This window comes from Chiloscyllium punctatum, chromosome 52 (assembly GCF_047496795.1).
Source record: "Chiloscyllium punctatum isolate Juve2018m chromosome 52, sChiPun1.3, whole genome shotgun sequence".
In the NCBI taxonomy this organism is placed as follows: Eukaryota; Metazoa; Chordata; class Chondrichthyes; order Orectolobiformes; family Hemiscylliidae; genus Chiloscyllium; species Chiloscyllium punctatum.
This window is the reverse complement of record NC_092790.1, coordinates 46,008,191-46,080,279: the sequence shown is the minus strand read 5'-3', so window position 1 is coordinate 46,080,279 and position 72,089 is coordinate 46,008,191. Positions and strand designations below refer to the sequence as shown.

General features: G+C 45.0%; 1 long non-coding RNA gene across 4 annotated transcripts; it reads left to right on the top strand.

Annotated features, from left to right (window-relative positions):
- Positions 1-15,113: 15,113 nt before the first annotated feature.
- Positions 15,114-65,818, top strand: LOC140470633 (uncharacterized). Of its 4 annotated transcripts, XR_011956563.1 has the most exons (8): positions 15,114-15,175; positions 16,941-17,047; positions 23,656-23,762; positions 29,774-29,878; positions 46,339-46,910; positions 51,932-52,038; positions 52,130-55,393; positions 58,002-65,818. It is a non-coding gene; the product is annotated as an uncharacterized lncRNA (long non-coding RNA). The 4 variants fall into 4 exon arrangements; XR_011956564.1 differs by lacking the exon at positions 52,130-55,393; XR_011956561.1 differs by having other exon boundaries at positions 52,130-65,818.
- Positions 65,819-72,089: the final 6,271 nt, after the last annotated feature.

The window sequence follows — 72,089 nt, the reverse complement described above, 5'->3', positions numbered from 1 at the left end:
GAGAGGGAGGTGGCAAGAGGGGGGCAGGGGGGGTGAGAAAGAGAGAGGAGGGGTGAGAGAGGGGACAGGAGGAGGCGAGAGAGAGAGAGAGATGGAGGGGGCGAGAGAGAGAGAGATGGAGGTGGAGGGAGAGAGAGAGAGATGGAGGGGGCGAGAGAGAGAGAGAGATGGAGGGGGCGAGAGAGAGCGAGAGAGAGGGAGGGGGCGAGAGAGAGAGAGATGGAGGGGGCGAGAGAGAGAGAGAGAGATGGAGGGGGTGAGAGAGAGAGAGAGAGAGATGGAGGTGGCGAGAGAGAGAGAGATGGAGGGGGCGAGAGAGAGAGAGAGAGAGAGAGATGGAGGGGGCGAGAGAGAGAGAGAGATGGAGGGGACGAGAGAGAGAGAGGGGGAGAGGGAGGGTGCGAGAGAGAGAGAGAGAGAGAGAGATGGAGGGGGCGAGAGAGAGAGAGAGAAGGAGGGGGCAAGAGAGAGAGATGGAGGGGGCGAGAGAGAGAGAGAGAGATGGAGGGGGCGAGAGAGAGAGAGAGATGGAGGGGGCGAGAGAGAGAGAAATGGAGGGGGCAAGAGAGAGAGAGAAAGATGGAGGGGGCGAGAGAGAGAGAGATGGAGGAGGCGAAAGAGAGAGCGAGAGAAAGATGGAGGGGGCGAGAGAGAGAGAGACAGAAAGATGGAGGGAGCGAGAGAGAGAGAGATGGAGGGGGCGGGAGAGAGAGAGAGAGATGGAGGGGGTGAGAGAGAGAGAGATGGAGGTGGCGAGAGAGAGAGATGGAGGGGGCGAGAGAGAGAGAGAGAGAGAAAGATGGAGGGGGCGAGAGAGAGAGAGAGAAAGATGGAGGGGGCGAGAGAGAGAGAGAGAGATGGAGGGGGCGAGAGAGAGAGAGATGGAGGGGGCGAGAGAGAGAGAGGGAGAGAGGGAGGGGGCGAAAGAGAGAGAGAGCGATGGAGGGGGCGAGAGAGAGAGAGAGATGGAGGGGCGAGAGAGAGAGAGATGGAGGGGGCGATAGAGAGAGAGATGGAGGGGGCGAGAGAGAGAGAGAGCTGGAGGGCGCGAGAGAGAGAGAATGAAAGATGGAGGGGGCTAGAGAGAGAGAGAGATGGAGGGGGCGAGAGAGAGAGAGAGATGGAGGGGGCGAGAGAGAGAGATGGAGGGGGCGAGAGAGAGAGAGAGAGATGAAGGGGGTGAGAGAGAGAGAGAGATGGAGGGGGTGAGAGAGAGAGAGATGGAGGGGGCGAGAGAGAGAGAGAGATGGAGGAGGCGAAAGAGGGGGGATGGTGGGGGCAAGAGAGAGAGACGGTGCAAGAGAGAGAGGGAGTGAGGCGAGGGAGAGAGGGAGGGTGCGAGAGAGGGAGAGAGATGGAGGGGGCGAGAGAGAGAGATGAAGAGGGCGAGAGAGAGAGAAATGGAGGGGGCGAGAGAGAGAGAGAGATGGAGGTGGCGAGAGAGAAAGAGAGAGATGGAGGAGGTGAGAGAGAGAGATAGAGGGGGTGAGAGAGAGAGAGATGGAGGGGGCGAGAGAGAGAGAGAGAGATGGAGGGGGCGAGAGAGAGAGAGATGGAGGGGGCGAGAGAGAGAGAGAGAGAGAGGGAGGGGGCGAGAGGGGGAGGGGGAGGGGGCGAGAGATCGAGAAGGAGTGGGCGAGAGAGAGAGAGTGGGTCGGGGCGAGAGAGAGAGGGAGGGTGCGAGGGAGAGAGGGATGGGGCGAGAGAGAGAGGGAGGGGGCGAGAGAGAGGCTGTGAGAGAGGGGGGCGAGAGAGTGAGAGGGAGAGGCGGGCGAGAAAGAGACAGGGAGTGGGCGAGAGAGAGAGGGTGTGGGCAAGAGAGAAAGAGAAAGTGGGAGAGAGACGGAGGAGGCGAGACAGAGTGGGAGGCGGCGAGAGAGAGAGAGGGAGGGGGTGGCAAAAGAGAGAGGGGGTGTTGAGAGAGAGGAGGGCGAGTGAGATGAGGGCGACTGAGGGTGCCAGCGAGAGAGAGCAAGAGACACAGAGAGATGAGCAAAGGGGGCGAGCAAGAGAGAGAGTGGGAGAACGAGGTGGCAAGAGAGAGAGAGAGAGAGGTGCCAGAGAGACAGAGAGAGGTGGCAAGAGAGAGAGTGAGAGACAGCGAGAGTGCACGTGCGCGCGAGAGAGAGGATTGGTATAGAGAGAGAGAGAGAGAGAGAAAAAAAGGGGCAGGATAGAGAGAGAGGGCTACAAAGAAAGAGAGGGGAGTGTGAGAATGAGAGAGAGAGCGGGAGCGAGAGAGAAGCGATAGCGAGATGGAGAGACGGGACGAGCAAAAGGTAGAGCAATGAGAGAGGAGGCGAGAGACAGAGGGAAGGCCCAGAGAGGCAAAGACAGAGAGGTGAGAGAGGAAGAGAGGATGCAAGAGCAATGAGGCAAGAGCGAATGAGGGAGAGAGGTGGTGAGAGAGAGAGAGAGAGAGAGAGAGGTGCCAAAGAAAGAGAGGGGCAAGAGAGAGAGAGGGGCGGGAGAGAGAGGGATAGAGTGGGGAGAGAGAGAAAGGAGTGAGACGGAGAGGGGGAGAGAGAGAGAGAGAGGTGTCAAAGAAAGAGTGGGGCAAGTGAGAGAGAGGGGCGGGAGAGTGAGGGATAGAGTGGGGAGAGAGAAAGGAGTGAGACGGAGAGGGGGAGAGAGAGACAGAGAGAGAGAGAGAGGTGTCAAAGAAAGAGAGGGGCAAGAGAGAGAGAGATAGAGTGGGGAGAGAGAGAAAGGAGTGAGACGGAGAGGGGGAGAGAGAGAGAGACATGGGGGGGACGTGATATAGAGAGAGGGAGAGAGTGACCGAGAGTGAGTGAGACAGGTGGAACGAGCGAGAGAGATTGAGAGAAAGAGGGAGAGAGTTGCACGAAAGAGGGAAAGAGGGGGCAAATATGAGAGAGAGAGAGTGAGAGAGCGAGGGTAAGAGAGAGGGAGAGAGGGTGTGGGAGAGAGGGTGGGGGAGAGAGTGATTGAGAAAGAGCAAGGGAGGGGTTATAGAGGGGCGACAGAGAGAGCGAGAGAGAGTGAAAGGAGCGAGACGGAGAGGTGATAGAGAGAAGGATAGAGAGAGAGCGAGAGAGGTGAGTGATGGTGAAGGGGGAACAAAGAGAGAGAAATAGAGAGAGACAGGGGTGAAAGTGGGTGTAAGAGAGAGAGGGCGATAGTGATGGGGTGAGAGAGAAGAGAAAGGGGGTGTGGGGGGGGAAGGAGAGCGAGAGAGAGAAGGAATGAGAGAGAGAGAGAGATGGGGAGAGCGAGAGGGCAAGAGAAAGAGGGGGCGAGTGAGAGACAGAGGGATGAGAGACAGAGGGATGAGAGACAGAGGGTGTGAGAGAGGGAGGGATGGAACGGTGGCCCGGGGGGGAGGGCCGGGGGGGCGGAGTGAGAGGGGGTGAATGGGAGGGAAGGGTGGCCCGGGGGGGAGCAAGATGGGGGGTGAGGGAGGGTGTGGGGGGGTGCGAGAGGGGGGTGGGGGGCGAGGGGGGAGAGAGGGGTGGGAGAGGGTTTGGGGTTAAGAGGGGTTTGCTGGGGGCGCGCGAGAGGATGGGGAGGGGGTGGGAGGGGAGGAGTGAGTGGGAAAGGGGGGAGAGAGGGAAGGAGAGTGCTGGCTGTGTCATTTCATCAGCTATGAAACACATTAAGACCAGCGAAGGCCCTCATCCTGATGATTTTCTGTTCAGGACTCCAGTCACTAACTTGCTGCCAGGTTCTGATAATAACCAAAAACACAACAGGAATTACACTTGCAGAGAATAAGGGTGCCATGGTTACATCAACATCAGAACACGAGGAGGCTATTTAGCTCCGTGAGCCTATTCCACCATTCACCCAAATCATGGTAATCTTCCTCATCATAACACATCCCTGTCTTTGTCCCATAATCCTTCAGCATTTTCATTCAAAATCTACCAATCTCAGATTTAAAATTTGCAAATGATTTCCAATCAATCGCTGTTTGTGGAACTTTATCAAACTTTATCCATTTCTGTGAAGAAAAGTGTTCCCTGATATCACACCTCAATGATCTGACTCTAACAGTTTATCTGTTTAATCTTTCTTCTTAAATTAAGCCTTGGAATCCAAGTATCACATCAGTAAATCTACACTGCACTTCCACTCAGAGGGATACTCTCGTTAAGCCGTGGTGCCCAGCCCTGACAGCTTGGTCTAACTAGGTTCGGATTTGCTGAAGCGTGACTTCTAATCCTTTGGTATCTCGTCTTCTGTCGAGATCAATGTCAACATTCTACCGGCCCCTTGGTCACGTTTCTGAACCTGTTTGTGACATTTTCATGAACGAAACAGCTGGATCAATCCCATCAAGTTTCTTTGGAGTCCACTGTCTCTATTTTCACAATCAAGAAACATCCTATTTTGATCCAACCTCTCACTTGATGACACAAACTCATCTGTCGTTTTTTTTCATTTACTGAATCTATCAATATTACTTTATAATGCTATGCTTCCATCTACCTACACGTGGAATCGCAGTAATCTGCAGAGTGGCCCCAAATTTTGAATGTGGCTTTCCTTTCATTATAAATAGTGAATAATTAGGGCTCCAACATCAATCCGTGCAGGATATCACTAAACATATCCTTCCAATGAGAATATCTCTTATTATCTCCACAAATGTCTCTTGTTCAAATCAAGTTCCTCTGCAAGGTCATCTTTTGCATCTTATTACCTTTAATGGAGAGTAGAAAGGTGTTAATTTAGGGACATTCTTTGCAGTCAAATTTGCCTTGTGTTTATCTGATTGGGGGAGCAATGAATCCCATTAAATTTTAATCTTTGTCTTCATGACATGGTAACTCAATCACAAAGATTAATAATGTTAAATACTTATTCTCCTTCCTGATTGATAAACTCTGGGCACATTGTTACCGAGTGGTACTCGCTTTTTTTTTCAAAAACACAGGCCCCTCCCAACTGTTGGCTCACACCCGTTACACCAGATGGTCCTCGTCCTCTCCATCTGAATCTCATGGCAAGGTACCTCGAACATGGAGAGGAGCAACTATTCCAAGCACTGAGCTCCCAGTAATTGGTACCACCATTCACCCAAATCCATAGGAGAAGCCGATTGGTCCCGCACTATGTCTTCAATAGAATCATCCTGCTGGCTGCGTTTCTTCCGCATATTAAAGTGGTGATGGCTCTCTGATGGCAGAAGGGAATGGACGGATTTCTCTTCAATCTCATCTTTCGTCATTGACTTGTCGAACTCATGGGAGTACTCAGTGGCAAGAGAAGCAGAGTCTGGAGGGACAATAAATGATTGACATTGTTCTTTGTTATTTTCCATTGCTCAGTGAAAGGTTTAGAACTTGAACTTGAAGTTAGGGGCTGAGCTAGAATCCTTGGATTAATTATCTGCTCAAGGAGCAGAGTGGGGCTACAATTATTGATTCAACACAACTTTGATATTGAATCACACATTGTTTAAGTTTCCTTATGCACAACCACAGATCCAAGGGAAACACAAGGAAGTTGGATTGAATAGCTTAAGCACATGACTGAATAAAGGAATCTTGAAATTAATCAGTGCAGGACATGTGCCTATTTGACCCACATATCCTTTGGGTAGGGAAGGAGTGCTCACGTCGCAAAAGGTTTGATTGATTCAAATCATCTAACTGAAGAGACACATTTCCCTGCTTAAGTCATGACATCAGTGGAAGGACAAAACATCATTTCTGCTTAAAGAATTCACCTTTCTCACCAGGTAATGAAGGCACACTGTCTCTGTGGATCGAGTCGTTGGCCACTGTTTGAACCACCTCCTCAATAGAGCTATTTCCCTTTTGTGTGGTCAGAGGTTCTGCTTTTCTTCAAGAATGGTAAGGGTGAGCTGCCTTGTTTACTGCTGCCACTGCTGCTCCTATAGAAATGTCACAGAACAACACAGATGCATAGTTTCAGGACACAAAAACAGGTTCTCAGTATTTGTGATTTACACAGACTTCCTTCCCAACCTAAACCCATCAACATAGTTTTCTTCGATTTCTTATATTCCAAGCTCCTCCTTGAATTCATCTCTTATTTGCTTCAATTATTCCTGATGAAGTAAGTTCTACATTCAAACCCCTTTTTGGTGAAGACTTTGTCGCCCTCTGCAAATTCCCCATTAGATTTAATAGTGATTACAATTATATCACCAGATCCAGTGGATTCTGTCATTCGCAAGCAGAAACATCTTTTCCATGTCTACTCGTTCAAACGTAACTGGACCATGTCACTCTTTTTCAATGAGACACGACTGCCCAATCTTACTTGATGAATTCAAACTCAGTTTGGATATAATTCCAGTAACTATTCTTTATCTTCCCCGATCCGAACTGTGTGCAGTGCTCCAAGGGTGATCTGTCCATGGTCCTACACATACCGAACACATTTCCATTCTGTCGCCCCAGAAATAAACCCATGACCTACTTCTCGATCTAACCTCACAAACCGGTGCCATTTGCTGCCAGTGACTCATTCCTATCTCCAGATCCCTCTGCCCTATTTAAGGACAAATTTCCAAAGACGAAGTGGTCTCTTTAGTCTTTTGATCACAGTGTACTACCTCACACATGGGTGGAGGTTAATCTTCCACAGCTTTGACTGCAATATTCCCTTAACCAAATCTTCCCAACAGTAAATCTTCCTAAAAACAAAACTCCAATATATTAATGTACTTAATCTCATCAACTATTTCATATTTGAAAAGCACGAACTGTCCAGCTCAGTTTTGAACCAACATCCTCTGCCACAATTATTAAAATGTCACAAGCTGAACGACAAACACTATTTCCATTCATATTCATTGGAGCCCAAGAATGAGAGGTGGTATCGTTGAGGGTCTATAAAATGGTCAAGGGGTTGATCAAGTAGATGCAGAGAAGCTGATTCAATCTACAATGAGTTGTCGTAAGTTTACAATAAAGGGAAAGTTGGAGGAATTACTTCTCTCAGAGGATGATGAATCTTGGGAATTCACTACCTCAGAACAATGTGGATTCTGGGACATGAAGTAAATTTAAATAAGAGACACACGGGTTTTTAATTAGTAATGGGTTGAAGAGTTAAGGAGAGCTGGCAGGAAAGTGGTGTTCAGGCCAAGATGAGATTAACTATGTCTGTATCAAATGGCAGAGCAGGTACAAGGGGCTGGATTAATAATCCTGCTCCTAATTATGATGCTCTAATATTCTTATTTCAAAAGGAAGAAGTAAGAGGAATGGACTAATACAAGGTGTTTAATGGGCATGGTATTGGAAAGACTATGTTGAGAGGCTGTTTGATTTGGTGAGGTGAGGCACAATATCTCTACAGTAGTGTCAGCAGACCAGCTGGGCCCAGCACAGGGAAAAGATGTCTTTTTGGCAACATCTTTCCCCACCTATCCGTTTCTAGCCACTACCTTATTCCCCACTCCCTAGCTTTCAGCCTGAAGCTCCTTCACCAAAAACCTTGCAGCCTCTTTTTTCAAACCCACCATCACCGAATCCCCCACCATCAACATTCTGGGGGTTTACTATTGACTAGAAATTGAAGTGGACTTTCCATATAACTACGGTAAGTAAACCACCCTCCAAATCTCTTAAGCCTGTCCACCATCTACAAGAATCAACTCAGGAGTGCAATAGGATATTCACAACTTGGCTAGGTTTGGGTGCAGCTCCAAGAACACTCAAGAAGCTTTCTCTGACACCTCGCTTCCCTTCCTGGACCTCTCCATCTCCATTAGTGATGACCGACTTGACACTGACATTTTTTACAAACCCACTGACTCCCATAGCTACCTGGATTACACCTCTTCCCACCCTATCTCTTGCAAAAATGCCATCCCATATTCCCAATTTCTCCGCCTCCGCCATATCTGCTCCCAGGAGGACCAGTTCCACCATTGGACACACCAGATGGCCTCCTTCTTTAGAGACCGCAATTTCCCTTCCCACGTGATTAAAGATGCCCTCCAACGCATCTCGTCCACAGCCCGCACCTCCGCCCTCAGACCCCATCCCTCCAACCGTAACAAGGACAGAACGCCCCTGGTGCTCACCTTCCACCCTACAAACCTTCTCATCAACCAAATCATCCACCGACATTTCCGCCACCTCCAAGAAGACCCCACCACCAGGGATATATTTCCCTCCCCACCCCTTCCCGCCTTCCGCAAAGACCGTTCCCTCCGTGACCACCTGGTCAGGTCCACACCCCCCTACGACCCACCCTCCCATTCTGGCACTTTCCCCTGCCACTGCAGGAACTGTAAAACCTGTGCCCACACCTCCTCCCTCACCTCTATCCAAGGTCCTAAAGGAGCCTTCCACATCCATCAAAGTTTCACCTGCACATCCACCAATATCATTTATTGTATCCGTTGCTCCCGATGTGGTCTCCTCTACATTGGGGAGACTGGGCGCCTCCTAGCAGAGCGCTTTAGGGAACATCTCCGAGACACCCGCACCAATCAACCAAACCGCCCCGTGGCCCAACATTTCAACTCCCCCTCCCACTCTGCCGAGGACATGGAGGTCCTGGGCCTCCTTCACCACCGCTCCCTCACCACCAGACGCCTGGAGGAAGAATGCCTCATCTTCCGCCTCGGAACACTTCAACCCCAGGGCATCAATGTGGACTTCAACAGCTTCCTCATTTCCCCTTCCCCCACTTCATCCTAGTTTCAAATTTCCAGCTCAGTTACTGTCTCCTTGACTTGTCCGACCTGCCTATCTTGTTTTCCACCCATCCACTCCACCCTCTCCTCCTTGACCTATCACCTTCATCTCCTCCCCCACTCACCCATTGTACTCTATGCTACTCTCTCCCCACCCCCACCCTCCTCTAGCTTATCTCTCCAAGCTTCAGGCTCACTGCTTTTATTCCTGATGAAGGGCTTTTGCCCGAAACGTCGATTTCGCTGCTCGTTGGATGCTGCCTGAACTGCTGTGCTCTTCCAGCACCACTAATCCAGTATTTGGTTTTCAGCATCTGCAGTCATTGTTTTTACCTCGTGTCAGGGAAAAGCAGACTGCTTGACTGGCACCACATTCACTCCCTCCTCCACTGATGCCCAGAGCAGCACTATGTACTATCTACAAGATACATTACATCAATTCATAACACTTCAATAGCATCTTCCAAACCTATGACCAATACCAAATAAAAGGAAAAGGGAAGCAGTTTCATGGGAACATCACCTCCTGTAGGTTCCCTTCCAAGCCACTACCATCTGGAGTTGAAAATCTTTCAGCAGTCCTGAAGTGTCATTGAGCCAAAGTTCTGGAATTCCCTCCCAACAGCATTACCAATAGGCCTACCACCCACACGGACTGCAGTGATTCAAAAAGGCAGCTCACAACCACCTTCTCAAGGGCATTAGAATGAGGGAATAAATGTTCGCACAGCCAGTGACACCCATATTCCATAAATTCATTAATTCCTTCATGCCTCCTCCTTCCTTCCACAACACCCCCACCCATCGACAGCTGCGCTGCACAAACACAAATCCTTGAGCAGCATGTGGTAACCCACAAGGAGGCCCAAGCTACATTGAAGCTGTGCTCAGACAGGGGTGGTCCTGAACGAACAATCATCCCCAGTAATTCACACACCAAAGTCAACAGTGAAACTATCAGTTGTCAATGTTTTCACAAAGAGATTGGTTGGGACACGGGATGAACGGCCAGTGGAAGTGGTAGATGCAAGTACAGTTACAACATTTAAAAGACATTTGCAGAGGCACATGAATAGGAAAGGTTGAGGAATATGAGCCAAATGCTGGCAAACTGCACTGGCATAGTTTGGGAAATTTGGTTGACATGGATGAGTTGGACGGAAGGGTTCATTTCCATGTTGGTGACTATGATTCTATTCTTTTCAGCCACAGTGGCATTTTGCAATTGTCCTAAACTATGGTGTAATTGAACAAGTTAATGGAGGCTTTTGACATCAGGGCCACAGTCCTCTGTAGGCAAGGTGTTGAGTAGTAGTTGCAATTTAGTGGACATTTAATAAACAACATAATGAAGAAGTATAGAAGGAAATTACTACAGATGTTGGAATCTGTACTGAAAACAGCAAATGCTGGAGCTGACAGCAGGTCAGAAAGCATCCATGGAGACCAAGCAAGTTAACGATGTGTCTCGATGACTCGATCAGAGATCTGAAGAAGTGTCATCTGGACTCAAAGTGTCAGCTTGGTCTCTCCATCGATTTTTTTTTAAAACAAGTTCATGGGATGAGAGTGTCATTGGCTCAGCAGCATTCAAAATTCATCCCTAATTGCCTAATGGGCAGTTAAAAGTCAAGCTCATTGCTGTGTGTCTGGAGTCACATGTAGGACAAACTAGGTAAGGATGGTAGCTTCTTACTTCAATCACGTTAGTGAACCAGATGGGTTTTCCTTAACCCCACAAAGGATTCATGGTCATGAGATTCTTAATTCCAGATATTCACTGAATTCAAATTCCACCATTTCCTGTGGCACAATTCGAACCTGGTTCTCCAGAATGCAACCTGGATCCTTTTATTCCTTATGAAGGGCTTTTGCCCGAAACGTCGATTTCGAAGCTACTTGAATGCTGCCTGAACTGCTGTGCTCTTCCAGCATCACTAATCCAAAGTGTTTGGATAAACAGTCGAGCAGTAATACCACTCAGCCATCAGCTCCCTCCTGTGATCTTCAGTATTTGTTGTTTTCAGTTCTCAAGAAATATGTTATGCATTAATTTTGAACTCTGTAAAAGCATCCACAGTGAACACAAAAAGCCCACCTCCAGTCATGATGTTTGAGTCTGGATGACTCAGTCAGACTGGCTAATGAGGTGGAGTTACGCATTTTAATATCTGGCAGTTTCTCCGCGCTTTCGGCTGGCGTTGGGCTGCTCTCATTCCTTCTGCGATGAAACAAACAAAGAAATGACAGGCTATACTCCCCACTAAGTCTCTAAATTCAATTGTACCGCAACCAATGTAATTTATTTTAAATCAAAAATGTTTCAGTGAAAGAAATTTCAGCAAGCTCACCACCTCCTGTCTCAGTTTAATGGGAAATGGGATCAATTCTGTAACGCCTACTGTCCCAGTGGAAAAGGCCACTGGTTTAAGCCCTTGAACAGGCTATCAGCTGATCTGAGTTTTCGATCTTATTCTTTGACAGATTGCAACATGTTTTGCAAAAGGGGGCATGCAGACAGGACAAACTTCAATTATATTCAACACAAGAAAAGGAAATTCCATTTAAATGAGGCAGATTAATTGAGATCAGGCCTCAGGTGAGGATACAAACAGTCAAGTTTGGAACTTCCAGAGACCATCAAGATTGTCCATTCAATTACTGAAGTTTGTCTCATATTGCTTTCCCAATCAACCTATTTCAATGCATTGTGACACCTCTGGAGCAGGTGGGAGAGTTTCAGGCCTTCTGGCTCAAAGTTGAAGACACTACCACAGCATCACAAGAGCACTGTGTTTTAGGCTGAGTAACTGGTGGGTTAATTTGCCCAATTATCTTACTAATCCGGAAGATACTGTTACCATCCTAATGCTGGGAAATAAGCAAGGTATTAATGGGAGCAAAGATGTTACAACAGTCTCTCTGACAAGGGACAAAATATCTTCCATCTGTTGTTTTGTTCATCCTTCGATAGTTGGAAATTTTTAAACTTTCTGGTCTACCATCATCTTTGCAGTTTTGTACATCTTTTCTTTCAATTTGATGTCCCTCATAATTCCCTCAGCTATGCACCGCTGTTCATCGTGCATTTCTTTTACAAGTTAATATATATTGTTGAGAATTATAAAATAACTGAATATATTCTTCTGCTTTAACATTCTAACTAGAGTCCCATTCCAGTTTAGGGAATTACTACCTTATCCCCTTGTCACTGCCTTTAAGTTTAGATACGAGTTGAAGAACCAAATTCCTCACCCTAAAGCTAGATTCTATCATGCTGCATTGCATCTTACCAAAAGGGTCTTTTACTTTGAGCTCATTAATCAATCATATTATCAGGTCTAAAATAGCTGTTCCATGATTGGTTCCAGAGCATCTGTTCTGTGGAATTGCACGGAGCAGTCTACCTCAAACTGCTTCAGAAGGTAACATAAGCAGAGTGCACAATACTATTTTAACTAACAGTGAACCCTCTGAATACCAGGATTCTGTTAGATCCCCAAAATTACTCAGAGCATGGAATCCCTATGTTGTGGAAACAGGCCCTTCAGCCCAACAAATCTACACCAACCCTCCAAAGAGTATCCCAACCGAACCTATTCATCAATGTCTACCCCTGATTAATGCACCAAAACTGTGCATCGCTGGACAATTCACCTAACCTGCAGTTCTTCGGATTGTGGGTTTGCAGCTCTGGTTCACAGTTGCTTCATGAAGTCTGAATGTTGTTGCCTCTATTAGTCCAACAGCACTGTCACTAACACAGGAGCTGTTCCCCCAGATCGGTTTGTGGCAGTCAGAGATCCTGCAACAACCTGCGCACATGCCAACCTAGCCATCTCGATCAGAAAGAATTAGTACAGCACAGATTAGAAGGCAACTTGGAGCACATTGTGCTTTTGAAATCAGAGGCCCCTATTCAACCCATCACAACTGTGCCACCTTTTTAAAATAGGTATTTAGCTAGATCCCTGCTCTCACAGTAATGCAAATAATTTCTTTTTGCAAGTATTCAAATTAATTTTGGAAATTAAAGTGAATCAGCTGCCACCTCCTTTGCAGATGATCTCAGATCTTCTTTGAAACAGCAAAACCCAATGAGAACATTCAGGCATCCAATGTTTAAAAAAATCACATCCTCAGTCACTGTAATATGATGAGTTTTGTTTTACATAATTCTTAGCAAAAGTTAATTTGAAGCAAAAAGGAGAACTCGAAGAGAAAGGTGAACCGCCCGTGGGTAACAAAGGCAGTCAAGAGCAGTACCCACAAGGAAAAGAATGACATAGCCGCGGATGACTAAAAAGGGAGAAAATTGATCATGCAATTAAATTGACAAGAAACAAAAATGAATGGCAAGAGTTGTACAGGTATATAAAAATTGATTATCTAAAGTCAGCATCGAACCCTTGGAGGTTCTGACTGTGGAATTGATAATGTGTACAGGGAATCAGCAGATAATTTAAACCTATATTTTACATTGATCTTCAGGAAGGAGGATACCGTTATCATCCTAAAGGTAGCAAATAAGCAAGTTAATCATGGGTAGAAAAATGCTATAACAGTCTTTGTTACAAGGGACAAAGTATTGACCAACTAATAGGACTAATGGCAGACAGGACCTAATGGCCTGGATCAAACACTTTTAGGGCAACTGACTGCAGAGATATTCAAGGCATCGATTGGAATATTCCAGAATCAGGGGATACAGGAAGCATCCAGTGAATTGATGCACCTGTTCAAGAAGGGAAGGGAGACAGAAATCAGGAAACTATAGACTAGTTAGTTTAATATCTGCTTTTGTAATACGGCAGAGTCGAATATTAAAGTAATAAATAGCAGGACATTTAGAAAAGCTTATCATTTAACATGGTAGTCTGGGTTTTGTGAAAGAGACACTATGAAAAATTTGCGACAGTTCATTAAGGAGATAACAAGCAGGGCTGATAAAGGGCAATCCAATGATGTTCTGTGTTTAGATTTTAAAAATGCCAATGATAGGGTGCTGCATAAAAGTTAATTGCATAATACAGGAGCTCACTGTGTCAGGGGTAACGTATTTGCATGGAGTGAGGATTGGTTAACCATACTGGCTGCTGCCGAGACCTCACTTGGAGTACTGTATACAATGTTAGCTCCCATATTTAATAAGGGATAAACCAGTATTGGAGACCATTCAAAAAAAGATTCAGCAAGCTGCTTTGAGAACGAAAAGGTTGACCTATCAAAAATAGCTAAACAGGTTAGGTCATTATTCAATAGAATCTCGACAAACAGATTACTTACAGTGTGTAAACAGGCCCTTGGCCTAACAAGTCCACACCGATCCGCCGAAGCACAACCCACCCAGACCCATTTCCCTACATTTACCCCTTCACCAAACACTACAGGCAATTTAGCATTGCCAATTCACCGAACCTGCACTTTTTTTTGGATTGTGGGAGGATACCAGAGCACCCGGAGGAAACCCACGCAGACAACGTGCAAACTCCACACAGAGAGTAACCTGAGGCAGGAATTAAACCCAGGTCTCTAGCACTGTGAGACATCAGTGCTAACCACTGTGCCACCCACATAATATAAGGGGTGATCTTATGGAAACAAGATTCTGAGGAGCTTGACAGGGTAGATGTTGACTCGATCTTCTAGCACCAATGAAGTCTCAAACCAGGGGACATTACATAAGGGAACATTCATTTTGTAAAAAATGTAAAGAATTATTTTCTCGCAGTGAATGGCTAGAATTTTCTAGCCCAAACAATTGTGAAAGTAAAATGTGGTAGGGGAATGGATCTGGTTGGGTTACTCTTCAGAGGGTCAGTGTGGCGTGTTGGGCCGAAGGGCCTGTTTCCACGCAGTAGGGAATTTATGATTCTATCTCAAATTATCCTAAAAGAGGGCAGATAGATTTTTGAAATATTGAGCAGTTGAGGGCTATGCGGATCAAGCATAAAAGAGGTATTGAGGTCTGGGTTGGCCCAGCCATGATCTGACAGAATGGGGGGAACAAGCTGAAGGGAATGAATGCCCTACTCCTGCTCCGATTCCTTGAGGCTCCATTTCATGCTTTTTTTATCTCCAAAGAAGAGTTTGATACAATGTGCTGAACATCTCAGATGTTGTGAAAATGGGATGTTTATGTACGGGATCATTTGGCATTGTTTCATCAATCACAGCGATACAGTCATGAGTAGGAAGGCAATTCCCTCCATGAATCAAGGAAATCTACTGCAGAGCTCACACAAAGGGATCCTTCCCCTCAGTGAACTCTCCCATCACATTACCCAACATATCAGCAAAAGCAGGATGCACTGCGCATGCTCTAGCCAACAAAGGGACCCCGGTGATTGATGTCAGCTCCGGACCAATGAAAGGACTGTGGGCGGATCTGGAGGACCCGGCGGAAGGTTGGTCCTCCAACCAATCAAAGTGAACTAGGGGCAGAACTAGATAAACCACGTGATCACTCGCGCGCGGAGGAGAGTCGCTGTAATGGATGCTCAGGAAGTTATGGAGCGAAAGGATACGGTAAGGAAAGAAATAAATAAACAGAGAGAAACGGGAGAGGTTTTACAAGCATGTTGTGCACGTCGGAAAACACAAATTTGAACGTCCCAGTCCCGTGTTTGGAGTAAACGGGGAATTGCCTCAGTGTGGCTGCAGGCCTGAGTGAGCGCCGCCATCTTTATTCGGGGCAACGATTCACTGGACACGTGCGTGTCCGCCATCTTTGTAGGGGGCAAGGTGCAGCCAGGCGCATGTGCAGCCTTTCTCTGGTCCAGTTATTGGGTAGAATTTACACAAATCACATTCAAACTCAGAGAAATGGATTTTTATTTCTGGATTTGTTTTGTCATTCATTTAGATGACTTGCTGTCGTAACTGAGTTTGCAGGTCATTCAAAATTGGAGGTATTGTGCACAATGAAGAAGGTTAATGTGAGATATCGATCAGATACGGATTAATTTAGATAAATGTGAGGTGCTGCATTTTGGAAAATCAAGTCAGGGCAGGACTTATACACTAGGGGAAAGTGAAGACTGCAGATGCTGGAGATCAGAGCTGAAAGATGTGTTGCTGGAAAATCACAGCAGGTCAAGCAACATCAAGGGCTCATGTCCGAAACGTCGATTCTCCTGATCTTTGGATGCTGCCTGACCTGCTGTGCTTTTCCAGCAACACGTTTTTCAGCCCAGGACTTATACACTGAATGGCAAGGCCCCGGAGACGCTTGCAGAACAAAGAGACCTTGGACTGCGGGTTCATAGTCCTTGCAAGTCAATTTGCAGGTAGATAGGATGATGAAGAAGGTGTTCAGTGTATTTTCCTTTATTGGTTAGAGCATTGAGTATAGGATGTGGGAAGTCATGTTGCTGTACAGGACATTCGTTATGTTACTTTTGGAATAGTGTGTGCAATTCCGGCCTGCCTCCCTTCAGAAGGGTGATGTGAAACTTGAAAGGTTTCATAAAAGACTTGCAAGGATGTTGTGAGGTTTGGAGGATTTGAGCGACAGGATGAGGCATAAAAGGCTGGGGCTGTTTTCTCTGGAGTGCCATAGACTGAGCAGTGATGTTATGGAAGTTTATACAATCATGAGGAGCATGAACAGGGTTAATGAACAAGGTGTTTTCCCTTGAGCAGTGGTGTCCAAAAGTAGAGGACATTGCTTTAGGGTGAACGGGGCAAAAATTCAAAGGGGCCTAAAAGGCAACTCTTTCATGCAGTGGGTGGAATGAGCTGCCAGAGAAAGTGGTGGAGGCTAGTACAATTAAAACATGTTAAAGGCATCTAAATAGACGCATGATCTGATTAGGAAGCGTTTACAGGAATATGGGCCAAGTGTTGGCAAATGGGAATAGATTAGGTTCGGATACCTGGTTGGCATGGATGAGTTAAACCGAAGGGTATATGTCAGTGCTATACATCTCTATGACTGTGGGATCATAACAGTTTATACAGCTTTGCTTCATCTCTGGGCTCCCTTATGAGCACTTTGTCAATATCTAGCTTACTCAGTATTGAACAATGGGTGTATTTTTGGTCTGTTTAGTATTTTACGATTACTTTTACAGACATTTTTGTCAGTTAATTTTTCTCTGCTGCCCAGCCCCTGACCATGTGCTGGTTATTAATTTTTTTTTCTGGAAAATATTTGACAGTCAAGAATTCTTTTTTCCAATAAGCAAGTGTATGTTCCTTCCATTTCTGACTATCAAATTCTGCACCATTTTCATTCCCTGTAATCCATTTTGCACTCCCTGAAACATCAACTGTGTTTCTCCTTCCACAGATACCAGTGATTAATGTCAAAGCCCTGTTGTCTGTGGAGAGGGTGATGTTTGACTTTCTTGTACAGCTGCAGTTTGTGTGGTGAAGGTGCTCCCACAATGTGATTAGGTAAGAGACATTACAGAGTATTCTTTACAGCAACAGTGATGATTTGAAGGTAATGTCCAAATCAAGAACAGTTTGTAGTTTTATTATCCTGCTTATAATTTCACAAAAATATTATTGGGAACTTTAGACACAAGGTCAGAGACTGATGATATTAGGTCAGGTGACCAAAAGTATTGCCAAATAAGCAGGATTTGAGGAATGTCTTAAAGGGGGAAAGCAGACCTGTGAGGTTTTGGCTGCGAATTTAAAAAAATGTTGCTTTGACAACTGTAAAAGCAGCCAGACAGGTGAAGTAATGAATTAACAGATCATTGGGAGTCTCGAACAGAATGGGTTGTCGAGTTCTTCAAGGATGTGTGATGCGGTGAGCTAGGGATGATCACAATCAGGAATTAAATCAAGGGTGAGAATTTTAAATTGAGGGATGTGGGCCGGATGCTGGCAGGTGAGACTAGATTGGGTTGGGATATCTGGTCGGCATGGACGGGTTGGATTGAAGGGTCTGTTTCCATGCTGTACATCTCAGTGGCTCTATGTTGTTGATTATGAATAGGAGCCTTTTGATGGATCAACAAGTTTTGGTACGAGGGAGCACTTGGGCAGCAGAGATTTAGTTTTTCTGAAGATTACAGGGAGGTTGAATGTGGGAAGCTAGCCAGGAGTATGTTTGGATACTGAAGTCTGGAGATGAGAGGATATGAGCTGAGACAAGGGTAGAATCGGCTAGAAATAGTGATCTTGTAGTGGGACTGGGCTGTCACCCTCACTTCGCCTCTGGGATTCAGTTAGTTGTCAGGTTGTTAATCAGGGCCGTAACACAATCGGGAGCTGAGTGGCCCTGGTGGAGCCTAAACTGAGTGTCACTCAGCTGACTGTTGCAGAGCAGCAGCTGCTTGGTAGCCCTGTTGATGACATCTTCCATCACTTTACTGCTGATCGAGTGTGGACTGATAGAGGGAAATTGGCTGGGTTGGATTGCCCTGTGTTTTTGTGTTGAACATCTCTGGGCAATGTTCTACATTGTCGGTAGATGCCAGTGCTGGAGTGGTACTTGGATTGGTGGGTGGCAAGTTCTGGAACTCAAACCATCAGTATTATTGCCAGAATATTGGTAGGGCCCGTAGCCTTTGCACTACTTAACCACTTCTTGATGTTATTCAAACTGAATCAAACTGGCTTAAAACTCACATCTGTAATGTTAGAAACCACTGGTTAAGATGGATCATCCCACTTTGCACTTCTGGCTGAAGATTGCTGCAAATGCTGTTGTCTTGTCTGGTGCGTGGGTGTGTGAGACCCCTCCATCGGTAAGGGTGGGGATATCTGTGATGTTTCCTCCAGTGCGTTGTTTAATTGTCCATCACCGTTCACAACTGGGTGTGGCAGAGCTGCAGAGCTCCGATCTGATCCATTGGTTGTGGGATCGTTTAGCTCTGTTGCTTGCTGCTGATGCTGTTTGACATGAAATAGCTTCAGGAAATGGTTTAAGTTGACTCCAAAGAGAATAAACAAAAATATATCACAGACAAAAAATGAACTAGACCAGAGAATAGGACCCCTTAAAGATTAACGAGGCTGTCTATGGAACCACCGGGGGGTGGGAAAGATATGCGAATATTTCACGTCATTTTTACTGAAGAAAGATGTGGAAGCTCGAGAATTTGGAGAAATAAACAGAGAGAACATGAAAGTATCCATGTTATAGTGGAGGTGTTACTGGATGTCTTGAATCGCATCAAGGTGGATAAATCCCTGGGACCTGATCAGATGTATCCCGGAACGTTCTGGAAATCTAGGGAAGTGATTTCTGGGCCTCTCCTGAGGTATTTGTATCATTGATAGCGACAGGTGAGGTGTCATTATTTTTAAAAGATGATAAGGAGAGGCCATGGAACAAGAGAAAAGTGAGCCTGAAGTCAGTGGCAGGCAAGTTGTTGGAAGGGATTCTGAGGGACAGGATATCCATCTATTTGGAAAAGTAAGGAATAATCATTGACTGTTCTCAATGTGGCTTTGTACGTGCACAATCGTGTCTCACTAACTTGACTGAATGTTTTGAAGTGACAAAGAAAATTGATTAAGCCAGGCGGTGAACGTTGTTTATATGGACATTCAACAAGGTTCCACAAAGCAGACTGGTTAGCAGGGTTAGATAACATGGAATGAAGGGAGAACAAGCCATTTGGGTACAAAACTGGCTTGATGGTCGGAGACAGAGGGTGATGATGGAGGTTTGCTTTGTGGACTGGAGGACTGTGAGCAGCAGTGTGCTACAAGGATCAATTATTGGGTCCTTAAATAAATGACTTGGGTGTGAATATATGAGGTATGGTTAGTAGATTTACACAAGACACCAAAAATGGAGGTGAAGTGGACAGCGAAGAAGGTTAGTTCAGAATACAACAGGATCTTGATCAGATGGGCCAGTGGAGCAAGGAATAGCAGATAGAGTTAAATTTAGATAAATGTTAGCTGTTGGATTTTGGAAAGGCAAATCAGGGCAGGACCTATACACTTACTGGTAAGGTCCTGGGAAGTTTTGCTGAACAAAGAGACCATGAAGTGCAGGTTCATAGTTCCTTGAAAGTAGAGTCACAGGTAGGCAAGGGAGTGAATGCAGCGTTTGTTATGCTCTCCGTCATGTTGTGGCTGTACAGGACATTGATTAAGGCTCTTCTGGAATTCTGTTTTCAGTTCCAATCTCCCTGTTCCAGGAATGATGTTGTGAAGCTTGAAACCTTTCAGAAAATGTTTGCAAGGACTTTGCCAGAGTTGGACAGTTTAAGGGCAGTGCATGTTTGGAGTGAGCTGCCAAGGGAAGGGGTGGAGGAGAGTACAATTACAACATTTAAAAGACATTGATTAAGCCACTTCTCGAATTCTGTTTTCAGTTTGAATTTCCCTGTTCTGGGAAGGATGTTGTGAAATGTGAAAAGGTTCGGACAGGATTTACAAAAACGTTGCCAGGTTTGGAGGATTTGGGCTACAGGGAGAGGCTGAATAGGCTGGGGTTAATTTCCCTGGAGAGTCCAAGACTGAGAGGTGATTTCATGGAGATTTATAAAATCACGAGGGGCATGGATAAGGTGAGCAGCCGGGGTTCTTTTTCCTGAGGTTAGGTGGGTCCAAAACTAGAGCACATGGTTGAGAGGGCAACGATTTAAAAGGAATCTAAGGTGCAACGTTTTCAAGCTGAGTGTGGTGTGTGTATGGAATGAGCTGCCAGATGCAGTAGTGGAGGCTGATAAAATCACAACATTTAAAAGGCATCCGATTGGGTACGTGAACAGTAAGGGTTTTGATGGATACAGGCTGGCAAATGGGACTTCGTTGGCATGGACGAATTGGACCGAAGTTCTGTTTCTGTGCTGCACATATCTATGGTGTTAATAAACTAAGATGCGTTCCTCTTTTGTGGAGAGCAAGCTGCAGCACAGATAATTATCCTTGGTGCTGAGAAGCTGAAGCAGTGATTTCAACCTGGTGCAGATTTGGTTCCAAGGTCTTGAATTTGCGGAGAGAGAGGAATTGATAACACTGTCACAACTTTTAGTAACTACTTTCAAGTAATTGGCAAATAATATAAGGTGAAAATGTGAACATTATTGTACTCAGTAAACTCTGAGCATCTGGAACATTCTGAACGACACAGATTCAGCAGGTATTCTGAAAGAGACTTGGAATTTCAATTTTTAAGGAAATATTTGGGGGGCTGTGGGCAAATAGGAGGGGAATTGGGACAGATTTGCAGCATCTCCAGAGGGAGAGAGTACAGCCCCAATGGGCTGAATAGCCCCCAGGCCCTGTGCTCTGTGATACTGCCCCATTCACTGTGAATGGTGAAGCTCATCCCAGGGCAGAGAGAGGGATTAGCCCTCCACTCTCATCACAATGGGGCCCAGCTGATTGACGGCAGCTCCAGACCAATGGGAGGAGAGTCTGTGTGGTCCTGCAGCCAATGGGAGTGAATGAGGGGTGTGGCCAGCAAGATGACACAGGTCCATGAGCTGTGCAGGTGCCGTGTCACTGGGTGGGGTTGGGAGAGACAGCAGAGACTGGGACAGAGGCTGTTGGACCTGAATTACAAACACCCGGGAAATTAGAACCAAAAAACTGTGGAAGATGTAAATCAGAAACAACAACCAGGAGGTTCTGGAAAAGCTCAGCAGGTCTGGCAGTATCTGTGATGAGAAATGGGCGGCACGGTGGCACAGTGGTTAGCACTGCTGCCTCGCAGCGCCGGAGACCCGGGTTCAATTCCCGCCTCAGGCGACTGACTGTGTGGAGTTTGCACGTTCTCCCCGTGTCTGCGCGGGTTTCCTCCGGGTGCTCCGGTTTCCTCCCACACTCCAAAGATGTGCAGGTCAGGTGAATTGGCCATGCTAAATTGTCCGTAGTGTTAGGTAAGGGGTAGATGTAGATGTAGGGGTATGGGTGGGTTACGCTTCGGCGGGGTGGTGTGGACTTGTTGGGCCGAAGGGCCTGTTTCCACACTGTAAGTAATCTAATCTAAATCAGAGTTAAAGTTTCAGATCCAGTGTCCCTTCCACAGAACTGATACTGAAAGAAAAAATGTTGGTTTATATGCAGCAGGTAGGGTTTAGGGGAGGATGTAAGGAGTAAAGGATAGGTGGGGATAGAGCGAGAAGAAGGGTTGGATAAAGGAGTGGATAACGATCTGGCTGGGGGAGGGCGACTAGCTGTTAATGGAAACTGTTAGTGGCTAACCATAGGTAGTGTGTAATGGCAGGCTGTGAGAACAGGGCCTGGTGTGTGGGGTAGGGGGGCTAGGACATGGGGTTGCTAAAGTATCGTTAGCCACTAACCGTCTCCGTTGTAAGCTGTTCTCCTCAGACATCACTCCATGATTGGAGCTGCAGAGGACACAGCTGCAGATGGGCGGCACAGTGGTTAGCACTGCTGCCTCACAGCGCCAGAGACCCGGGTTCTATTCCCGCCTCAGGCAACTGTGTGGAGTTTGCACATTCTCCCAGTGTCTGCGTGGGTTTCCTCCGGGTGCTCCGGTTTCCTCCCACAGTCCAAAAATGTACAGGTTAGGTGAATTGGCCATGTGCATGGCCATGTGCATTGCCCATCGTGTTAGATGTAGGGGAATGGGTCTGGGTGGGTTGCTCTTTAGATGGTTTGTCTGATCTAAACACCTCTTCAATATCCTTCCCAACCCCCTCTGTACTCCGCAAAGATGTATCTTAAAGTTGTTCTCTTTAATCAATGTTTCCAGCATTCGTGAAGCACTTTAGGAGAATTGTCAGTGTGAAAGACTCCAGACAATGCAGGTCGTTGTTGTTAATGTCCGACATTAGGAGAAACAGGAATGAACACTCTCTCTTATACCTGATGAACAGCAGCAAAAGCAGGAAGCACTGAGCATGCTCCCGCCCACAAAGGGCCTCTGGTGATTGATCTCAGTGCAGGACCAATAACAGGATGGGGACGGGGCTGGAAGACAAGGTAGTGCCGGTTGGTCTGAGTGAATGAGGGGCGTGGCTACACTCACCCACGTGATAAGCTTCTGGATTAGTAGTGCTGAAAGAGCACAGCAGTTCAGGTAGCATCCAAGGAGCAGCGAAATCGACGTTTCGGGCAAAAGCCCTTCATCAGGAATAAAGTGATACCACGTGATAAGCTTCACTGGCAGCACTGTGATGTTGTGACCAAGCCATTGGAAATGTGTGAAGGTGCAGGGCATGGTTAAGGAAAGACATATTGACCAGGAAGGGAAGGAAATTTTAATGGAACGGGCTGAGACGTTTTATAGATCTTAGTGCACATCGGAAAACACAAATTTGAAAATCCCAGGCCCGTGTTTGTGGCAAACGGGAAAATGCTTCAAATGGTGAAAGGCATGAATGATCGCGCCATCTTTATTGGGAGCAGTGATCCACGGGACACGTGTGTGGCTGCCAACTTTGACAGGGGCAAGCTGTAGGGGGACGCATGCACAGCCTTCCTTGGCAGGGAGTGATAGGGCAGGATTTACACAGTGTCAGAGTCAGGATGTTTTCAATGTCAAAGAGTGTGATGCTAGAAAAGCACAGCAGGTCAGGCAGCAGCCGATTGGGGGGGAAGGAAGATGGAAACGTAGGACAGGTCAAAAGGGCAGTGCCGAGTTGGAAGGCTGGATCTGGGATAAGGTGGGGGGAGTGGAAATGAGGAAACTGGTGAAATCCACATTGATCCCATGTGGTTGGATGATCTGAACACCGATGATGAGGCGTTCTTCGTCCAGGCATCAGATGCCTGGGATTTGGCGGTGGAGGTGGCCCAGGACCTGCATATCTTTGGTGGAGCGGGAAGGGGAGTTAAAGTCTTTGGGCACAGGCTGTTTGGCTTGTTTAGTGTTTTACTGTTACTTTCACAGACCTTTTGTAAGTTAATTTTCCTCTGCTGCCCAACCCCTGACAATGTGCTGCTCTCTCAATGGACTAAATTTTCCACAGTATCTTTGACAGTGAATAATTCTTTTTTTTTCAACAAAAGAGTGCATTTTCCTTCCATTTCTGACCATCAAATTCTGCAACATTCTCACTTCCTGTAATGCATTTAGCACTCCCTGAAATATCAACTATGTGTTTCTCTCTCCACAGACCCCAGTGATTAATACCAGAGTCCCATTGCCTGTGGAGAGGGTGATGTTTGACTTCCTTGTTCAGCTGCAGTTCGTGTGGTGAAGGTGCTCCCACAGTGTTCTTGGGTAAGAGATGTTACAGATTATTTACTCAGCGACAGTGAAGAGTTTAGAATGTGTGTGCAAATCAGCAACAGTTTGTATTTTTATCATTTTTATAATTTCACAGAAATTGAGATTTTCTGACATAAGGCCACAGGTGGGGATATTAAGTCAGGTGATCAAAAATATTGCCAAATAAGCAGGTTTTCAGGAATACCTTAAAGGAGGAAAGCAGGTCTGAGAGGGTCAGGGTGGGAATTCCAGACCGTGTTGCCTTGGCAACTGTCAAAACAGCCAGACCGGTGAAGCAATGAATAAATGCATCTTTGGGAGTCTGAAAGAAAATGAGTTGTCGGGGTCTCACAGGTTGTGTGGTGCAGGGAGACAGGGATGTTCACAGCCAGGAATTACATCAAGGGTGAGAATTTTAAATTGTTGCTTGTTAATAGGAGCCTTTTGATGGATCAACAAGTTTTGGTACAAGTGAGCACTCGGGCAGTAGGGTTTTAGATACTCTTGAGCTTATATGTAAGTTGAATGTGGGAGGCTGGCCAGGACTGTGTTTAGATAACGAAGTCTGGAGATAACACAAGGCTGGATGAGTGTTTCAGTAAATGAGCTGAGACTAGGGTGGAGTTGGGTGATGTCACTGATGTAGAAATAGCAGTTTTGGAGTCGGGCCCCTCCTCATCACTCCCCCTCCCCAATTCACAAATATTGTTCCTTGTTCTGTCTGTCTTTTCTGGTTATGTCCTTCTTTCCAATTCTGCCAAGAACTAATATTTGACCTCACGGTTGTTGGAAAATCCTGCTCCATCTCCACTCTCCCTTTCCTTTCTGGATTCCTCATATGTGGTGTCCATCCAGGATCTATCTTTGTCCCCTCCTGTATCTCACCTACATACTGCCAGGAGGTGACATCGTATTGGTTTCCCATGTACACTGACGATGCCCAGCTCTCTCTCCCAATCATCCCCCTCCATTGCTCCACTGTTACTCATTCATCAAACTGCTTACCACTCAATTGGCTGCAATTTCCTCCAATGAAACACTGCAATGGTTAAACCCATTGCCTTCAGTTGCTATTACAAATTCCTTTCACTTACTGCTGAGCCCCTCCCTCTTATTGGGAAATGCCTGAGGCAGAACTTCACAATATTGCTCTCATATTCTGACCCCAAGGTGACCTTCTGATCAGACATCTACACAATTGCAAACACTAGGAACTCCAATCTCTAAAATGTTGTTTTTCTCCACCTCACCCCAGCTCCATTGCTCCTGAAACCATTTACCCATGTCTGTGTTGCATTAAAGTTGACAAATCAAAAACAGAACCCTTGATTCTGCAACTGACCCAGAGTCTGTTTCCAGGTTCCCTCATGATGGGACACATCCTGTCAGTATTTACCCTGTCATACCCCTTAATAAGCCTATCTGTTTCAATAAGATCCCCTCTCATTCTCCCCCAAATCCAATGAGTCAAGTCCCAACTTCTTCAGCCTTTTCTTAAAAGATAGTCCCTGCAAACCAGGGATCATCGCAGTCAATCTTCTCTAAATGCCTCCTATGAAGTGATGTATTTCCTTAAATAAAGGGACCAAAACTTCTCTCATTACTCCCTGTGTGGTCTCACTCGCACTATATAAAGTAGCTCTCAGGTATATACTCCAAACTCTTATATTGCAAATCCCCTGAAATCAGGAATAATATTCCATTCCCCTTCCTGATGACCTGTTGTAACTGTGTGCTAGCTTTCTGTGTTTCCTGCAAAGTTACCCCCTGGTCCCTTTTGTGTTGCAGGTTTCAACAGTTTCCACCATTTAAATAGTCCTCTGTTCTTTTATTACCTCCTCCAAAATGAACAACTTCACATTATCCCAAGTTATGCTCCATTTACCAACTTGTCCACTTCTCCGAATCCCTCTCTGTAAACTGTTTATAATCCTTTTGGAAGTTTAGTGTTCTACATTTTCGAGGAGATTTCCCCCCTCATTCTTCTAAATCTTTCCAGGGAGCACCGGACAGTGGGAAGCATGCTGAGTTGCTGTCTTTTCAGAGAGACTCTTTGGAGTGACTGGGACGATCTTGCTGCCCTTTGGTCAGAATGGAGACAACTTGCCCATCAAGCTGCATGAGTCTTTCACCCCCCACGTCTTATTGATGAGGCACAGCGGCAGCACGGAAGGAAAGAAAAGGAAGCAAATCCTGCTCTCCACATCTCACTGACCCTTGGAACATTCTGTCCCATGTGTCAAAGATCTGCCCTGTTCAGTCACATGAAGTCCCAAGGTGGAACCTCATAAAACCCACACAGATTTCCCCCTGAACTGACTGCTGGTCTCCACAAGGGGTAATGTGTACAGTCATCCTGGACTAGGAGGAGGGGATGGTGTGAGTTTCTAACCTGAACTGACAGTGATAGATTTTATAAACTTGTATTACAGGATACTACAGGTGGATATTCAGATAGGAATCTCAGTAATTGTAACGCCAAACTCTGACTGAATTACTCCATTCATCAGGACCTGGATATTTGCACTGTGTGGGAGTATTTTATTCCAGCTCAATTCCATTTTCTGCATAAAAATTCTCCTTTGAATCAAACCGTCCTGTCAATAGATCTCCCCAAAATCTTCAATATATGTCCAGTAATCCTTTTATGATGAGTTGATGAGTGTAAGGTTTAACATCCTGATGTATATGTTTTGTAAGCACTTGTCTCTCAGCTCCCCTCAATTTCCTTTGCTACAAGGAGAACAATCTCAGTTTTCCCAAACCCCTGATTCCCCAATATCTGTTTGCTCTCTATAAGGCACACATCAGGATCGTGTTGGAACATTCTCCACTTGCCTGCATCAGTGCAGCCCTCAACAGTATTAAAGAAAGCGAACATCCTCCAGGACAAAGCACTGTGCCTCAGTGGTGTCCCATCCACCACCTTCAGCATTCCCTCTCTCGACCCCCGATGCACAGTGGCATCACTGTGTGAAAGGTAATGTCAGTATTGTCCTACCGGATCATAGGGCTGCTCTCTCATTAGGGAGAGATGTCTGGTGGTGGTTTAACGTGAAGGTTACCACAGCCCTGGCAAGGGGAGAGGTTGAGAATGAGAGTCCATCTATTATAGATGGATATTCTTGATATGTATTAACAACACCCATGTCCCTGCAACTAAAATCCCCCATTCCTTGAACCATCCTGGTAACTCTCCTGTGCCCCCTCTCAGGGACCCTGCCATCCTTCCCAATGTGTGGGCGATCTCTGGTTTGCACAGACCCAGCTGCTCTGTGTTCCTGTGGGTGATGTCATCATCGAACAACAGTTGCACTAAACCTCACTGTCTGTGAGGGTGGGAGACACAAATTCCGAAAACATTTGAGATGTATTTAGTGTGCACTTGCTATGCCATGATAGATGACACTTATCTATTTTCCAGTACTTGTGGAAGAGGATACTTCGGTGGTAGTTTTCTTTCTCACAGACCGGATGGACCACCAGAGCATTTTTCTGTTTGTTTACCGCTGAGATGTTTTTTATAGGAATATGACAGGCTCCATTGGACATCAGGTCAGAAAAGGTGATACTAGAATAGGTGACACGTGATTGGTCGATATTTTTGGGAGGAAAATGAGACACAGAGGTTTAAGAGGAAATTCAGAAGCTCAGCGCAGGAATTGGAAAGGGCCATTATCAAGTGAGAAATAAACATTGGGCATCCTGAAAGCTGGAAATAACGAAAGGCACATGTAGCCGAGCTTTGAGAGACTGGAGGGGATTAGACATGGGGAGGATAATGAAGCTGGAGGAGATGCAAGTTGGAAAGGATTGTGAGGATGGAGGATGTTACAGAGATAGAGATATTTGTGATAGAGGTTTTTTTTATTTTGAGGCTGGAAAGGAATTATAGAGATGAGGAATATTTGTAAGGCTGAATGAGATGGCACTGATAGGGAGAGTTCCAAACATAGAGGAATTTACAGAGATAACGAGTCATAAAGTTACACAGCATCGACACAAACCCTGTGGTCCAACCAGTCCGTGTCGACCATAAATTCGAACTGAACTAATCGCACCTGCCTCCACTTGGTCCAAGTCCATCCGAGCATTCCCTCTTGATATACAGGTCCAACTGTTGTTTTCCTATTAGAATCCCATTCCCCTACCCTTTTGCTCTATATTTACACCTGACTAATTCACTCAACCCAATCATCCCTGAACACTATGGGCAATTGAGCACGGCCAGTTCACCTACCCTATACATCTGTGGATTGTGGGAGGAAACGGCAGCACCTGGAGGAACCCACACTGACATGGGGAAGAATATGCAAACTCCACATGGACAGTCACCCAAAACAGGAATTGAGCCTGTGTCCCTGGTGCTGAGAGGTAGCAGTGCTAACCGTTGAGCCACTGTGCCACCCTGCAATTGTAATTGCATTCATAGCTACCACGTCCTCTGCATGTTTATTCCACATGTGAACCACTCTTTGTGTAAAAACAAAAAATAAAATCCAGAACTTCTTTTGAAAGCCTTACTTTTTAACGTGAGAAAAGGATGTCCCCAATCTTGAATTGCGCCCCCTCCTGGAAAGGGCACCTGCTGTTCATATTACCGAAACTCTTCAGGATTTTATAAACTTCTAATAAGGTCACCCCTCAGCCTCCTGTGCTCCAGTGAAAAAGGACCCAGCCTATCCAGACTCTGCTTATAACTCAAACCATCCATTCCCATCACCATCCTGGTAGATCTCTTCTGAACCTGCTCCGAATTAATAATATCCTTCCTATAACAACACAACCAGAACTAGAGACAGTATTCCAGAAGAGGCCTCCCCAACATCCTACACAACCTCAACATAACGTCCCAACTCCTATATTCAAAGATCTGAGCAATGAAGGCAAATGTGCTAAAGCCCTTCTGAACCACCCTGTCTGCATGTGACACATAGTTCAAAGATCTGAACCCCTCGGTCTCTTTGTTCCATATCACTATCCGAGGCCCAACTTTTAATCAGTCTAAGTCCAGCCTTCGTTTGTTTTACCAAGATGTAATATTTTGCATTTACTCCAATCCAAAAATCACAAACATCCTTCGAGTATGAAGGCAAGAGGAGTATACTTAAGAGTAAAATCAGTAAGGCAAAAAGGGGACAGGAGACCGCTTTGGCGAATAGGGAAAGGGTTTTTAGAAATACATTAAGAGCAAATGGGTCATTAGAGAGAGAATAGGCCACCTCAAAGATCAGCAAGGCAGCCTATGTGTGAAGACACAGGAGATGGGGTTGTTGGGGGGATACTAAACAAGGGGCATCAGTGTTTACTGTGGAGAAGGACAGATTTATGGAGGTTGTCAAGATTAGAGATCGTGAGGGTGATGAGATGGGAGGCGATTGGAGGATGTTATAGAGATTGACATGTTTGTGATACCAGAGATAGTGATGGTTCTGAGGCAAGAGAGGATTTCTAGAGATAAGGAAGAGTTTCGTCTGGATGAGGTGACAGTGATATGGGGAGTTGTGACGATGGAGGAATTCACAGTCGTAGCGAGAGTTAGTCATAATTTTATACAGCACAGTAACAGACCCTGTGGTTAAACCACTCCGTGTCGACCATAATTCCCAACTAATCTAATCGCACCTGCCTCCGCTTGGTCCAAATTCATCCAAACATTTCCTATTTATGTACTTGTCTAAATGTCTTTTAAACATTGTAATTGTATTCACAGCTGCCTCTTTTTCTGGGAGTTCACTTCACACATGTAAAAGTAAAAACAAATCCCCAATTTATTTTTTAAACCTTTCTCATCTATTTTAAAATTGTATGCACCCAGGTCTTGAATCCCCCCTCTCCCCCTTATGTACACGCTTTATGGTTTTATAAACCTCTAAGGTCATCCCTCAACCTCCTACGCTGTGGTGAAAAAGCATCCCAGCCTATTCAGCTTCTCCTTGTGACACAATCCCTCCATTCATTTCAACATCCCGGTTAGTCTTTTCCGAATCCGCTCCAATTTAATAATATACTTCCTGTAACAGCACAACCAGAACTGGACACAGTATTCCAGAAGAAGCCTCCCCAGCATCCTGTACAGCCTCAACCTAAATTCCCAACTCCGGTACTCAGAGGTCTGAGCAATGAAGGTAAGTGTGCTAACCACCTTCGTAACCACCCTGTCTACATGTGACACAGACTAAGAAGACCTGAACTCCTCGGTCTCTTTGTTCCATATCACTACTCAAAGCCTTACTTTTAATGAGTGTAACTCCTGCCCTTGTTTGTTTTATCAAGATGCAATATTTTGCAACAGTATTTACTGTGGAGAAAGACACGGGAGATGTAGAATGTGGGGAAATAAATGGTGACATCTTGAAAAATGTCCATACTGCAGAGTAGTGGATGTCTGGAAACGCATAAAGGTGGATCAATCTCCAGGCTTTGATCAGGTGTTCCCAAAAATTCTGTAGGAAGCGAGGGAAGTGATTTCTGGGCCTCTTGCTGAGATTTTTGTATTATTGATAGTCACAGCTGAGGTGCCAGAAGACTGCGGGTTGGTTAATACGGCGCTACTATTTGACGAAGGCGGTTTGGACAAGCTCGGGAACTACAGACGCTGTGCTCGACTAGGTGTTGGAGGGAGCCCTGAGCGACAGGATTTGCGTGTATTTGGAAAAGCACAGCCTGATTAGGGATAGTCAGCATAACTTTCTGCATGGGAAATCATGTGTCACATACTCGATCTGGTTTTTAAGAAGTAACAAAGAGGATTGAGGAGGGAAGAGCAGTAGATGTGATCTGTATGGACTTCAGTAAGGCGTTCGACAAGGTTCCCCATGTGAGACTGGTTAGCAAGGTTAGATCGCACGGAAGTAGCCATCTGGATATAGAACTGGCTCAAAGGCAGAAGACAGAGGGTGGTGGTGATGGATGATTATTTTTCAGACTGGAGGCCTGTGACCAGTGGAGTGCCACAAGGATTGGTGCTGGGTCCACTACTTCTCATCATTTATATAAATGATTTGGATGTGAACACAGGAAGTATAGTTAGTAAGTTTGTAGATGGCACCAAATTGGAGGTGTAGTGGACAGTGAAGAAGGTTACCTCAGATTTCAATGGGATTTTGATCAAATAGGCAAATGGGCTGAGGAGTGGCAGATGGAGTTCAATTCAGATAAGTGCGAGGTGCTGCATTTTGGAAAAGCAAAGCTTAGCAGGACTGATACATATCATGGTCAGGTCCTGGGGAGTGTTGCTGAACAAAGAGACCTTGTTGTGCAGGTTCACAGCTCCTTGAAAGGAGAGGTGCAGGTAGATAGGATAGTGAAGGTGTTTGGTATGATTTCCTTTATTGGTCAGAGTATTGAGTAAGAGAGTTGGGAGGTCATGTTGCAGCTGTTGAGAACATTGGTTTGGCCACTCTTGCAATAATGTGCGCAATTCTGTTCTCCACCTATCAGAAGGATGTTGTGTAACTTAAAAGGTTCACAAAAGATTTATCAGGATATTGCCAGGGTTGGAGGGTTTGAGATATAGGGAGAGGCTGTACAGGCTGGGGCTGTTTTCTCTGGAGTGTCAGAGTCTAAGGAGTGGTCTCAGAGGTTTATAAAATCATGAGCATGGATCGGATAGCTAGACAAGGTATTTTCACTGGAGTGGGGGAGTCTAGAACTAGAGGGTACAGATTTAGCGTGAGAGGGGAAAGATGTTAAAGGGGCCTAAGGGGCAACTTTTTCATGCGACGGTGTTGTGTTTATGGAATGAGCTGCCAGAGGGAGTTGTGAAGGCTGCTACAATTGCAACATTTATTAGGCATCTGGATGGGTATATGAATAGGAAGGGTTTAGAGGGATATCGACCAAGTGCTGGTAAATGGGACGAGATTAGGTTCGGATATCTGGTCAGCATGGACGAGTTTGACTGAAGGGTCTGTTTCCGTGCTGTATGTCTGTGACTCGCAGCTGGGGATCAGCTTAGTGGGTTTCAGTCTCTTAAAAGGTAAATCTTACTCTGCTTTACTTTTTAAAATCCGCAACATTCAGTACGGTGAGTGTTTACTAGTTTAAGTGCCTCTGTTATGATCTTTTGGTTGAATGTTTTAAATATAAAATACAGGTTCTAATGTATTCGAGATTAGTCTTTTGTAAAGCTGTAAGACTCTGCCTTTTCTGGGACTACAGATTAAGGTGCAGAGATGGCCATTCGTACAGTGATGTGCACTTCCTGGAGGAGAGTAGGGGGAGTTTGAATGATCCTGATGATAGCCTGCTGGAAGTGATGCAAATCCTCTTGGATCACATGGAGTAGTGCTTAATGGTAATGAAGAATTTACAAGAGTCAGGATGTGTAATAAGTGGCAGTCTCAGGCCGGAAAACTGCAGATACAGTCAGGTAGATGGGTTACCTCTGGGAAAGGTAGTAGAGGGAGGTAGGTAGAGCATGAGTCTCCTATGGAGAAAGTGAGGACTGCAGGTGCTGGAGAACAGAGCTGAAAAGTGTGTTGCTAGAAAAGCGCAGCAGGTCAGGCAACATCAAAGGAGCAGGAGAATCGACGTTTCGGGCATAAGAAGGGCTTATGCCCGAAGCGTCGATTTTCCTGCTCCTTTAATGCTGCGCTTTTCCAGCAACACATTTTTTCAGCCATGAGTCTCCTGTGGCTATCCCCATCTCAAACAAGTTTACTGTTTTGGATAATGTAGGTTGTCATAGACTTTCAGGGAATGTTACACTGACAGCCAAGTTACTGGTACTGAGATTGACTCCACTATAATGAGAGGTATATCAGATTTCAAACGCTCAAGGATGATAAGGGACTTTCTAGTTGGGCACAGACTGCTGTTTCTACAGCTGACAGTGAGACATCAGAATGGGGTGGTACCTCCCTGGTGCCAGGGTCAAGGATGTTTCGGACAGGTAGCAGAATATTATCAAAGGAAAGAATGACCAGTGGGAGGTCATTGTACATTGGTACCAATGACAAAGGGAGGGGAAAAGATAAAGTCCTGATGAGAGAATATAGCAGATTAGCCTGGAATATAATAAACCAGGTCCTCGGTCATAATATGTGGATTACTCCAGGTGCTACATGCTCGTGAGAGTAGGAATAGCAGGATAGAGGAGATGAATGATTGGCTAAGGAGCTGGTGTAGGGCAGAAGGATTCACATCTTTTGATCATTGTAATCTCCTCTTGAGTAGAGTTGATGTGCATAAGAAGGATGGATTGTACCTGAATTGGAAGGTGCCTGATATCCGGGCAGGGAGATTTGCTCGTACTACTCAGGAGTCAGTAAACCAGTGAGGGAGTGTGGGTAAACTCAAAGAGATGGTGAGAAAAGAGGTCAGTCTGAGGCTGGTACAGTTCAGAAGTCAGACAGTCAAGGCAGGCAAGGGCAAGGCACAGAACCAGGTAGAACTGACAAGTTACACTGCATTTACTTCAATGCAAGAGGCCTGACAGGGAAGGCAGATGGGCTCAGGGTATGGTTTTGAATGTGGCACTGGGATATCATGAGTTTTTCAGAAACGTTGCTCAGAGATGGGTAGGACTGGCAGCGTAATGTTCCAGGGTATCGATGCAAGAGGAAGGATAGAAAGGGGGACATGAGAAGATTAGGGGTAGCATTGCAGTTGTGCTGAGGGAGGATATTCTGAGATTACGTCCAGCGAAGTTACTTAGGTTGACCTGGGAAATAAGAAAGGGATGATCACCTTGTTGTTATTACCTGCGTGGGTTTTGTCTATTTGCTGTGGTTTCCTCCCACTATCTAAAGATATGCAGGTTGGGTGGATATTCCAGGCTGAATTGCCCAGATTGTTCAGGGATGTGCAGGCTAGGTGGATTAGCCATGGGAAATGCAGCGTTACAGGTTTAAGGTCGGAGGGTTTGAGGGTCAGGGTGGGTGTGATGGGCTGAATGGCCTGCTTCCACACTCTCAGGATTCTCTGATAATTCTGCTAGTTTTAAAATAGTTACAGAAAATAATAAACCAGATCTAAACGGTGTTCTAAATTGGACAAAGGCGAATTTTGACGGTACAAGGCGAGAACGTTCAATATTTCTTTGCTATTCCCAGGTAAAGGGACAGCTGGAAAGTGGGAACATAAGAACAGAAGGAAGAGGAGCAGGAGTACGCTACATGGCCCCTCGAGCCTGCTCTGCCATTCAATAAGATCAGGGCTGATCTTTTCATGGCCTCAGCTCCACTTTCCTGTTCTCTCACCATAACCCTTAACTCCTTTCCTGTTCATAAATCTACCTTTTGACCTAACGATAGTCAAGTTGATAACGTCCACTGCTACACTCAGCAGCAAATTCCACAGATTCACAGATTTATCTGAAGAAGTCCATCCTGAACTCAGTCCTATATCTGATATCCCCTTATTTTGACTCTCTGCTCCCTAGTTTGCTCTGTCCCCAGTGGAAATCACCTCCCTGCTTCTAGTTTATCTACTCCCTTAATAATTTCAATTTTTTTCCTATCCAACCCCCCATTCTTCGAAATTCCAATGAGTATAGAACTAGTTTTCTCAATCTCTCCGCATATGTCAACCCTATGAAATCCTGACTCAAACTAGTGATCCTCCACTGCACCCTCTCCAGTGCCAGTACATCCTTCCTGAAGTAAGGAGACCAAACCTGTACACAGTATTCCAGGTGTGGCCTCCCCAGCACCCTGTACAGCTGCAGCATAACCATCCCTCGAGCAATGAAGGACAATATTCCCTTCACTGTCTTATTTACCTGCTGCACCTGCAAACCACCTTCCTGTGATTCATGCACAAGGACACCCAGCTCCCTCTGTACAGCAGACTGCTGCAAGTTTTCACCATTTCATCAGTTAACTGTTAGTCCGACCAAAATGGATGACTTCACATTTCCCAACATTGTCCTCCATCTGTTCGACCCTTACACACTCACTTAACCTATCCGTATCCCTCTGCAGACTTTCATTGGCCTCTGCACACATTGCTCTACCACTCAGCTTAGTGTTGTCTATCTTTCATGAATCGATGCTGTGTCTGCTCTGAGACAATTTCTATCCAGATAGCTCACTATTTCTTCCTTGAGAGATCGAGCATTTCCCCCACTACAGAAGTTATGCTAACAGGTCCATTTTAAAATATTGGCATCACATTTGCAGCTATCTAATCTGTCAGAACCGTCCCAGAGTCCAGCACATTTTAGTGAATTATCACGAGTGTGTTTGCTATTTAGCCTCTTCCATCTGTTATAGTTCCCTGGGCTGCACTCCATCACAGCCAGACGACCCATCTACCTTTCGGCTGTTATCTTTCCCAATACCACCTCTTTACTGAGAATGATTGCTTCTCTGTCCTCATCTGCCATTGCATCCATAGGCCTGCAACAACGAGAGTACACAGACAGTATGTTCCTGTTAAGGCCAAGGCTGGTAGGTGTAGGGAATGCTGCCTGTCGAGAGAAATTGAGGGCCTGGTCAAGAAAATGAAGGAGGGATATGGCAGGTACAGACAGCTGGGTTTGCGTGAATCCCTCCAGGAGTAAAAGGGCTGTAGGAGTATAGTCGGGGGAAACCATGAGGACTAAAAGGGGACATGAGATAGCTTTGGGAAATAGGTTTAAGCGAGAACCCAAAGAGATTCGACAAATACACCAAGGACAAAAGAGTAACCAGGCAGAGATTAGGGGTCCTCAAAGATCAGCAAGGCTGTCTGTGGAACCATCGGGGGTGGGAGGATTTCATGTCAGCTTTTACTTAGAGGATGTGGAAGTGAGACAGTTTGGAAAAATAAATAGGGAAAGCTTGACAAGTGTTCATATTACAGAGAATGAGGTACTGGATATCTTAGAATACATAAAGCTGAATAAATCCCTGGGACCTGATCAGGTGTGTCCCAGAACTTTGTGGGAAGTTAGGGAAGTGATTGCCGGGCCCCTCGCTGAGATATTTGTATCACCAATAGCCACAGGTGAGGTGCTGTAAGACGGGCGCCATTATTTGAGAAAGGTGGTGAGGAAAGTCCAGGGAACAATACACCGGTGAGCCTGAAGACAGGCAAGTTGTTGGAAGGGCTTCTCAGAGACAGGATTTGGATGTAATTGGAAAGGCAAGAAATTATTAGGGATAGTCAGCATGGCTTTGTTCATGGAAATCACTAACTTGGTCTTCAGAAAGACGTTCAACAAGGTTCAACATAACAGACAGGTTAACAAATTATACAAAATTGGCTGGAAAATTGGAGGCAGAGGATAGTGGTGGACGGTTGCTTTTCGGACTGGAGGCCTGTGCTGAGCAATATGGTGTAAGGATTGGGGTTGGGTCCATTGCTTTTCATCATTTATATAAATGATTTCTATGTGAATATACGAGCTATGATTAGTGACTTTACATAGACACCAAAATTGGAGATGCAGTGGACAGGGAAGAAAGTTACCTCCGAGTACAATGAGACTTCAATCAACTGGGCTGAGGAGTGGCAGATGGAGTGGAATTCAGATAAATGTGAGGTGCTGCATTTTGGAAAAACAAATCAGGGAAGCGCCTGGGGAGTGTTGCTGAACAAAGAGACGTTGAGGCGCAGGTTCATAGTTCTTTGAAAGTGGAATAGGCAGGGTGGTGAAGAAGGCGTTTGGTTAACTTGCCTTTATTGGTCTGTGCATTGAGGATAGGAGTTGCGACATTATTTTGCAGCTGTACAGGACATTGATTCAGCCATTTCTGGAATTCTGCTTTCAGTCCTGGTCTCCCTGCTATCGGAATGATATTATAAAACTTGAAAGGATTCAGAAAAGATGTGCAAAGATGTTTCCAGGGTTGAGGGTTTGACCCAAACAGAGAGAGGCTGAATAGGCTCGGGCTGTTTTCACTGGAGCATCGGATACTGAGAGGTGACCTTCGAGTTTGATAAATGGTGAAGGACATGGTTAGGGTGAACGGCCAGGGTCTTATTCCCAGGTTAGGGGGAGTCCAAAACCAGAGAGCACCGACGGGAGGGGTGAGGGAAAAGATAGAAAGGCGATCTAAAGAGCAATGTTTTCAAGCTGAATATGGTATGGAATGAGCTGCCTGAGGAAGTGTGGAGGCTGGTACGATTAAATTTAAAAGGCATCTGATTGGGTACGTGTTTAGGAAACTTTTAGAAGGATATGGGCCAAGTGTTGGCAAATGGGAGAAGATTAATTTAGGATATCTGGGCGGCATTGACGATTTGGACAGAAGTGTCTGTTTCTGTGCTGTGCATCTCTATGACACTAATAAATTAAAATTAAGATACATTTCTCTTTTATGGAGAGTTAGCAAAAGACCTGACAAGTCTCCTTGGAGCTGAGGAGCTTAAGCAGTGATTTCAACCAGAAACAGATTTGTTTCCAGGATATTTAATTTACAGAGACACTGAGAAATTATTGTCACAATGTTTGGTAACTACCTTCAGGTAATTGGCGAATAATGCAGGTTAAAAACTCAGTAGGTTCTGAGCATCTGGAACAGTTTGAATCACAGCCGGATGCAGCTTTTGTTATTTGTCAAAACACATTTGGAATTTAACTATTTGAGGATAACTGTGGAGGGCGACTGGTAAATGGGAGTGGAGTAAGGGCAGATTGGCAGCATCTCCAGAGGAAGAAAGTACAGCCCCAATGGGCTGAATAGCCCCCAGCCCCTGTGCTCTGTGATACTGCCCCATTCACTGAATGATGAAGCTCATCCCAGGGCAGAGCCACAGTCATGTACTGCAAGGAAACAGACTCTTTAGTCAAACTCGTCCACACTGACCAGATATCCCAACCTAATCTAGTCCTATATGACAGCAGTTGGCCCATATCACTCTACGCACTTCCTATTCATATACCTATCCAGCTGCCTTTCAAATGGTGACAGCTTGTATAGTTACACCACTTCCCTGACAGTAGATTCCATACACGCACATGAAAAAAGTTGCCCCTTGGGTCTCTTTTATATCATTCTCCTCTCACCTTAAACCTATGCCCCCTCGTTCTGGACTTCCTAACCCCAGGGAAAAGACCTTGTCTCTGTATCCAATCCACGCCCCTCATGATTTTATAAACCTCTGAGGTCACCCCTCAGCCTCCTACCACTCAAGTCACAATGGGACCTGGCTGATTGATGGCAGCTTCAGACCAATAGGGGAGTTGGTGTAATCCTCCCGCCACTGGGAGTGAATGAGGGGTGTGGCCAGCAGGCCAACACGTGACCATGAGCTGTGCAGGTGCAATGTCACTGTGAGGGGGGACCCAGTGAGTGTGAAGGGAGTGGGAGAGACAGCAGAGACTGGGAGAGAAATTGAGTTTGCGTACTGGGTAGGTTGATAAACACACGATGTAGGTTGCTGGACCTGAATTGCAAACTCCCAGTAAATGAAAACCAAAGGAATTGCGGATGCTGTAAATCAGAAACAACAACCAGAAGATCCTGAAAATGCTCAGCAGGTCTGGCAGCATCTGTGAAGAGAAGTCAAAGTTAACATTTCTGATCCAATGACCCTTCGTCAGAACTGATGTTCCTGAGAAACAATGTTGGTTTATATGCAGAAGGTAGGGGTGAAGGTGTAAATGATAGGTGGTGATAGATTCCAAAGAACGCGATGGGAGCAGTTGGACAAAGGAGTGGATAACGATCTGGCTGGGGGAGGGTGAATAGCTGTTTATGGAGACTGTTCGTGACTAACCATAGGTAGTGTGTAATTGCAGGCGATGTAATAACAGGGCCTGGTCTATGGGATGGGGGCTAGGACACTAGTACGTAGGAGAATTAGAACCTAAAATTATGGAATCCAATATTGAGGCCAGAGGACTGAAGGGTCCTCAGGTACAAGATGAGGTGATGTTCTTCCAGCTTGTGTTAAAGTGTGGCGCTGGATGTGCACAGCAGGTCAGGGAGTATGCAAGGAGCAGGCGAATTGACATATTGGGCCTAAGCACTTCTTCAGTAATGTGAGGGTGGGGAAGAGGACAGATAATAGGATGGGTATGTAGGGCTGGTGGGAAGGTAGTTGGGAAGGCGATAGGAAAATGCAGGTGGGGGTAATGGTGAGAGGGTGGAGTGGATAATTGGGAAGGAAGATGGACAGATGGGACAGTTTGAGGGCGATGCTGAGTTGGAGGGTTGGATCTGAGATAAGGTCGGGGAGAGGAAATGAGTAAATGTTGCCATGTTGTTGAAGGGTCGCTCCATCCCACCTATTATTTACTCTTTTACCCCTAACTCCTGCAGTCCAAAGACGTGTAGGTTCGTGAATTGGCCAAGCTAAATTTCCTGTCGTGTTCAGGGATGTGAAGGTGAGGTGCGTTGTTCAGGAGAAATTTAGAGTAATAGAGTAGTGGAATGAGATACTCTTCAGAGTGTCAATGTGGATTTGTTGGACCGAATGAGCTGGTTCCACACACTAGGGAGTCTAATTTTCCCAGCTGCCATCGGTTCTGAGGAAGGGTCACTGGACCCGGAATGGCCCTTGGTGTGTGCAGGAGCCAGAAACTGGGAAGGGGGAGGGGCAGCGGAAACCGGGAGAAAATGATTCAGTTTAGACTGGGAGGTTTTATTTACACATCTGTACAGGATGTTAGTCCTGAATTAGAAACTCTTGGTTCCATGTTTACAGCAAATGGGAAAACGGCTGTGGGCCTCAGTCAGTGATAGGTCCTGGGTTATGGTCGCCATTTTTATTGGGGGCACGGTACAGCAAGGTGCATGGATATGTCCTCTTCCTGGGTGGGGGAGGGGTGATTTGAAGACGAGCGTTTACACATCAGACACATACCAGAGAAATATTTGTCTTTCCAATTCATCCTGCACTGGCTGAGGTTTGTTTTGTGAATTCTTTTTATGGGATATTAAATGAGAATAAATGAGGACAGGATCTCAAAAAAGCAGATTTCTGCAATCAGTGGAGTCATCAGGATCTGGATATCATGAGCATTTTACTGTGGAAGGAGAAAGGGCTGTCTGTTCTGTCTCTGGGAAAATATCTCCAATACTTTTGTGAAGCAACATGCAGAAAGATGTTCAAATTTGTGGTTGAATCGCCCATGGGCGATTTGGCCTGAGTGGGAGCACAGATTTATCCAGATTATACATAGTCTCTTTGCAGGAACTGTCAGATTTAGTCCCAATCACTCACTTCATAATGTTAACCTGTAAACTCCTAATTTTCAACTTCCTGCGAAATTTTCATTAAAATTCTTTGTGAACTCAAATTCCAGCACATTTTCAGGTGGAATGTTCCAGGTTCTGACAACTGTCTGTTCATCCAGAAACTGCTGAGGTCCATGTTGACTCTGGGGTTACAAAGGGCTGAGCTGAAAGATGAGATGCAGTTTTTGAGCTCCCATTGTGATGCATTGGAACAGGACAGGAGGCTGAGGGCAGTGTAGGTGTGACCAGACAATGAAAATGACAGGGCTGCACTGTGAGGGCTGCTTGGCTCAATGAGAGTGTTTTGGAGTTGGATGAAAACGGAGGGAGGTGAGACAGGGAGATGTTGAAGCTGAAACTCTAGTTTAGTTCAGGCCATTGAAAAATTCACATGGTCCCAATGGGAACAGCCAATTTGTAAGTGATATCTGCAGAGTATTTGTTAAGTTTTTAAAATATAACGTATCAGCTTAAGTAAAGATTGGGGTTTTTGATATATAATGGTAATGTTTGAAGTGAAGGAAGGTTGAAAGCTCTTTTAAATTCTCTTAATGGGAGTAATTAGCTGAATCTAGAGAGACGTTGTGACAGGAGCCCTCAGACCCGTGGTGTGCTCCTCTTGTACAATGTGGGAAATAAGGGATACTTTCAGTGTCCCTGACGGCTATGTGTGCAGGAAGTGGGCCCACCTACAGCTACTGGGAAACTGCTTTTCAGACCTGGAGTTATGAGTGGAATCACTGTGGAGCATCGGAGAGTGTTATGGACAGCACGTTTACTGAGTTCGTCACACTGCAGGTGAGGGTTACACAGGCAGAAAGGGAATGGTTGACCATCAAACCAAATAAAAGGCTCAGGAAGGGAGTGCGGGAATCCCCAGTGATCATCCACTTCTCAAAAAGATACTGAATCCTGCTTGGGATTCTGTTGGGGGTGAATGCGTGGAGTGGCTTCTCGGGAAATCAGCAACAACCAGCTTCATGATACTACAGATAGCTCTGCTGTACAGAACCGGAGGAAAGACAGTGGCAGGGCTATAGTGATAGGGGATTCAATGGTCAGGGCTACAGGTAGGCACTTCTGTGGCCACAGACATGAATCCAGGATGGTATGTTACCTTCCTGGTGCCAGGATCCGCGATTATCATGGAGCAGCTGCAGGATATTCTGGAGCTGGAGTGTAAAGTCAGTGGTTGTGGAACACACCAATACCAATGACATCACTAAACAAAGGGATGAGGTCCTGAAAGCTGGATATAGGGAGATTAGGGATACAGTAAAATGTAGCTCCTGAAATAAAATAATGTCAGACTTACTCAGTGCCATGTGCTAGTGAGAGCAGGACTAAGAGGATAGATCAGCTGGACGTGTGACTGGCGAAATGGTGTACTAGAGAAGGGTTTAGATTCTTCAGGCATTGGGACCGTTTCTGGGTGGGTCCTGTACCAGCCTGACTGGTTACCCCTGGGCAGAGCTGGGAGAAATCTCCTGGTGGAGGCTTTTGCCAGTCCCATTGGTGCGGTTTTAACTAGTCTAACAGGGGGATGGGAACTAAAGTGTAGGCTTAGATGGGTCAGATTCAGGACAGGGAATGGGAGGTAGAATATTAATGATGTAGTCAGCGGCTCAGAAAGTCAAAGGAAAGGAGGATGAAATGAAGATTGAGTCCCTCTTCATCCATCAGTCCTGCCATCCCAGGAATTATAGTCAGCAAAATATGGAGCTGTACAGCTCTCTGACTCTAAGTGCTTGAAATCCACAATAAAAACAAAACGTGCTGGAGATCCTCAGGTCGGGCAGCATCTGAAATGCTGACAGAAACATTGCAGCCTTGAAGAAGTGTTGAGATGATCACACCAGGTACTACAATATCGGTTACACGCTGAGTGCCAGAACGTGGGACTAGAATTAATAGGTGCTTGACGACCAGCATGAATATGATGGGGCTGGAAAGGTGATGTTTCGGGTCAGGACTATTCATCAGGGCTGACAAAGGGTTCCGACCCAACATATCAACCTTCCTGCTCCTGTGATGCAGCCTGACCTGCTGCACTTCCCCAGATCCACATTGTATGGACTCTGACCTCTAGCATCTGCAGCCCATAACTATCACCACATCCCAGGACTCCGGCTGGTGACCCTCCTTTACTCTCTCAATAACCAGGAGAGCCTTCCTTGGGAAAGGGGAACAAAGGTATACACAGTACTCCAGGTGTGGTCTCACCAAGGCCCTTCCAGAAAGGGATCCCTGCTACTGTACACGAATCCTCTCACTAGGAAGGTCACCCATCATTTAAATTCTCCACCGCTTCCCACTCCTGCCTGCTTCCGAAAAAGAGGGAATCGCAGAGAAACATGGAATCAAATGAGGTCAGAGTCTCTGGTATAAAACTGTTGAACACAATGCCCCCATCTTCTACATACTGGCCATCAAGCACACGTGCCTGGTGTGATAATCTAACCACTTCTTCAAGGCTGCAATGTTTCCTGCATCTGTCAGCGTTTCAGATGCTGCCAGACCTGCTGAGGATTTCCAGCACTTTCTGTTTTCTCTGTTGTGTAGTACTGAATGGGGGGATTTGCAGTTGAGAAATTCAAATTGAACTTCATGTTCAGTTTTGATAGTTACTTGATCCGTGCCGATATGAATATGATTGACCTTTTCATCTGGATGGAAAGGTGTGCATTCTGTCCGTGGGCGAATATTTCAAATATCAGTGTGACTGGGAAAAAAGTACTGAGACAGTGAAGTCCATGTTAGTGTGGGGACTGTGGAGAGAGATTTCATTGGTTTTTGAAAGTCTAAAAAAATCATGGCACATTTCCCAGGAACAGTTAAGCCACTGGTTTTGTATGAGGACAATTAACCATGAAACCACAAAGACAAAAGGATTCCTGCATCATGGAAAAAGCTTTGAAAATGGGATTGTTGTTAGGGGGTAAATTATTGATCGTGGATTGTAATCCATTGTCATTGTCATATCTGTTCCAACGCCGTGGGGAAACACTGGAAATGTGATCAATGCAGTGTAGGGTTCAGTTATTAAACTGGAAAGGGTGCAGAAGAAATTTACAAGGATGATGCCAGGGCTCAGGGGTCTGAGTTACAGGGAGAGGTTGGACAAGCGAGGGCTTTTTTGTTTAGAACAGAGGAAACCAAGGGGGAATTTTTTAGAGAAGTTTAAAAGATCATAAGAGGCGTGGGTAAGGTGAATGCACTCTGTCTTTTTCCCAGGGAACCAAGGACTGGAGGGCATCAGTTTAAGGTTAGAGGAGAAAGAATAAAAGGGAAGCTGAGGGGCAACTGTTTTACACAGAGGGTGGTGTGTATATGGAATGAGCTGCCAGTGGAAGTGGTTGAGGCGGGTACACTAACAACATGTAAAAGGCATTTGGACAAATACATGGATAGCAAAGTGTCAGAAGCAGATGGGCCAAGTGCAGGGAAATGGGGTTAGCATGGATGGACATTCTGATCGGCATGGGCCATTTTGGGCCAAAGGGCCTGTCTCTGCTGTAGGATGCTGTAACTAAGTGCATTTGCTATTTCTCCCACGAACTCTGTTGGTATCCTGGGATGTATTCCATTAGGGGAAGGAGACTTGTCTACCATTAACGCCATTAGCTTTCCCAGCTCTAACTCTTTCATGATAATGGTCGTTTCTAGATACTCACCTTCCTCAGTCTCCTTATCAATTACTGGCATGTTCTTCGTGTTCTCCACTGTGAAAACTGACTGCTGTGTACTCATCTTCCTGAACCCTGCTGGATAGGAATTACAAGGCACAGAACTCCGAGAGGTCTTCTTTGAGTATTTATTGATGAGACATGGTAGTTACCTGGGTATTTTACGTGCAAAACGCCTTTAGGCAGGATCAGGTCCGATACGGCTCCCATTCTTCTACCTTTGTGATTTGTGACTTTGCATAGAGACTGTCTCTCAGGATTAACTCCATGTCAACAACAGTTAAAAAGTCTAGTTCAGTTCAACTCTGGTTAAACCACACACCCCTCCCCCCACACCCCCTTGGCTCCCTCAAGTATCTGACAGGCACTTCAGTTTCAGTGGGGCTGTCTATCGGGATGCTGATGTGGAGGAGCCGGGGTTGGGGTGGGGTGGACAAAGTTAAAAACCATACAACACCAGGTTATAGTCCAATAGGTTTATTTGGAAATACAAGCTTTTAGAGTGTGCTGTGATTTTTAACTTGATCAGGATTATCTCTCTGGTAACTGTTAAATGCTTCAACAATTAGAGAGGCCATATGTTCCCCAAACAATAGGTTTCCCTCTAGCAGTGTAAACTGCTATTCTGTCCCTGGGGATAGCTACTCATCACTATTTATACCCAATCCCTTCAAGCTTTCAGTTGACCTTTGAAGTTTTTCTAATCTCCTAATTTCTCCTTGGTCTTTGCCAATTTGTATGCCTTCTGTTTCAATTTGATAGACTCCCTTATTTCCTTAGACACCAACGGCAGCTTACTCCTTTTCCTAAGTCCTTCCTTTTCACTGATATATATTTTTGCTGAGCACTTCGAAAAATTGCTTTGATATTCCTCCACTGTCTGTCAACTGTCCCACCTTAAAGTCTTTGCTCCGAGTCTATATTGCCAACTCCTGACTCGTCCTATTGTAGTCTTCTTTGATTAAGCACAGGATCTTCGGACTGGATTTAATCTATCTGCTTTCCATCTGTGTTCTAAATTCAACCAGATTTATCACGCGGTTTTTGTCAGATTACGAGGTGAGGCGATGTTTCCTGGGTGTTTTGGTTTTCATTATCAGTGACCTTGGCTTTGTAACAAAGTACAGGATAGATATTCACAACAGAGTAGTCTGGACGCTGTGAATGTACCACACAGTCTATGACTATAAATCACTGTTACCCCTCAGTTTAAAATTGCAAAATCATTATCTTCTACACAGTTCCTCACTATCTCAGTTTTGAATACTATTCCACTTGACTATCCTACATTTTTTGAAAATCTCCTTTGGTGAAGGTGGTGAGTTTTGGATTCCGCTTTCCAGTTACTACCGTAAGAAGATAAGCCCTGGGCACAGGAGAGGCAATGCAGCCCTTCGAATCAACTCCACCATTTAATACCATGATGATTGAGCTCACCTCGGTCTCAGCTGGATTTTCCTGCCTGCGCTCTCTCTCTCTCTCTCTCTCTCTCACCCTTCAGCTCATTTCAAATTAAAAATCTGTATCTGTCCATTAAATTTGCTCATTATCTTGGCATCCACTGCGTTTTGAATAGGGAATTCCACAGATTCATAACACATCGAGATAGGTACATTCTTCTTCATGAGAATAAAATAGAATCCCTACAGTGCAGATTCATCCATCGAGTCCACACCAATCCTATAATTCAGACTCACCCATTCCCAGTATTTCCCATGGTTAATGGCTTAATCTGCACATGCATGGACACTGTGGTTTGGCATGGCGAATCCACCTAACCTGTACATCTTTGGACTTTGGGAAGAAACTGGAACACCGAACAAAACCATGCAGCCACTGGGAGAACGTGTAAACTCCACCCAGTCACATAAGGCTTGAATCAAACCAGGGTCTCTGAAGCTGTGAGGCAGAGGTGCTAGCCACTGAGCCACCTCTGCCTAAAACTGCTTCCCCTTCTTGCCCCCTACACCCCGCAATTGACTGAATCTATATTCCTTACGTCAGCAACTGGGTTGTCTAACCAGATGTCTCAGTAAAACCCAATGATAAACCATATGTCCTGTCTGTCTGAATGGGGATCCTATACATAACACCCTTCCACCCCACACGTTTCATTCACTATACAGAGACAGGGCTCCAGTGACTTCATGGGGACTGCAACTCCCATAATTCCTGAGGCAGGGACCACAGGTGTGTGGGTAAACCCGCACTGTATATGTACAGAATGTGGGCGGGTTTTGGAGCACATGTTTTGGGGTAATTAGGGGAAAGTATTTCACACTGTGATTGGCTAGAGGAGGAACGTATCTGCTTGTAGTATTGATCAGTTGGGGGGTCAAAGTGTCACTACACCCACGTGGGACCACTCTCCATCCCCAGTTCTTTGTAATGCTCGGAATAAACTAATGGGAAACAAGGAAGAATGTGACCCATTCTCCCAGAATGAAAGTTCCTCTTCTGTCCAGGATCTGCCACCTCCTTTTCTGTTTCCATCTGTTTCATTCTGCTGTTACATTATTGACTTGCAGCAACTGAACGGAAAGCAAGTGAACCCAGAAAGGGTGCAGAGTCGAACCAGGGACGGGAAGTGGAGGCATGGATCTGTTTATCAGTAACTCCATGAGAATGAGGAGGGTGTACATTAGGGGCAGCAGAGCCATAATGGTAGGAGAGGGTAATTGGGCTGGAAAGGTAACCGCTTTGGGGGAAGAAAGGGGAAAAAGATATTCCAGAGAAACTAGAATAGTCTGTTCTGAATTTCTAATCTGTGCATAGTCCTTTACACAGGGTGCTAGATGGTGAAGATTTGCAGACTGAAATCTCAAAATCATGTGCAGATAGTGATTAAGTTACCCAGTATTTGAAGAACCAAAGATGGAGAATCACTCAGACAAAACCCCACAACATTCCCCCTCACAGCATTGTCGGTCTATCTGCACCAGATGGACTGTGAATGGTTCAAGACAGCAGCTCACTACCATCTTCTCAATGGTAACTAGTGATGGGGTATAAATGCTGGCTGAGCCAGTGATGACCATATCCTAGAAATGGGTTCTGTCTCTGGTTGCTGAAACCCAGTTGATGTTACTGCAGGATGATGAGGGACGCTGAGTGTGTCCTCCAGGAAGAGCACCATCACATTACCCCTGCCTCCACCCAGCAATAACACAGCAACATCGCTGGTATAAAAGGCAGTGAAGCCCAAGGAGGACTGAAATATAGTTCTTCGTGGTAAAGTCATGAAAGCAGATTGGAACAGAGCAGGAACAGGGGATTGAGCTGGATGGTCAGCTGTTTCCCATTGAATGGTGGAGCCAGATTCAAAGGCCGAATGGCCTTCTCCTGCTGCTATCTCCCAGGTACATATACATATATTAATTATTTATATAGCCATGGAGCCCGGGTAGGAAGAAGTAGTCAGGGCAGGGATTCTGCAGGAGATTGCAGTTCCTCCTCAGTTTTCAATGAGGGATGGTTTGATGGATTTTATTTAACTTTTGTCTTTAACGCAAGGTTTGTGAATTTGTTTTCTTTTGAAAAGTACAAGCTTATTCCACAATAAATAAAACTTAAAGAATCGAAACTATCTGCATATAACAGTTTTTAAAATTTCAAATGCCCTTTAAACAAAATCCTGTCTACTCCCGGACACCATCACGTTTCAGTTACTCAAACTCCAGGGAAATATTCCTTCCCTCTCTGAACCTTTGGTTTGATTTAACTACTTTCAGTTCTCGTTCTGTGAGCTGTGAAGCACTTTCTCCTATTTCTCCTACCCTGAAGTGTTATCTCACCCAGCTGAGCAACCTTCCCACCATCAACATCATTATTCCATTATTTTGCTTTTTGTTAACATATAATCACCAGCAGTAGCACACCAGTGTCGTCAGTTGAATATTTACAAACAAAGCCCATTATGGGCAAAGCAAACCATTACAAGTGACAGAGTGGGAAGGGACTAAATCAATGTAGAGTTGGGGGTGAGGGGGTGGCGGTGGCGGTGGAGATAAAGCACTGTATCCCCTGTGGTGCCCACCTCTATCTAATGGCATAGAGAACATTGATACACACCACATGCTCCTCCTCCAAGGACACCCTGAGAATATTCTTTGTCCTCAATCATAGAATATAATCCCTACAGTGTGGAAGGAGAGCATTGGTCCATCAAATCCCACCAACCATCTGAAGAACATCCCGCCCAGGGCACTCCATCCCTGTAACACTGCATATCCCATGGCTGATACACTTAGTCTGCAAATTCTGAACACTGTGGACAATTTATGACGATCAATCCACCTAACCTACATATCTTTGAATTGTTGGAGAAAAGCAGCGCACATGGAGGGTACCCACACTATTATGGGGAGAATGTGGATACCCCACATAGGCCGTTGACCAAGGCTGGACTGCAACCTTTTACCTGGTGCTGTGAGACAGCAGTGCTATGATCACAATTTAAATCAATACAGATGAACCCTGCCCCTTGTCACATTGCTGTTTGTGGTGACCTACTGCCCAGAGAGGCATCCTGAGGTTCAGAAAGTGGCAATATAAATTCAGTCAACTCCAGCCCAGTTAATGTGGTTAACAACAACATCAATACTCCAGCAGTGTCATCATGTACAAGGTCCACCCCTGACTCTGATGGACAGTAACTGCAGAATCAGAGTCCTGCAGTGATGTGTGAACTCTACCCCACACGGAGCAGGGGGATGACCACTTCCCTGTGTGCACTCACTGGGCGCTCAGTCGTGTTGAGTCTCAGCAAATCCCTTGTCACACAGAGAGGGAAACATCTCCTACCCAGTGTGAACCCGCTGGTGTCTCAGGGGGTCAGGATGAATCACTGAATCCCCTCTCACACCCTGACCATCTGAATGGCCTCTCCCCTGTGTGGGCTCACTGGGGTCTCAGTGGGGCAGGATGAATCACTGAATTCCCTCTCACACACTGACCATCTGAATGGTCTCTCCCCTGTTTGGGATCACTGGGGTCTCAGCAGGTGGTGCATTTGAGTGAATCTCTCCCCACATTGGGAGCAAGTGAATGGTCATTCTCCAGAGTGAGCTCGCTGGTGTTTCAGCAGATCAGAGGACTGAGTGAATCCTTTCCCACACATGGAGCAGGTGAAGGATCTAAATCCATTGTGCCCCCTCTGGTGCCTCAGCAGATTGTAAGATCGAGTAAATCCCTTCCCATACGTGAGGCAGGTGAACAGCCTCTCCGCAGTGCGACTGTGTCAGTGAGTGTCCCACTGGGAGGGGTAAGTCAATTTCTTCCCACAGTCCCCAAATTTACACAGCCTCACCCTGGTCCCGTTACATTGGTGTCTTCCCAGATCACATGACCGGTTGAATATTCGACCAGCTGCCTAACATGGGAATGATTTCTCTGAGCTCGGAATGCTGCTTTCCCCTTTTATGTTACTGATAAGGATCAGGACCTGCAGAATTGGACAACTCTGCAGTTGATGTGATGTTAAAGCTGAGTTTTCCATCTATGAACTCTCTCTCTCTGTGAAACAAGTTTTTTCCTATCATTACTCCAACTGCCAACACCAGCTCTCCCTTCAGCTCTCCTGAATGTCTAAATTTGGACTAATGCAAAGACCTCAGGAATGTGCTTTTCTCTCATTTGTTTCTGAAAGTAAATTGGAGCCATTTTGAATAAATTTATACACTTTACCAGCAGAACTCATGCCTATTCTGTCATTTACGATTTGTAACCTCTGGGAAATTTGTTACCATCTTCGATGACCGTTATAATGCTCTGCCCACTTCTCTGGAGCCAGGATAAGTCAATTCTAACAATTACCAATAGATTGTATCTGAACAGAATGTCCCCACAACAGGAGGCACTCTGACACTCAGTGCCCATCATTTAAGTTATTTTTCTTAAAACCCCTCATGTGTCTGGCAAAACAATTGAAGATATTTTATACAGTTGCCTTTCAGTCTCAATTGCCACTTCCAGTCCATGAAGCAGCCAGTAACACGCCATAGCGACTTGAATTCTAACAGCAGCATTGCCTTGGCAGAAGAGATTGAGGAGAATGAAACTGTCTTCTCTGGACTATCTAAACATGAAACACTTCAAATGAACGAAAATCTTAAAGAGATCAATATGGTAGACACAGCAAGGATGTGTGCCCTGGCTGGTGTGTCTGGAATGAAATCAGCACTAACTGTGGTATCTTTACCCAGCATCCCCTTTAGCTGCATAAATGTTTAAGACTTATTTGCTGCTCTAATTCCATTGTTTTTATCACTTCCATTTGTAACTGCTGTAATGTTGACAGCCATGCAAATTTATAACATTTGATTCAATCCATTCCAAAACCATCTCTGTATCTGTGTCTCATTTTTGTTCACTGAGACCCTCATTCAATCTGACCTCTTTACAAACCCTGCCCTGATATTTCCTTAGAGGGCTCAGAATAAAATGTTCACAGAATGTTAGTGCTGAAAGGAGGCTGCTTAACTCATCAGCTCTCCAAAGGTAAGAGGGCTGAGAGTAAATAAGAGGGTGTGTGGGGTTGGTGGGATGGGAACTCGGAAGGCCATAGGTCGATGTAGATGGGAGGTAATGGGGAAAGGTTGGAGTAGATAATTGGGAAGGAAGATGGACAGGTGGGACAGTTCAAGAGGCCAGTGTCGAGTTGGAGGGTTGGATCTGAGAGAAGGTGGGGGGAGGGGAGATGAGCAAGCCTTGATGCCATGTGGTTGAAGGGTCCCAAGATGGAAGATAAGGTGTTATTCCTCCAGGCGACGAGCGGCTGGGATTTGGCAATGGAGGCAGCCCAGAACCTACATGTCCTTGGTGGAGTGGGAGAGGGCGTTGAAGTGGTCGGCCACGGGGTGGTGGAGTTGTTTGGTGCATGTGTTCCAGAAATATTCTCTGAATCAAGTTGGCGTCCTGACTCCCCAATGTAGAGGAGACCACATCGAGAGCAAAGGATAAAATAGGTGAGGTATCTGGACGTGCAGGGAAATCTCTGCTGGATGTGGGAGGATCCTTTGGAGCCTTGGATTGACGTGAAGTGAAGGTGTGGGCACAGGTTTTACACCTCTTGAACTGGCAATCAAAGGTGCTGGGAGTGGATGGTGGGTTGGTGGGGAGCATGGATCTAATGAGGGAGTCGCAGAGGAAATGGTCTTTGTGGAATGCTGAAAGGGGTGGGAAGGGAAATATATCTCTGATGGTGCGGTCTGCTCGAAGGTGGTGGAACTGGCAGAGGATGATGTGTTGTATCTGGGTGGAAGGTGAGGACTGGGGGGTTCTATCCCTGTTGCGTTGGAGGTGTGGGGTTCAACAGTAGAGGTGCAGGAAGTGGAGGAGATACACTGGAGAGCATTGTTGACCACATTGGAGGGGAAATTGTGAATCGTTGAAAGAGGAGGCAATTTGGTATGTTCTGGAGTGTTCTGCCAGCTTGCATCAAGTATCACTGGAACACTGCAGTAAGCTTGAGACAGAGATGTTGGCCAGTGAAGTCTTGTGTGTTAAAGAGCAGGCAACTGGAAGCTCAGGGTCTTTTTTTCAGCAGAACGTAGATCATCAGCCACCATTTCCACCACCGCCACTGAGATGCTGCCAGACACAGGTTCCTGTCCCCTCCATTAACAGCTATGCATCCTCCCAGCAAGATCATTCTCCACTCCTTTGTATTTCCAAATACTCCTGTCTCTCTTTGCACTCCATCTCAACCTATTATTTACTCTTTATCCCCTATCTCCTGCAGTCCAAAAATATGCAGGTTCGGTAAATTGGCCAAGCTACATTTCCCGTAGTGTTCTGGGATGCATTGTTTAGGTGCATTAGTCAGGGGAAATGTAGAGCAATAGGGTCGGGGAATGGGTTGGGCTGAGATAATCATCGGAGGGTGGGTGTGAGCTTGTTGGGCCGATGGCCCTGTTTCCACACGGTGGCTGGGAAAATTTAGAATTCCTACAATCGGATCTAAGGAAGGGTCACAGGTACCGGAATGACCCTTGGTGTGTGAAGGAGGTGGAAACGGGAAACGGGAAGTGGCAGTGGAAACCGAATGAAATGCATCAGTTTAGACTGGGAGGGGTTTAATTACACTCTGTTCTGGTCGCTAGTCCTGAATTAGAAACTCCTGCTCCCACGTTTGCAGCAAATGGGAAAATGTCTGTGGCCCTCAGGCAATGATAGGTCCTGGGTTATGGCCACCATCTTCATTGGGGGCAAGGTACAGCGAGGCGCATGGACATGTCCTCTTCCTGGTGGGAGGGGGGGGGCGGCGGCGGGGCGATTTGAAGAGGAGCATTTACACATCAGACACATACCAAGGAAATATTTGTCTTTGATATTCATCTTGCACTGACTGTGACCTTTGTCTTGTGATTTTTTTTATCAGATATTAATTGAGAATAATTGAGACCGGGATCTCAAAAGCATGTTTCTGCAGTCAGCGGAGTCATCAGGATCTGAATATCATTGGCATTTAACTGTGGAACGAGAAAGGTTTGTCTGTTCTGTCTGTTGAAAAGTAGCTCATATTTTTAGGTAAAAACAAAGTCCTGTGGCCTAACATTTCAACTCCCCTCCCACTCAGCAATGACATAGAGGTCCTGGGCCTCCTTCACCGCTGCTCCCTCACCACCAGACGCCTGGAGGAAGAACGCCTCATCTTCCGCCTTTGAACACTTCAACCCCAGGGCATCAATGTGGACTTCACCAGTTTCCTCATTTCCCCTTCCCCCACCTCACCCCAGTTCCAAACTTCCAGCTCAGCACTGTCCCCATGACTTGTCCTACCTGCCTATCTTCCTTTCCACCTATCCACTCCACCCTCCTCTCTGACCCATCACCTTCATCATCACTCCCACTCATCTATTGTACTCTTTGCTATGTTCTCCCCACCCCCACCCTCCTCTCATTTATCTCTGCACCCTGCAAGCACCTTGTCTCTATCCCTGATGAAGGGCTTTTACTGATCCTCGGAAGCTGCCTGAACTGCTGTGCTTTTCCAGAACCACCCTATTCCAGACTCTCATATCTTTGTCAAGCAAATACCAGAAAGATGTACAAATTCATGGTTGGATCACCCTTGGGGTATGTGCTCTGTTTTGGGCCTTGCAGCTCGGGAAGGAGATATTGGTCTGAGAGGGAACATAGATTTATCCAAACTACTCCTCGACTCTTTGCAGGAACTGTCATGTTTTGACCCAGTCAACCACTTCATGACTTTAACCTGTGAACTCCTTACTTTCAATTCCCTGTAAATTTCCCATTAAAATTTCTTATTGACTCAAATTCCAGTACCTTTTCAGGTGAAATGTTCCAGGTTCTGACAACTGTCTGTTCATTCAGAAACTGCTGAGGTCCATGTTGACTCTGGGGTTACAAAGGGCTGAATTGAAAGATGAGGTGCTGTCCCTGAGCTCCCATTGAGATGCATTGGAACAGTTCAGGAGGCTGAGGGCAGTGTAGGTGTGAGCAGACAATGAAAATGACAGGGCTGCACTGTGAGGGCTGCTTGGCTCAATGAGAGTGTTTTGGAGTTGGGTGAAAACAGAGGGAGATGAGACAGGGAGAAGGTGAAGCTGAAACTCAGTTTTAGTTCAGGCCATACAGAATTTCGCATGGTCCCAATGGGAACAGCCAATTTGTAAGCGATACTGCGGAGTATTTGTTAACAGTTTTTAAAGTAAAATATATCAGCTTAAGTAAAGATTGGGGCTATTGATTATAATGGACATGTTTGAAGTGAAGGAAGGTTGAAAGCTCTTTTAAATTCTCTTAATGGGAGTAACTAGCTAAATCTAGAGAGACATTGTGACAGGACCCCTCAGACCCGTGGTGGGCTCCTCTTGTACAATGTGGGAAATAAGGGATGCTTCTAGTGTCCCTGACGGCTATGTGTGTAGGAAGTGTGTCCATCTGCGCTCCTGGGAAACTGCTTTTCAGATCTGGAGCTGTGAGTGGACTCACTGTGGACCGTCTATGATACTGAGAATATTATGGACAGCACGTTTAGTGAGTTTGTCACACTGCAGGTGAGGGTTACACAGGCACAAAGGGAATGGGTGACCATCACATCAAGTTAAAGGCTCAGCAAGGGAGTGCAGGAGTCCCCATTCATCATCCCCTTCTCAAACAGATATTGTATACTGGTTGGAATTCTGTTGGGGGTGAATGGGTGGGGTGGCCTCTCAGGGAAATCAGCAACAGCCAGGGTCATGACACCACAGATAGCTCTGCTGCACCGAACAGGAGGAAAGACAGTTGCAGGGCTATAGTGACGTGGGATCAATCGTCAGAGTAAGGACAGGTACTTCTGTGGCCATAGACATGAATCAAGGATGGCATGTTACCTCCCTGGTGCTAGGATCTGTAATAGCATGGAGTGGCTACAGTGAGTTCTGCAGCTGGAGGGTAAATAACCAATGGTTGTGGAACACACAGATACCAACGACATCGCGAAACAAAGGGATGAGGGCCTGAAATATGTATAAAGGAAAATCAGAGATATATTAAAATGAAAAGTAATAATGTCAGACTTACACCCAGTGCCATGTGCTCGTGAGAGCAGGAACAAGAGGATAGATCAGCTGGATGTGTGGCTGGAGAAATGGTGTACCAGAGAAGGGTTTAGATTTTCCAGGCACTGCGACCGTTTCTGGGCTAGGTGAGACTTGTACCAGCCTGACTGGTTACCCCTGGGCAGGGCTGGGAGAAATCTCCTGGTGGGGTGATTGCCAGTTCCATTGGTGAGATTGTAACTAGTCTGGCAGGGGGTTGGGAGCTAAAGAGTGGCTTAGATGGGCCAGATTCAGGTCAGGGAATGGGGGATAGAGTATTGGTGATGCAGGCAACAGCTCAGAAAGACAAAGGAAAGGAGAATTAAACAAGGATTGTGTTCTCTTCATCCATCAGTCCTGCCATCCCAGGGGTGAGAGTCAACAAAATATAAAACCTTTTAAATGTCGATGACTCTGAGTGCCTCAGCAAAATCGTGCAAATCTGAAAAAAAACAAAAAAAAAAATTACTGGAGATCCTCAGCAGGTCTGGCAGCATCTGAAATGGTGATAGTTGCAGGAAACATTGCAGTTTTGAAGACGTTGTATAATGCCATCCCACAACGTCCACTACTCCAGGCAAAATGTCCTCTGCCCCTCCTTATGGGTCACATGTTTCAATACTGGCATCACCCTTATAAATCTTTTCTGGACTTTTTCAGGTTTCCCAACATCTTTCCTATAGCAGGGAGACTAGAATGTAAAGCAGTCTGGGCATTCCAAAAGTGGCTGAGCTGATAAACTGTACAACCGAAACATGATCTCCCAACTCCTATACTCAATGCACTGCCCAATAACAGCTAGCATACCAAACACCACCTTCACTGACCTGTCTACCTTCAGCCCCACTTTCAAGGCACTAACAAACCACTCTGCACAGTGTATTTGTTCGTCAACACTTCCCAGGAACTTGTTATTATGGCGCTGAGTCCTATCTTCCTGAAATCAGGGAGACTAGAATTGAATGCAGTATTCTAAAACTGGCCTCACCAATGCCCTGTACAGCCACAACGTGACCTCCTGACTCTTATACTCAGTGACAGAATCCATACAGTGTGGAAGCAGCCCATTCAGCCCATGAGACCTTACCAACCATCGGAATAGCATCCCACCTAAACCATGTAACCCAGCATTCCCCCCAGTTAATCCACCTAACCTGCACCTCTTTGGATTTTTTGAGGAAACCAGAGCGCCCAGAGGATGCCCGTGCAAACACACAGAGGGAGAATGTGCAAACACGACACAGAGTGGAATCGAACCCAGGTCCCTTTATTGATGAGTGCACAGACCAATAAAGGTCAGCTTCGCAAATGCAGTCTTCAGCCAGTCTCCCTGAAACTCTACTTTCCAGGAACTATGCAGTTCTGAGCACTTCAGAGGGATTGAAAGTGAGGAGGAGAAAACAGGAACAGGGTTGAGTTGTAGATCCATAAAATAACTCTCTGTTCCCCCCTCTCTGTTTCCCTCCCCCTCTGTTCCACTCCCCGTTCTCTGATTCTCCCCTGCCTCTGCCTGTCCTCCCCTGCCTCCATCTCTGTCCTCACCTGTGCCACCCCTCTGAATCCCCACATCCTCTCTTTCCCCCCACCCTCAGCCCACCCTCTCTGCCTACTCTCCCCTCCCTCTCACCTAGTTCTGTATACCCCAGCCACAGGGAAAGGACCTTGTCTATTTGCCCTACCCATGACCGGCTGATTTTATAAATCTCTATCAGGTCACCCCTCAGCCTCCGATGCTGCAGGGAAAACAGCCTATCCAACGCTGGCAACATCCTTGTAATTCTTTTCTGACCCCTTTCAAGTTTGAGAACATCCTTCCGATAAGAAGGAGACCAGAATTGCTGGAATATTTCAAAAGTTGCCTAATCAATGTCCTGTACAGCCACAATATGACATCCCAACACCGATACTACATTCTCTGACCAATAAAAGAAAGCATACCAACTGCCTTCTTCACTATCCTATCCACCTGTGACTCTACTTTCGAGGAACTATGAACCTGTATTCCAAGGTCTCTTTGTTTCGCAACACTCCCCAGGAACTTACTATTAACTGTAAATGTCCTGTTAAGGTTTGCTTTCCTAAAATGCAGCATCTCACATTTTTCTAAACTGAATGCCTCAGCCCATTCGCCCATCTGATCCAGATCCCGTTGTACTCTGAGGTAATCTTTTTCACTGCCCACTACTCTGCCAATTTTGGTGTCACCTGCAAACATGCTAACAATACCTCTTATGTTCACATTGATATAAATGGCAAACAGTAGTGGATTCAGCACCGATCTTTGTGACATTCCATTGGTCACAGGCCTCCAGCCTGAAAATCATCACTCCACCACCACTCTCTGTCTTCGACCTTTGAACCAGTTCTATATTCAAATGGTTACTTCTCTCAGTATTCCATGAGATCTAACCTTGCGAACCAATCTCCCATGAGGAACCTTGTCGAACGCCTTACTGAAGTCCGTGAAGATCATGTTCACCTCTCTGCCCTCATCAATCCGCTTTGTTCCTTCTTCAGTAAACTCAGTCCAGTTCATGAGACATGATTTCCCACGCAGAAGGCTGTTATTGATATCCAGGACTTAACTCTGTACATTGGGGTCTGTGTCGCCCAGTTAAAGGAGGTAATATTCTGGATAACGTTCACGTACACCAGCTTTGTGTTGTTGACTGTGTACTGGGTCTTGTTAATAACACCAACACAGGTGAGTTCCTTTTGAAAGGCAGTCCCTATATCCCTACCCCCTCCGACCTGCTCTGTCTCCTCCATCCCCACCGTAGACAGTAAGTACGAGGAGCTCATGGAGTTTCCATGTGAGTGAGGTTGAGCAAATCTTCCTTTCTTTCCACCACCCCACTATGAAATGGTGGTAGTGTCCTTTCCTCTGGACCAAGAGGATCGGGTTCAGAGTTTGGTAACAGCAGCTTTGAAGAGGCTGATTAGTAAACATGCCCAAGCCACCAGGCCATACTGTCTCCCACCTGTCCCTGCCTGAGTCTCCAAACAGAACCTTCCTGTAGTATCAATCCTGTCAGACTCTCCCATTGCTCAGTTTGTCCAGGATCCCCTCCTACTGCTGCACTGATCCTGTCCCTCACTGACCTGTCCATCCCCCAGTGTCCTCCACATTCAGTCATTGTTTACAATCCCATTATTTCCCGTCCTCCAGCCCCTCCCCCTCCACTCTATTGGGCAGCAGCTGCTGTCAATCACCCAGGCTCCTGTGTGATCGAGAGCATGTTCCGTTGGAAAGGAGATCAGAGCACGGGTGCAGTGCTGGCTAGTTGTTGGCGCGTATGTGCAGGGCAGGTCAGTGCCAGGGAGGGAAGCTGTGGGATTAATCTGTCATTAGCAGCTCCCTTCCTTCTTTCTTCTGAGGACACGACCCAGGGGAATAGCCCTTTGCCTGGTGTCCTGACGAGTGGCCAAAGTATCAATGGGGGAGCATTTTGCAGCAAGTTGTCAGAACTCTTATGAATAGTCAGGATTGTTATGGAAAATGACAAGAATGGGCCTCTAATTGGAGTTCTAATTTGGTTAATTTTAGTTCAACCAGATATGATTTGGCCAGTGTGTGCAGAATGGTTCTCATCAGAGAATGGGGGTTCTGGGAGATGGGGGGAGGATTCACCAACACCCTGGAGGCTCCAAGTCAAACTCATTGATTTGGTTCTTAGTCTGCAGACAGCAGCTCGGAAACTGAATTCAAGGCGAGGAGAGAGATTGTGAGAACTGGGTGTGGAGGAAAGGAGGAATGAGATTGGTTTGGATTTCAGTTAACAAGAGAGAGAAATTGTTAGACTGAGATTTAAAGCTTTGGGGGAACAAGGAAACTACAATTTAATACTATCATTGTCTTATAGAGTTCCATCCTGTATTAACTTGTTTTTTTTTCTGTTGTAGGGTACGGAAAGGGTGGATTTGCAGATGAGAAATTCGAATTGAATTTCATGTTCAGATCTGATAGTTACTTGATCTATGCCGATCTGAATATCATTGGCCTTTTCATCTTGAAGGAAAGGTTTGCATTCTGTCCGTGGGCGAATATTTCAAATGTCAGTGTGACTGGAAAAAGTACTGAGACACAGCCAAGTCCATGTTCACGTGCTTTGTGGCTTTGAATGGAGGCTGGTTGTCAGGATTATCTCCATGGCAACGTCAGTTGAAAAAGTCTAGTTCAATTCAGCACTTTGTGTTTAAACAACACACCCCTCCCCAACACCTCCGTGGCTCAGTCAAGTACTTGACAGGTGTTTCAGTTTCGGTGGGGTTGTCTGTCAGGATTCTCATGTGGAGGAGCCGGTGTTGGAATGGGGTGGACAAAGTTAAAAATCACACGACACTAGGCTATAGTCCAACAGGTTTATTAGGAAGCACTTGCTTTCGAAGCACGATGTAATTTTTAACTTTATCAGGTTCATCTTTATGCTGACAGACTTCTTCAGATAAGTACTTCAACAATTAAATAGGCCATATGTTCACCATGCAATAGGTTTCCTCGAGCATTGTAAACTGCTATTCTTGCCCTGGGGATAGCTACTCATTTGTATACCCAGTCAAAATCCCATCAAGCTTTTTGTTGATCTTTAAAGTTTTTCTAATCTCCTAGTTTCTCCTTGGTCTTTGCCAATTTGTATGCCTTCTATTTCAATTTGATAGACTCCCTTAATTCCTTAGATACAAATGGCAGATTACTCCTTTTCCTACAGTCCTTCCTTTTCACTAATATATATAATTTTGCTGTACACTTTGAAAAATTACTGCCTCATCCTGTTGTAGTCTACTTTGTTTAATCACAGGATCTTGGGATTGGACTTAATCTTCCAGTTTGCCATCTGTGTTATAAATTCAACCAGACTTCTCACATATCCTCAAAGTGCCTCTTTGGATTAATCCTAATCTTCTCAGCCAAGGTTTTTTCATGTCCACTTTTTCGCCCTCCTGATTTCCATCAAAGGTAAACTCCTATCTCCCCTATTGTGCGCCAGGGACTCCCTTGATCCCCGTTGCCTGTGCCTGAGCCACGCATCCCTCTTTTTTCCACTCAATGCCTGAATATCTCTTGTCATCCTGGGTTCCCCATTCCTGCCAAACTTTCCCTTCACCGTCACAGGAAATATAGTCCTTGAACTCTAGCTATCTCACGTTTAAAGGCTTCACACTAGCCAGCGGGTCATTTACCTGCAAACAAATTACTCCAGTCGACCCCTGCAAGATCCTGTCCAATCCCATCAACATTCCCCTTGTCCCAATTTAGAACTTGAACCTGTGGACCAGTTTTGTCCCTCTCCATAGCTATTTGAAAATTAATAGGACGATGGTCACTGGTCCCAAAGTGCTCCCCCACAGTCACCTCAGTCAACTGTCCTGCTCTGTTTCCCAAGAGTTGTTCGAGTTTTGCCCCTTCCCAAGTAGGACCCTCTACATACTGCTGGAGGAAACTTTCCTGAATTCACTTATCGGATTCCACTCCATCAAATCCCTTCACGCTCTGGCAGTCTCAGTCTGTTACAAAAATTAAAATCCACTCTTATGACAACCATATTGCTCCTGCATGTCTCCCTTCTCCCTGCATATTTGTTACTCAATTCACGTTGACTATTTGGAGGCCTATAGTACAACCCCGGTGACATCATCATCCACTTCCTACTTCTTAGCTCCACCCACGAAGCCTCACTGGGTGATTGGTCAGTTATTTTATCTCTGATTACTGCTGTGATAATCCCTTAATCAGAAATTCAACTCCTCCTCCCCTCCTTCCAGCATCCCTGTCCCGCCTAAAGCACCTGTACCTGATGCATGAAGCTGCCAGTCCTGACCCTCGCTTAGCCATGTTTCTATAAAGGCTATATTATCCCAATCCCATGTTCCTATCCACGCCATTAGTTTATTGGTCTTACCTGCCAACCCTCTTGCACAGAAATAAAAGTAGTTTAATCCAACATGCATTCCTTACTCCTTATCATGTTCCAGCCTGGCCTGTCTCTTCAATTTATTGCTTCTGATTACTGTATCTCCTACCAGCCTCGTTCTTGCCTCCCTGATCATGACGGTATTGCTCCTCGCCAATATAGTTTAAATCCTCCCTTGTCGCATGAACAAAATTCGCCAACAAGATACTGGTCCCCTTCCCAGTGCATGCACCACCTGTCCCTCCTGATCAGGTCAACTCTGTCACAGAAAAGACTCCAATGATGTAAAAATCTGAATCTCTCTGCCCCCCACCCCCGCACCAATTCTTTAGTTATCTATTTATCTGCCATATCCTCCTGTTCTTACTTTCATTAGCTCATTACAATGGAAGTAATCAGGAGATTACCACCGTCAAGGTCCTGGTTTTTAACTTTTCTCCCAGCTCTCACTAATCACTCTGTACGACCTCATTCCTACATCTACCCGTGTCATTTGTGCCAACGTGCATAATGATTTCTGGCTGCTCCCCCTCCCCCTTGAGAATATTCTACAGCCGCTCGGAGACGTCCTGGACCCTGGAACCTGGGCAGTAACTCAACATTCTGGATTCCCATTTGAGGCCACAGGATCTCCGATCTGTCCCTCTAACAATCGACTCTTCTGTCTCTAAGGTCCTGTTAACTGTTACCCTTTCCAACTGTGCCCCAGAGTCAATGGTAGTGCCACCAACCTGGCGACTGCTGCTTTCCCCTGGAATGTATTTCCCCTGAACAGTATCCAAAACGGTGTAATTGTTTTCATGGGGAATTGCCACAGGGGATTCCTGCATTCTCTGCCTACTCCGTTTGCCATTCCAGCTGGTTGCCAACTTCCTCTCTGTCTTGAACACAACAGGGAGCAAGGACTCCTGTTGGATTAAATTGCCCTTATTTAAATGCAACAGGAGAGATAGGTAAGCCTGATGTACTCATAGCATGGATCTTACAGCGGGACTGGTATATTATATTCATTACAGAAACATGATTGGGGCGAGTCTTGGGTGTGACCACAACAGGAAAGCTCTTATCTATGAAGTTCTCAATATCTCAGATGATCCTGAGTGCATCCAGCTCCAGCTCCCGAACGCCATCTCCCAGGAGTTGCAGCTGGGTGCATTTTCCACACGTGTAGTTACCAGGGACTGTGGGAATTTCCCTGAGCTCCCCACATCCCGTAGGAGGAACGTTCAACAGTCCTAACTGCCATCTCCATTGCTGCAAGACTAAAGTTGAAAGGTCTTTATTTGATCTTGCCTGTAGTTTTCGCTGAGCTGCTGCTGTCCAAAACCTCTTGAGCCAAACATTACTCCTGACTCTGCTACGAACCGCATGTCTCTCTACCCCTTCACATTTAGTTTTGGTTTGGGAAGGAGGGAGACACTGCAGTGATGTAGTATTTGGGCATTAAGCACTCCTTGACACCAGGCCACTAACTACCTGCTCTCCATCCAAGATCACTGATTGGCCTTGGAAGATGTCTTACTAAGATTTTCCTTCTGGTAGTGCTAACTGCGCTGATGCTAATCTTCACCCCGACAGAAAATCTGCGTTGTCACAGTCCCTTGGTCCTTTCTGTCTAAGAGTACTGCATTTATTAATTCCTTGAATCCATTGACTGCATTCCAAACTGTGTCTCACTCCACAGCGAGCGAGGTTGATGTTCCAGTGAATACAAGGCTATTGTAAAAATGATACAATTCGACATAGGGACAACAATATGTCTATCCCCTTACTGAGTCTGCTTTTCCACTCAATTCGGTGAGATCGATTTTGATATTTCCCCCCATTCCACTTGTCTATATTTTCCCCATAAACCTTGTATGAAAATCAGTCTGCCTCAATCCTAAAGATATTTAATGAGCCAGCCTCAACAGCCCGAAGAATTTTCGAAAATGATTTCCCTCTCACTGATGTGAGACTTGGTGGTCTTTAACCCCATGCGGTATTTCTAGCACTCTGTTTGAAAGTTGTATGAATATTAGATGTTATCCTGTCCTATCACACCTTCTCTGTGGCCAAAGGCAAAACAAAAATGAAAAGTTAAGAGACTGTAATCTCCTCACGTCAGCCTAAGATACAGCTCATTCTGGTCTGTGCATTTGCCTACTCTCTATCCCACAAAAACTTCCAATTCATTGCCAGCTTCTGTATCAATTCACTCAAGGATCACACGGTCACTCTCCTTGAATCCAGGAACTCCTTCTTCAAACTGAAGATCGGAAGAAAGTCAGTGTTTAACATATTCTCCGTGCACAGACTGCCCCCTTGTTCCCGAATACTCCCCATTCTCTCCCACATTATCCTCTTCCCCTTAATAACCCGAAAGAATGTCTTTGAATTCTTGCTCATCTCAACCCTCGAATGTTTTAACTCCCCGCCACCACTTCTGCTCTTCTACTGACTTTTTAAGTTTAGCCCTACACTTTCTATATTATTTTCGGACCTCCGTTGACCTGCTCACTTTGTAACTGCTTTAAGCTTCTTTTTCCTTTTTAATTCTGTTCGGAAATGTGTCGACACCTGAGTTTCTCTGGGCTTGTATTCCTAAAATTCATCTTTGGTGTAACATGCTGGGCCGACACTGTCATCAATTACATTTTGCTCAAGTGACCCCCTAACTCGAGCCCCACGCCGTTCTGTTACAGTTGCACCCAGAAGCATCAGCACTTTGGCCAAATCCTGTCAAATCTTTTCATAAAATCGGTCTCCCAAATCCAAAAAGCTTTTATTTTTCAAACAATTTCGGGTCTTTTCCTTAGCAAACTCAAGACATTGGAGACACGGTCACTGGTCCTTTCATGCTCAACCCAACCCTGCCTGCAACATCTGACTGGCTTCGTTCCCCACGGTGAGGCCCAGCACAGCCCCGCCCATTGTTGTATCTGCTGCACGTTGACATAAGAAGCTCCCTGCAATAAATTTCAAGGCATCTGTCCGCTCTTAAAAATGTTATCACTGCCCGAATGAATGTTTGGAATTGAAATGCCTGAATATAATGATCCTATTGTTGTATCAGCACACCTCAGTAAATTGGTTCTATATCAGCTCCTGTACTTTCTTTTGTTTGGGAGTCTATAATATATCCCCAGCGGTGTGTCTTCATGGTTTTGATCCTGAGCTCTAACCACCAAGCCGCATTAGATCATTTTTACTGCAGTAACTAACTCCACAATTAGTAATGCAACCCCACTTCCTCTTTTACCACCTCTCCTGTCGTGCCTATTGATCTTGTACCACAGGATATTGAGTTGTCAGCTCTGACCTCCCTCAAACACATCTCTGTGAAGGCAAAAATGTCACACTTCCCGATTTCACCTCATTCCGTTATCACATCTGTTTATCCGATATTCCCAGCATTAAAGTAAACGACATCCAGCCTGGAATATAACACCTAGAATACTCTATAATGCGGAGTTCTTTAGTCATTCATTGTTTGTTCTCACGCTGCCCAATTCATGAACAAAAACTGTAACTCTGGGAATGAATTGTAATTTGTCTTTTAATAAATGTATTCATCAAATGCAACTTCCCAGAATTAAACAGTCAGCTTCACATGCAATGGGTTTCTGCTGATTAATTCCCTGTGCAGTGTGCAGAGGGGAGAGCTCTAAGTAATGGAGAAAGTGAGAACTGCAGGTACTGGGGATCAGAGTCGAAACGTGTGGCGCTGGCAAAGCACAGCCAGTGCGGCAGCATCTGAGGAACAGGAGAGTCAAAGCTTTGGGCATCAGCAGTTCATCAGGATCTGCAGTTCTCACTTTCTCCATGACTTAGTTCACGAAAGTTGCATTTGATGAATTCAAAGGAGGATGAGAGATGACTTGATAGAGGTGTATAAGATGACGAGAGGCAAAGATAGAGTGGATAGCCAGATACTTTTTCCCATGGTGCAAATATCTATCATGAGGGAGAAAAACCTAAAGGTAAGTGGAGGAAGGTTGAATGGAGATGTCAGAGGTAGGTTCCTTTCACAGAGAATGGTGGATGGTTGGAATGTACTGCTGGCAACTGTAGTAGAGTCAGCTGCATTGGGGATATATTAAGAGATCATTGGATAGGCAATTGAATGATAGCATAATGAAGGGTATGTAGGTTAGTCTGATGTTAGAGTAGGATAAAGAGTCAGCAGGACGTCAAGGCCAAAGGGTCTACACTGTACTGTTCTATGTTTCACTCAGCATGTGGATTCTTTTCAATTGTTGAATGTGTGAGGGAGTGATGTGTGTGAGATCAGGACGCTCTGTAGGGGCGTTAGGCCAAGACGTCCACTTCTGGGGTTCATTCTTACAGTCACCTGAGTACTAGTGCAATATGTGTGTGATGACCTACACCAGACAGAATCCGTCAAGTTCTGTTATTAAGGTGATTCTGGACCTGTCATTTGCTGCTGTGTTCTTCAGATAGATTTTGTTGGTTGACCCATGTATTAATTTTTCTCCATCAACAGAGATGTACAATTTTGTACAATTGTATACTGGTGAATGTGAAGGTGACATTTATTGAACACGGTTTTGGAGCTTTCTTTGAGAGACACAATGTGCTGCAGAATACTGTCACCTTGTTAACATCTTTACCCAGTGTCTGGTCCAGATAGCTTGGAGTCTGGGAGGCAGGCCAGATATCATCACCATAATTAACTTGTGCGATGTGATTCTGACACTCCATGTCCATTCATCTGCCCGCAGTCAAGGCTCAGACCGAAGATGGAGTCGAAATAATTTGTTGTGAAATAATGTTTGAATGACTGCCGTGACCCAGGTGGAAGCTCTCTGGATTCATTTAAGAGCAGACAAATGTCTTACCCAGTATCACAGGCAGCTGTGACTGAATTCAAATCTTTTAAAGTCTTTTTGATTGCAATCTGATCTGAAAAAATCAGATATTTGCTATGTTCGTGAATTGTGATTCACAAAAGTGTGAAATATTATTATTCAACCAAACAATAATTGCATCACCTCTGAAAACAATTAGTACCATAAATATAACACCAACCTAAAATATACTTTCATGCCAACATTTTATGATACAAAAATAAAGATTGTATGTTTTATTTAATACCAAACAAAGAACATGTTATCTGACTATAGTGCTGATCACAATTACATGCTTTTGCATACATGAACATCAAGTAACCACAAAAATACATCATCCTCTCTCTAGTATTCTCACAAACGGATGAGTAAGAACATCACTTCAACTGGGACAACACATCCATCCTAGGACAAACCAAATAGAGGCACGCACGAGAATTCCTAGAAGCATGACATTTCAACCTGAAGTCTATCAACAAAAACACCGAGTTAGACCTCAACTATCACCCCTGAGAAAAGGAGCAGGATGTGACTTCACCACAGGAAATGACATGACCAACTCAAAGAAACTCAAACATATAAATAGAAAGCAGGAATATTCAGCGTTGGTTCCCCTGAGGCCCACTGAAGATGAAGATGGTAAAACATCTCGAAATGAACCTCCCAGCTCAGCAAAGAAGCCTACATCCAAAACTTCAACCTGAGCTACAAATCTTCTCAAAACTCGCTACAATTACATACTCATTGTCGGTATTCAAATGAATACATCGTTGCTCCAACATTTGGAAAGTCGTTGGCGTCTGAATGATTGTATTTTTCGAGTGAGAAAACGATTGAACAGTCATATAGAAATTGCGTTCTTACATATTTATACATAATCGATCAGTTTAATTTCTCACTGAATGTGCGAGCTTCAGTTCTTTTCCAACAATTGAAAAATGACAATAATTCAGTATGAACAGAGAATATTAGATTAAATAAATGATTTGTGTTATTAAATTGAAGTGAACAACAATTTGAAACCTTGCAATTTTCAGAATGAATGGTATTAATGTGAAATGTGAAAAAGAATGAAGAACATATCCATGTGAGTGAACAGTCAGACATTTTCGAAAGAGTTTTGTGGCAAAGCAAAGGAAATATTTGTTTTATCTGTTGGGATACAAAATTTAAAATTTTCGTGTGCTGAGTACTAATTAGACTTCATCATCAAGCTGAACTTGCAATACTTGCATTATAAATGGTTATGCTGCAGCAAAATGATCAGATATTTGCCAACATTTACAGCTGGAAATAATCTGATACTGGCTTTGACTTGCATCTGTACATGGTAGAGTACAGAACTTTAATGTACACAAGGAGGCTATTTGGCCACTGTGTATGCATCAGCTTGTGAAATGTCTCCCAAATCCTCCCATTTGCCACCTCTATCACTGTTGCCCTTTAATTTCGGAACGTTCAAATATATATCCAGTTCCCTCTTGAGTCTTCTTTAAAAATCTCCCAGGTAGGGCATTCCAAATTCTAACAACTCTCTCAGTAAACAGCTTTTGCCTTATCTCACTCCAAGGTCTTGTGCCGATGATCTTGAAAATGGGATGCTGTAATGCCAGCTAAGAGAAACGAAGTATTCTTATTTTACCCTTTTTTTCATAATTTTGATCACTGCAATAAGTTCACATCTTCGTCTGTTCTGATCAATCAGGAGTAATTTCATTACTCTAATTTCTCGCATCCTACCTTTAACTAATTTCTTCATTCCACTTATCATTCTGATTATTTATAAGGTTCCAGGTATTCTTCTTCAAAGTTATGAAGGGTGTGTGTGTTTGTGTATGTGAGAGAGAGAGAGAGAGAGAGACAAAAAAAAAACAATTCTCTGTAATATATGAATTACACCCAGTGCCTCGTGTAAAAGAGGTAAGGATTAAGTAACGATTAACATATGGTAAAAGAGCTAGTTCAGGGGCGACGGTTTCAGATTTCTGGATCATTGGGCCCTCTTCCAGGACAGGTGGGGGCTTTAAGAAATGGAGAGATTGCATCTTAACTGGATGAGCACCAACAACCTAGTGGGGAGGTTTTCTCGTGCAAATTGGGTGGATTTAAACTAATAAACCAGAAGGCTGGGAAACAAAGCAGCAGGTCAGGAACAGAGCAGAATGTAGAGGTGAGTAGGACATCAGGCACGGCCAGTCTCATAACCATGCTGCGAGAAGGAATCAAATCAGTCCAAAATGTGAGTTGGAGATTGGAATAAATGATAGAGATGTATGTCAGTGATTAGCAAATGAAGATGGAATGTATGGGGTTCATGAAGGAGTGAGGTGTTTGAGATCAGGAAGCTCGTACTCAAACAACGGGGAAAAATAAATCGAAAAAGACTTATTTAAAATCCTTAGGCCTAAAAGCACACAGTATTTGGAATAAAATTGATGAGCTGGCAGTAGGTACTGAGATAAATGGGTATGGCCTGGTAAGGATGATTGAAACATAGTTACAGGAAGATCAGGACTGGACAGTGAACTGCCCATGGGTACTCGGGATTCCGAAAGGATCGACATGAAGGTAAAGGAGGTGGAATTGGGGTATTGGTTAAGGATGATATCAAGGCTATATTAAGAAATGATATTGGCACAAGGGAACAAATTAAAATCAGTCCAGGTGCAAATAAAAAGCAACTGAAGAAACCTCTTTGGAAGAGTAATTTTCAGCCACCGTCTCCCCAAAGTACTTCTGAGTTCGGAAATGATGAGGGTTCGTGACAAGGGAACAACGGTGGGATAAATGTGCATATTGAATCAATTAATCAACTTGGCAAAGGGTAGGCTCCAAGTACAAATCATAGAGTATATGAAGGATTGTTTCTAAGAACACATGTCATGGAGCCAACCAGAGAGCAGGGTACTTTAGATTTGATATAAGCAAGGAATGAAAAAGGATCTTGCAGGAAAGAATCCTCTTGGAAAGAATGACCACAACATACTGGTGAGAACAGAGTCACATACGAGAGCCTTAGTGTTGGGTAATAATACTTACAGTGGCCTAAGGAAGGTGTTGGTGGGGGGGGGGGGGGGGGGGAGGTGTGGAGGTGTGGAACAGTCAAAGGCAGGACAGATGAAGAAATTTGGCAAATACCTAAGGGGATACTAAATACGTCTCAAGTAAAGTATATTTGTGAGAGAAGAGGAATTGCATGACAGAGAAAATTTATCCATGTCTAGATAAGGAATTCAATGACAGCATGAGGGCAAAAACTAGGGCAAATCATACTGCACAAGTTAGTCATGCTCCGGGGGATTGGGTAAGGCGGTGGCCTAGTGCATTACAGCTAAACTGCTCATCGAGAGACCCAGATAATGTTCTGGGGAGCTGGGTTCGCATCTTGCTATGGCAGATGGTGGAATTTGAATTCAAATTTGGGATTAACAAACTGATGGTGAACATGACTAGATTGTCAGGAGAAGCTAATGTCTGTTTCACTAATGTCCTATGGGGAAGGAAACTGCCATCCTTCTCTGGTCTGGCCGATATGTGACTCCAGACCCACATCAATGTAGATAACTCCTAACTGTCCTCTGGGAAATCAAGGATGGGCAATAAATACCGGCCCACGCAGCAATGCCCTCTTCCTGTGAATTAATGAAAACAAACAAAAAAAATCAGCAAAGGGTTAACACACAACATTAAAAGAAGCTATGACAAGAAATGAACAGATACATAAATACTGATACCATTAGCTTTCACTAGTAGATAAAAAAGAATCGCAGAGTGAAACTAAGTGATGGCTCTTTGCAGGATGAAACTGACAAGATAACGATGGAAAACTCAAAAATGGCAGAGGCACAAAAGCAATGTTTTCTGTTTTCACAGACTACACTAAAAACTGTAGTTCCTACAGAGGAACTTGTTGGGATTACTGCTGTTTGTCATTTTAATAAATTACCTATATGAGGGCATAAAATGATGTGGTAGTAAATTTAATGATGATACTAAGGTTGGTGAAGTGTGGATAGTGGTGAAGGATGTTGCAGGTTACAGAGGGACATAGGTAAGCTACAGAGCTGGGCTGAGAGTTGGCAACTTCAGTTTAATGTGCAAGAGTGTGAGGTAATTCATTTTGGAAGTAACAAAATGAATAAAGAGTACTGGGCCAATGGTAAGATTCTTGGCAGTGTCCATGAGAAGAGAGATCTCAGTGTCAATGTACGAAGATCACTCAATGTTGCCAATCTGTTTAATAGGCTTGTTAAGAAGGCGTACAGTATGTTAGCTTTTATTGGAAGAGGGATAGAATTTTGGAACCACATGATCATACTGCAGGTGCACAAAACTCCGATGTGGCTGCACTTGGAGTACTGTATATTTCTGCTTGCTGCATTACAGGAAGGACGTAGAACGTTTGGAAAGGGATCAAAAGAGATTTACAAGAATGTTGCCTGATTTTGAGAGAAGGTCTTATAAGGAAAGTCTGAGGTCGTTGTCGCTGAGAGAAGAAGGATGAGAGCTGTCTGAATTGATCTACATTAGATAATCAGAGGGTTAGATAGGGTGGACAGTTTTATGAATTTTTAAGTGTACTATACCTTCAAGAGAGTTGAAAGGCTGGCCAGAGTACTGGAACAATTAAAAATGTAATATTTGGTCAAACAGCTAGCAGGATCTTGGTTGCTATGAGACAAATTCAAATTCAGATTCAGCCAATCAGTTTAAATAATGTGCCAAGATGCCAAATGCTAATCAAGTTTGTATTTAGTGTTTTTAAAGTATTAAAACCTATGAAACAATCCAATCTTTTAGGGCATAAATATCAAACATTTTGAACAGTTGGCCAGAGCGGCAAAGAGCAGCAAGCCGCTAACAAGTCCAGCCTGGCAGCAGAAAGATCTGCTCTCTGACAGGGACCTTTATCAACCAAAGACCTGGGAAGCAGAATCCCCAAGAATAAGAAAAGAAGACAGGAATATGGAGAAGAATCGACAGCTGTCTGGTTTTGAAATAAGAGTTTTTAAAAAATCTTCATCAGGATTTTTTGATCGGACTATTATTATCGAGGTGGAGGTATCCGTATGCATATCAGTCTATTGGTGCGTAAAAGCGGCAAACTTGCAAAATTTTGGGCAATACCATGATGACCTTTGAAAAGGTAAGGTGCTTTTCGGTGATTAAACAGAAGAACAAATGTCTGTGGGTAAGCAGTTTCCAGGTGCCCAAATTGACAGAATGGATCAAACCCGTTCAGTTATCAGGCCCAAGCAGCATTTTTATCCAGGCAACAGTTCAAATGCTGCCAATTAACTTAAAAAGGCACTTGGAGATTAAGGATCCATTTTAGCATTAACAATATGAAACCAATCATATACTAAGAATTTCTTGTGTCAAGGAGATATATATAACAGAGAGGCAATTGGACGAGGGGAAGAGTCCACTGCAAGCTGAAAAAACGATGACAGGGAAGTGTCATCTGTGAAAGAAATATTGGGGTCTCACAAAAAATCTCCATGCTCTGCCTAAAAAAGCTCTATCCATCAATAAAGGTACACAACACGCTGAGCAAATATTCTTGAAACCAGAAAACAACTGAGAAGGCATTTCAGACAGAGAAAGACGAGGGAATAAGATACAGAAATTTGAAGACAGTCCATACTGGATGAACTTTGAGAGACTAAGTTTTAATTTTACTCTTAGTAATAATGGATTTATGAGTGGAATCTGCATTAGTGAAACAGCATATCAGGAAAATCTTGATTTTTTTTCCGGAAAACGTAATTAGTTACAGAGAGATTGTTCAGTTTGTAAGTGATTTGTTCAGTGTTAAAGTTAGAATCATAGAATATGTAGGTAGGGAAACAGGTCCTTCGGACGTACAAGGATCACACTGACCCTCCAAAGAGTAAACCACTCAGATGCATTCCTCTACACTATTGACTATATTTACCCCTGACTAATGCACCTAACTTACACATCCATGAACACTATGGGCAATTTGGCATGCCCAATTTAAGTAACCTGCACATCATTGGATTGTGAGAGGAAACAGGAGCACGTGTTTGAGCCCACGCAGACATGAGTAGACTGTGATAACTCCACATAGACAGTTGCCCGAGGTTGGAATCAAGCCTGGGTCTTTGGCACTATGAGGCAGCAGTGCTAGCCCCTGAGCCACGGTGTCACCCCTAGACAAGCAAATAGTACTTGTTAATTACAGAATGCGTGAAAGGATTCCATTTCATTGAACCATTCCTTTATAACAAACTGGGTTGTCAAAAAGGAGGTGGGTTACATCACTTGTCACACTCTCTTCGCTGGGTGCATTGCTTTTAATTATCAGATGGATGTTGACCTCCACTTCGTTATATTATAGAGAGTGAATGATATATTGGTATATGGGGCATAGCAGGAAACATGTGTCTGTGTTTGAATAGATTGGTGATTTGAATAAAAAAAAGTGCATTAATCCAATGGAGAGATCGCAAAGCTGAGGCACAGAGGAATCAGACATTTGGATAACAAAAAAAATCACAGTGCGTGCACATCATAGGGAGGCGATATAAATTTTCAAACCTTTCGAAAGAGAATACATTCAGGAGTAGGGAAGATATCCTATAGTTTTGTAGGGTATGGTGAGACCACATTAGGAGAGCTGAGGGCCCAATGACATAAAAAGCAGTCCAGAGAAGATTCACTCAACTGATTCCTGTGAGGAGCATTTATCTCTGGACGAACATTGTCAGATTGGCCTTGGATCAGTTGGGGTTTAGGCAAATGACGCATGATCCCTTTTAAACCCATAATATTCTGAGTAGTCTATTCAAGTTGAATGCTGAAACAATATTTCAATTTGTGCGAGAGATTTCCAGAAATGGATGGACTCCTGGAAACTGGAGAATATCCCAGTGAAGGAGTTGGTGATTGTTTTAACCATCTCAAAGGGTACTTTGTCTGTGGGAACTTCCCTCCCAGAGAGTGATGAAAGGTAAGACAATGAATATTCTAAGACACAGTCAGACAGTTTATTGGCTATGAATTATGAATTAAAGTTATAGGGCATAGCCACAATCAGATCATCCATGATCTTATCACATTGCAGACTTGGTTCAAGTTGTCCAATCACTTCCTCCTGATCTTAGTTTCTTTGTTGCTATTGCCGTTAGATACTGAAAAAATAATGAAAGCATTCTCAAGTGCAAAAAGGCTCTCCCTTTCAGAATGATGAGCACAACTCGCAA